The sequence below is a fragment of the Triticum urartu genome, chromosome 6 (genome assembly GCF_003073215.2).
Source record: "Triticum urartu cultivar G1812 chromosome 6, Tu2.1, whole genome shotgun sequence".
NCBI classification, from domain to species: Eukaryota; Viridiplantae; Streptophyta; class Magnoliopsida; order Poales; family Poaceae; genus Triticum; species Triticum urartu.
In genome coordinates, this window is record NC_053027.1 from 292,031,483 (window position 1) to 292,103,571 (window position 72,089).

At 43.1% G+C, this 72,089-nt stretch overlaps 1 protein-coding gene and 1 pseudogene across 1 annotated transcript; both read left to right on the forward strand.

Annotated features, from left to right (window-relative positions):
* The first annotated feature begins 32,493 nt into the window (after window positions 1–32,493).
* Window positions 32,494–36,194, forward strand: LOC125513283 (outer envelope pore protein 37, chloroplastic). The gene is made up of 6 exons (XM_048678357.1): window positions 32,494–33,093; window positions 33,338–33,427; window positions 34,069–34,239; window positions 34,323–34,417; window positions 35,050–35,170; window positions 35,799–36,194. The coding sequence occupies exons 1-6, from the start codon at window positions 32,605–32,607 to the stop codon at window positions 35,928–35,930; spliced, it is 1,098 nt and encodes a 365-aa protein (XP_048534314.1). The 5' UTR covers window positions 32,494–32,604; the 3' UTR covers window positions 35,931–36,194.
* A 3,908-nt stretch (window positions 36,195–40,102) lies between these two features.
* LOC125516747 lies at window positions 40,103–40,697 on the forward strand (annotated as a pseudogene).
* Window positions 40,698–72,089: the final 31,392 nt, after the last annotated feature.

Sequence of the window (72,089 nt, forward strand, 5' to 3'; positions counted from 1 at the left end):
CTTGATCACCATGTCAAGCCATCTATCCAAGGATGATTGTATTGTAAGTTGCATGATTCGTCCAAGCATAATTTTGAGGACTGCCACATGTTTCGACAAATAGTTAAATTGGCCATTGAAAAAGGACGATTGAAATTTGTTGAAACACCAAAGGATGACCAGTCTATTCCGATTGGTCTTGATGGCAAAAAGTTTTTGCATCGGCTACTTCAAGCCAATCCATCTAAAGAGAAGGTAAAAACTGCAGGTGATGGAATCAAGCTTTCAAGTAAAGAAGTTGTTGAAGATCACAATGAACATGAACTTGAGGGTGACAATTCCATCGAAGCTACAATGAAGACAATAAGGACTAGGGGCAACAAGGAAATCCAATGATCGATGAAAGCAAACCAAAAGAAAACAAAGGCCGAAATAACCGCAAATGTAAGAGATCAAAAATCACCTTCACTAAACTATTGGATAAATATCAAAATAAGAGTGAAGAGAAGAATGCTTATCGGCCAAATCTTGTAAAGAAACCAAGATCACCCCCAAGGCGCAAATGTGAGGATCGGTATTGGCAAAGTAGGAATTTTAATGCAACATATTCATATCCTTATTTTGGGCCCCAATGCCAATGCCGTGGATGCCTCCCTATGCTCATGTAGATCCATATCCATCATGGGACAGGTATGATACAAGGTCACATTCTCCATCTTATTTGAGACCATCTCATCAATATTATGCAGCTCCGAGAAGATCAACACTTGAACTATCACATGTTAAAGACTGTTTCACTTGTAAGGAATCGGTCCAGAGCTCAAGGAAGAAGAAAGAGGTGGTCAAGCAAGTTTATCGTGTTAAAAGAGATGGTCGTAAAAGTGCAACTTCAGATTTGATCTCAAATCAAAAAGAGCCAATTAAAGCGTTGACATTGGCTACTAATGGCAATGAGACGAAGAAACCAATATTGAGAGTCAAAGTGCCAAATCTGAAGAAAAGAAGTTGAGGGTGCACAAGGTCAAAGCAGAATCATAGCCGAGATGCCCACTCGGTTTATCGTATTGGCAAAAGAGGTAATTACAAAATCTTAGTGCACAAGAGCTGAGACAGAAGAACATGGCATGGGTTCCCAAGAGGATCAATCATAACAAAAAGGATGTGCATGCTTCTATTGCAAAAAGTACAATAAAAGTGAGGAAAGAGAAGAATGGAAGCAACAAACAATTAATCCGAAGGTGTGCATCACAACATCAAAATCTTCGGTTAGCACATCATTCATTTTCTTCAACCATGCCATTGATGCATTTGCCATGGAATTCATCCATAGGTATGATCAATTACCCTCCATGGATTTATTTTGTTCCATGGATGCAACATAATTTTCTATATCATGACAGGGTATTACCAAATCACTATACATTTGGTTAGTTACGTTTTTTTGTTGCTAATACAAAAGGGCTGAAATATTTTATTGCTATTTCGTTTGTTTATTTCAGCTATACATACTTTGGTGGGTGAATTCTACATGGACCTCATGGTAATGGCCGATACCTATCTATCGCCCTGAGAATATATCTAAGAATGGCCGGTGTGGTATTCTAACATCGTCCTTAGTTTGAGTAGAGATTGAGATAAGTGCTTGCAAAGGAAGTTGTCAAATTGATGCCATTGAAGATATTATGCATAGACCAATTCACCAAAACTGTAAAGTGAACTTATATTTTGATCGGGTGTGCTTTGGCTTATTAGTTTTCAGAATTTACGTAAGGCCAAATCATGGTTGATTTTATTATTGAGCATCATATTGACATCATGCATAATATTGATTTTAGCTTGATCTCTCTAGTAACATGGAGATTATATATTGATGGTTAAATTTGTAGCAATGGCCAAGGTGTTGGTTTTGTTTATATATCTCCTTATGGTGCTATTTTGTGAAGCCTCATGCCGCTTGAAATATTTATGCACAAATGATCAAAGCCGAATATGCATTGTTATTTGGATTGGAGCTTTTCCTTGCTATAGGTGCTATCCATATTGAGGCTTTCGGTGATTCGTTATTAGTAGTGCAACAAATATCCAAGGGTTATCAACGTTTTGACGAATCACTTATAGTTTATCTTTTGGTATGTCTAGATGCAAGTTTTACCTTGGGTTGATTTAAAATTGTTCATATATCTAGACATGAGAATTCGAAAGAGTTGGCACAGCAAGCATCCGTCTACTATGTTAACCATGGTGTATTACATTTCTATCAATAGCCGATGCTAGGTCTTGTCAATATAGGTAAGGCCAAACCGAAGCCCGCCGCTTCGGCCACTAATGAAACTTTTATGCAGGCGAAGTAAGGATTGGAGAAAGTTCATTCTTGATTATCTGCAAAATCCTAGCGCAAGTGAGAACAATATGGTTCGAAGGATGGTTTTGGTCTATGGAACCTTATCACCGGATTGTTATAGAAGCTGAGAAGTTTTCACCCAAGTTTGCCTCAAGAGGTTCAAACAAGCAATGGCTGATATATACTTATCGTCCTAAGAACATGCAAAATGGCCGATGGAGTGTTGACATCGTCCTTAGAAAAATCATCGTGCAAGTTATTTTTCGGCACACAAGTTTGCCGAAAAACAGGGGGGCATGTGTTGACACCAGATTTTGACACGGCCAAGAACTTAATTAAGATGGCCTCAAATGGAGAAGTGCTCAAAGTGAGAAAGTTCCGTATCGTCAAAAGGAGAAACTTTCATATTTGGGGCCATAGCCATCCGGTCTCATCTCTAAGGCCGAAGTTGTGTTTGAAGTACTCAGATTTTATATTCAGAACACTATTCAGCTGATCATGCCCCCAAGATGGACTCATCTAAGAAATGTTTCTACACGGATTGTCTTCGTCTCGTTGATACAATCGATTTTGATATAAAAAATGTCTAAATCGGAGTTCATATGCAAAAGTTAGAGCCAAAACGGTGTGCTACATAAGTTTGCCCCCAAAGTTCCGGGCAAAACTTCCGGGGAGGTTCGAGGCTAAACCGAAAGTTTGCACGCGGTGCGCCCCGAAGACTGGAATTTTAACATTGTCTGCAGATTTGCGGGGCCGATTTCGACATCAAGATGACCTCGGATGAAAAAGTGATCAACTGAAGAGTTTTTCTCCATTGCAAGATCTACAACTTTGCTTTTGGGACCATCGTCATCCGAAGTAGTATGCGGCCTGCAGATTCAGTGCAAGAGGGCTACTTGATATAATTTTAGCCCGGAAGTTCCGGGCCATACCGGAAGTTCCGGCCCTCGTAGTTCGAGTTAGGGTAACTTTTAATGATTTGGATGTGATTTGAGTCCTTTTCTTGTACGGGAAGTCCAGCCGCCTCATATATATGTAAGGGGTGACGGCCGATTGAACAACACACAATCGATCTATCAATATATCATCTTTTACCTTTATCTTTATCTCTCTCCCTTGTTCTTCTTCTTCCTCGTTCTTAGTTCGTTCTTCGTTTGCAGGGCGGCGAACCTCGAGGCCCTAGGGGCGATCAGGTCGACCTAGGGCAGCCCATAGCCGCCGCGCGCCCTGACAGGGTCCCTCCCGGGCGTGTGGGGTTTCGGGTCCTCAAAAGCGCCCGCCGGATTGTCTTGCGTACCGCGCTTCCGGTGGGTCTCCTTCGACGTGAGCTGCGGTGCATCACCCCCGGCGTCGAGGGTACACGGTGACGTGTTCGTGTGCAAACAAATGTATGGCAGGGAAATGAATGCTCCCCATAGAGGCTTGTGTGATATTTCTAGTTTCTTCAACGGTGATGCTAGCAAGGAAATCATTATGTTTAGATTTGTGAGGCTCACTAAGAAGGCCCCATTATGGAATTTTGCATGCATCACAAAAATCTTCTAGGTCCATGGTATAAGATTCATCATAAAGATCAAATAGAACAGTATGAGTATTATGCTTAGATGAAAACTCAAACCTCCGCACAAAGGAATCGGTGAGGTAATAATATTGTAAGAACTTGTCCGACATTTTGTATGTACGCATAGAATTCACCCCTGAAACCTGCACGAACCATAAACTCATCTGATGGCCATTCACACGGCTTCACTTGAGCTTCCCTTGGTGGTTCAGGGTCCAGTTCACGTATCGCATGCCTCGGTGCTTGCTTCCTAGAAGAACCACCTTGGTACATTTTTCTAGACATTTTTCTTCCTCTGAAAAATTTCTGAAATTTTTAGTGACTCAAAATAAAAGTGAACCAAACTCCACAAGATTGATAGCAACTACTCCTACAAGTGCCTAGAAGTTATATCATGCATCAAAACTACTTTGGACCATGTAAAATTGACATGCAAGCTCAAGAATAGGGTCACCAAGGCAGCCAAAATTTGCAATAAACAAAGCACTAGAACAAAAACTAATTAGACCATTGGAGGAGTCACATACCAAAGAACAATCCCCCAAAGCAGTTTTGTCAATGGAGCTTTGAGCAAGGAGATCGAAAATTACAGCAAGATGAGCAAGAACACGAGTTTGAGCTATGGAGTGATTTTTTCTGGAGGAAGAGAAAGATGATGGGTGCTGGAATAAGTGGACGGGGGCACGTGGGGCCCACAAGGACAGGGGGTGCGCCCTCCACCCTTGTGGCCAGTTGGTGAGGCCCCCTGGTGTGTTCTTAGTGCCGGAAATTCTAAAACATTATATAAAAAATCATACTAATTTTTCAGGGCATTTGGGGAACTTCTATTTTCGAGACAATTTTTTATTGCATAGATAATTTAGAAAACTGATATAAAATACTAATTTTTCTTTATTTAAACTAAATAATAGAAAGTAAAAAGTGGGTACAGAGAGTTGTGCCTTCTAAATTCATCCATCTCATGCTCATCAAAAGGAATCCATTAACAAGGTTGATGAAGTCTTATTAACAAACTTCTTCCGAACGACATGAAACCGGAGAATTTTCGAATAACACTAGGTTACCTCAATAGGGATATTCATTTCCCCAACAATAAGAATATCATATTTCTTTTTGATAGTAGGAAGAGGAAATTCAAAACTTCCGATAGTAATAGTTGAAACTTTGCCGATAGAATTGATACTATGAACTTGAGGTTGTTTCTTCGGAAAGTGTACCGTATGCACATTACCATTAACACGAAAAGTGACATTGCCTTTGTTGCAATCAATAACATCCCTTGCGGTATTCAAAAAGGGTCTACCAAGGATGATCGACATACTGCCGTCCTCTGGAATATCAAGAATAACAAAGACCGTTAAGATAGTAACATTTGCAACCACAACAGGCACATCCTCACAAATACCGATGGGTATAGTATTTGATTTATCAGCCATTTGCAAAGAAATTTCAGTATGTGTCAACTTATTCAATTCAAGTCTTCGATATAAAGAGAAAGACATAACACTAATTAACACCAGCTCCATGATCACATAAAGCAGTTTTAACATAGTTTCTTTTAATGGAGCATGGTATAGTTGGTATTCCTGGATCTCCAAGTTTCTTTGGTATTCCACCCTTAAAAGTATAATTAGCAAGCATGGTGGAAATCTCAGCTTTAGGTATCTTTCTTTTAGTGTAACAATATCTTTCATATACTTAGCAATAGGAGGCATTTTAAGCATATCAGTCAAACGCATACGCAAAAAGATATGTCTAATCATTTCAGCAAAGCGCTCAAAATCCTCATCATCATTTTCTCTTGGATGGCTTGGGAGGAAAGGGCATGGGTTTCTGAACCCATGGTTCTCTTTCTTTACCATGTTTCCTAGCAACAAAGTCTCTCTTATCATAACGTTGATTCTTTGATTGTGGGTTATCAAGATCAACAGCAGGTTCAATATCTAGATCATTATCATTACTAGGTTGAGCTGAAGGAAATATGCCCTAGAGGCAATAATAAAGTTGTTATTTATATTTCCTTATATCATGATAAATGTTTATTATTCATGCTAGAATTGTATTAATTGGAAACTTGATACATGTGTGAATACATAGACAAAACAAAGTGTCCCTAGTATGCCTCTACTTGACTAGCTCGTTAATCATAGATGGTTAAGTTTCCTGACCATAGACATGTGTTGTCATTTAATGAATGGGATGACATCATTAGGAGAATGATATGGTCGACAAGACCCACCCGTTAGCTTAGCATAATGATCCTTAAGTTATTGCTATTGCTTTTTTCATGACTTATACATATTCCTTTGACTATGAGATTATGCAACTCCCGAATACTAGAGGAACACCTTGTGTGCTATCAAACGTCACAACGTAACTGGGTGATTATAAAGATGCTCTACAGGTGTCTCCGAAGCTGTTTGTTGGGTTGGCATAGATCGAGATTAGGATTTGTCACTCCGAGTATCGGAGTGGTATCTTTGGGCCCTCTCGGTAATGCACATCACGATAAGCCTTGCAAGCAATGTGACTAATGACTTTTTTGCAGGATGATGCATTACAGAATGAGTAAAGAGACTTGCTGGTAATGAGATTGAACTAGGTATAAAGATACCGACGATCGAATCTCGGGCAAGTAACATACCGGTGACAAAGGGAATGACGTATGTTGTCATTGCGGTTTGACCGATAAATATCTTCATAGAATATGTAGGAACCAATATGAGCATCTAGGTTCCGCTATTGGTTATTGATCAGAGATGTGTCTTGGTCATGTCTACATAGTTCTCGAACCTGTAGGGTCCGCACGCTTAATGTTCGATGACGATTTGTATTATGAGTTATGTGTTTTGGTGACCGAAGATTGTTCGGAGTCCCAGATGAGATCACGGACATGACGAGGAGTCTCGAAATGGTCAAGAGGTAAAGATTGATATATTGGACGATAGTATTCGGACACTAGAATGGTTTCAGAGTGTTTTGGATATTTATCGGAGTACCGAGGGGTTACTGAAACCCCCAGGGGAAAGTAATTGGCCACATGGGCCATAGGGGAGAGAAAGGGCAGCCCACAAGGGGTGCCCCCCCATGGGGAGTCCAAATTGTACAAGGGAGGGGGTGCGACCCCCTTTCCTTCTCCCTCTCCCTCTCATTTCCCCTTTCCTCCTCCGAAAGAAGGAAGGGGGCAACTAGGACTAGGAGTCCTAGTGGGTTTCCCCCACTTGGCGCGCCCCCTAGGGCCGGCCTCCTCCCCTCTCCTCCTTTATATACGGGGGAAGGGGCACCCCAAAGCACATCAATTATTTTTTAGCCGTGTACGGTGCCCCCTCCACCGTTTACTCCTCCGGTCATATTGTCGTAGTGCTTAGGCGAAGCCCTGCGCAGATCACATCACCATCACCGTCACCACACCGTCATGCTGACGAAACTCTCCCTCAACACTTTGCTAGATCAAGAGTTTGAGGGGCATTATCGATCTGAACGTGTGCTGAACTCAGAGGTGTCGTACGTTCGGTACTTGATCGGTTGAATCAAGAAGACGTTCGACTACATCAACCGCGTTAAACTAACGCTTCCGCTTTTGGTCTACGAGGGTACGTGGATACACTCTCCCCCTCTCGTTGCTATGCATCTCCTAGATAGATCTTGCGTGATCATAGGATTTTTTTTGAAATTGCATGCTACTTCCCAACATGAGCATGAACATGAACATCATCATTAACATTAGCACTAGGTTCATGTTCATTACCAGATTGTGTCTTAGTGAGGGAGTCCTGGATTAGGGGGTCTCTGGACAGCCGGACTATATTCTTTGGCCGGACTATTAGACTATGAAGATACAAGATTGAAGACTTCGTCTCGTGTCCGGATGGGACTCTACTTGGCGTGGAAGGCAAGCTAGGCAATACGAATATGCATATCTCCTCCTTTGTAACCGACCTTGTGTAACCCTAGCCCTCTCCGGTGTCTATATAAACCGGAGGGTTTTAGTCCGTAGGACAACAGACAATCATACCATAGGCTAGCTTCTAGGGTTTAGCCTCTCTGATCTCGTGGTAGATCTACTCTTGTATTACCCATATCATCAATATTAATCAAGCAGGACGTAGGGTTTTACCTCCATCAAGAGGGCCCGAACATGGGTAAAACTTCGTGTCCCCTGCCTCCTGTTACCATCCGCCTAGACGCACAGTTCGGGACCCCCTACCCGAGATCCGCCGGTTTTGACACCGACATTGGTGCTTTCATTGAGAGTTCCTCTGTGTCGTCGCCGTTAGGCTTGATGGCTCCTATGATCATCGATAGCGATGTAGTCCAGGGTGAGAATTTTTTCCCCGGACATATTTTTGTATTCGGTGGCTTTGCACTGCGGGCCAATTCGCTTGGCCACCTGGAGCAGATTGAAAGCTACGCCCCTGGCCATCAGGTCAGGTTTGGAAGCTTAAACTACACGGCCGATATCCGCGGAGACTTGATCTTCGATGGATTCGAGCCTCTGCCTTGTGCATCACGTGGTCATGATGAGTATGATTTAGCTCTACCATCAGACGATGTTCAGGAGATTGCACCGGAAGCCGCTCCGACCCTCAATTTGGAGCCAGTTGCGCCGCCCATGGACGGGTGGATGGACCCTGCCACGGAGGCCTTACCCTCATCGGCGATCGGGCCGAACATCGACCTTGCTATGCATGAGAGCCGTGTTGACAAACTTCCGGATCTCTCTCCGGCCACAGACTCCGAACCGCCTACGCCCGTTCCTAGCAAATCCGATTGGGCTTCGATCATGGAGTTTACCTCTGTGGATATTTTTCAGCACTCGCCCTTTGGCGACATACTGAACTCGTTAAGGTCTCTCTCCTTGTCAGGAGGATCCTGGCCGAACTATGTCCGGCAGGATTGGGATGCGGACGACGAAGAAATTCGCGGCCCGCCCAACACCCACTTAGTAGCCACTGTCGATGACTTAACTGACATGCTCGACTTTGACTCCGAAGACATCGACGGTATGGACGACGACGCGGGAGACAAAGATGAACCACTGCCCACAGGGCACTGGACAGCCACCTCATCATACGATATATACATGGTGGACACACCCAAAGAAGGCAATGGCGACGAGACAACGGAGGATGACCCCTCCAAGAAGCAACCCAAGCGCCAACGTCAGCAGCGCCGCTCTAAGTCCAGCCAAAGCAAAAGTGGTGATACCGGCACAGGAGATAATAACACTCCAGATAGTGCCGAAGACAACAACAATCCCCTCCAGCAAGATTTAGAGCAGGAGGATGGAGGAGCCAGCCCTCCTGAGAGATGGGCAGATGGAGAAGCGGAGGATGATAATTACATGCCCCCCTCCGAAGACGAGGCAAAGCCTCGGCGATGATGAATTCACCGTGCCAGAGGATCCCGTCGAACAAGAGCGCTTCAAGCGCCGGCTTATAGCCACGACAAATAGCCTTAAGAAAAAGCAGCAACAGCTTCAAGCTGATCAAGATCTGCTAGCTGACAGATGGACTGAAATCCTCGCGGCCGAGGAATATAAACCCGAGCGCCCCTCCAAGAGTTACCCAAAATGCAGGTTGCTACCCCAACTGGAGGAAGAAGCGTATGACGCGGCTGATCGGCCACCTCGCGGCCGCGATAGAGAGGCATTCCAGCCAAAAACTCAGCCTGCACCCCGACGCCATTCAAACAAAAAGGCATGGGGAAATACGCCTGACCTACGAGACGTATTGGAGGACAAAACAAAACATGCAAGATCGATCTACGGATCACGAGGGCGCGCCACTATGCGAGACGATAAACGTCACGCTGGATACAGTAAAAGTCAATCCGGCCGGGCCGAACACAGCGGGCAAAGACCCGTTCGAGATGCGTCGTGATATAGCCCAATACATAGGCGCCGCACACCCCCTATGCTTCACAAATGAAGTAATGGATCATCAAATCCTAGAGGGTTTCAAACCCGTAAATATTGAATCATACGACGGCACAACAGATCCTGCGGTATGGATCGAGGATTTCCTCCTCCACATCCACATGGCCCGCGGCGATGACTTACACGCTATCAAATACCTCCCACTAAAGCTCAAAGGTCCAATGCGGCATTGGCTTAACAGCTTGCCAGCAGAGTCCATTAGCTATTGGGAAGATCTGGAAGCCGCATTCCTCGACAACTTTCAGGGCACTTATGTGCGACCACCAGACGCCGATGACTTGAGCCACATAATTCAGCAGCCAGAAGAATCGGCCAGGCAATTCTGGACACGGTTCCTAACAAAGAAAAATCAAATCGTCGACTGTCCGGATGCAGAGGCCCTAGCAGCTTTCAAGCATAACATCCGCGACGAGTGGCTTGCCCGGCACCTTGGACAGGAAAAGCCGAAATCTATGGCAGCCCTCAAGACACTCATGACCCGCTTTTGTGCGGGAGAAGACAGCTGGCTGGCTCACAGTAATAACATATCAAAAAACCATGGTACTTCGGATACCAAGGACGGCAATAGCAGGTCACATCGCAAAAAACATAAACGCCGCATTAACAGCGATAATACTGAGGATACGGCAGTCAATGCCGGATTCAAAGGCTCTAAACCCGGTCAGCGGAAAAAACCATTTAAAAGAAGTACTCCGGGCCCGTCCAGTTTGGACCGCATACTCAATCGCTCGTGTCAAATACACGGTACCCCTGACAAGCCAGCCAACCACACCAACAGGGAATGCTGGGTGTTCAAGCAGGCCGGCAAGTTAATTGCCGAAGACAAAGATAAGGGGTCACACAGCGATGACGAAGAGGAGCCCCGGCAGCCGAACACCGGAGGACAGAAGAGGTTCCCCCCACAAGTGCGGACGGTGAACATGATATACGCAACCCACATCCCCAAGAGGGAGCGGAAGCGTGCGCTCAGGGACGTATATGCGTTGGAGCCAGCTGCCCCAAAGTTCAACCCATGGTCCTCCTGCCCGATCACCTTCGATCGCAGGGACCACCCCACTAGTATCCGTCACGGCGGATTCGCCGCACTGGTCTTAGACCCAATCATTGACGGATTTCACCTCACTCGAGTCCTTATGGACGGCGGCAGCAGCCTGAACCTGCTTTACCAGGACACAGTGCGCAAAATGGGTATAGACCCCTCAAGGATCAAACCCACAAAAACGACCTTTAAAGGCGTCATTCCAGGTGTAGAGGCCCATTGCGCAGGATCAATTACACTGGAAGTGGTCTTCAGATCCCCGGATAACTTCCGAAGCGAAGAATTAATCTTCGATATAGTCCCGTTCCGCAGTGGCTATCATGCACTGCTCGGGCGAACCGCATTTGCGAGATTCAATGCGGTACCGCATTATGCATACCTCAAGCTCAAGATGCCAGGACCCCGGCGGGTCATCACAGTTAACGGAAACACAGAGCGCTCTCTCCGCACGGAGGAGCACACTGCGGCCCTCGCAGCAAAAGCGCAAAGCAGCCTCTCAAGGCAATCCACCAGTTCGGCGTTTCAAGACCCGGACACCTTCAAACGCGCTCGGAGTAATCGGAAACTAGACCGCCTAGCACGGTCTGAGATCACGTAGCAATTCGGCCCCCACCCCGGCCCAAGCCAAACGGCGAAATTCATGCCACGCGTACATAATTACGCATTAAAAATACCATGGGCACAGGTGGGGAGGGGGGCACGACTACGGCATGCTCCAAGACGCGGCCTAAACCGCACTAGGGGCTTCCCGCTTTGTTATTTTTATCTTTCAGGACTTTAATCTCTGGAAACCTTGTCCGGCAGCATGATTGCCGAACACATGATGCAGCAACCAAGAGAGGCAGAAAGCTACGTCACACCACGGAACTCCCAGGTGGATTACGATAACGAGTGAAATATTTGCTTTAATACTATTCCTCAGCTTGCCCTTGGAAGGGACATAGTCCTACTTTTTGCTTATCGCACTATGTGTATCACTCTGCTTTAACGCACCTCTTTGGAAGGGACATAGTCCTACTTATAGCATTATATGCATCAGCTCCGAATCATGTCTTTGGTCAAATGTTGGGTTTGCCCGGCTCCTATGTTTTGGTACCTTACGTTCCGCTCTATCGGCTAAGGTAGCGCTAGGAGAACTACTGCGATTGTGCCCCGGTTCTGCTGGGCTAAGCACCTCAGTAGAGAAAGCTAAAACTGACTGTCATGATATGGCAAGAGACTGGTCGCTGTTTGGCGAGGTTTCGAGTCCCTAAACACTTATGTTGCTTAGAGCGAGGAGCCGGTCCTGTCCGGCTTAAAGGCATGTATCGCGCCCCGAATTAGGCCTTCCGAATACCAGGGGCTTCGCCGAAATTTAAAATTATAGAATTCTATGGCTAAGTGAGAGTGATAAAGCATTATTAGTCCGGTTGCCTTGTTCGTTGTGCTGAGCACCTCCCTCGAAGGACCCAAAAATGGGAACAAGAGTGCTCAGGTTTATCCCGAACACCCCAGCACTCGTGGCATGGGGGCAGAAGCCGAGGACTAGCCATATCTCAGATTGGATAAACAGCCAAACAGAAGGTAATATTTTAAATTCAAACAAGCGTTGCATAGCGCATATGAAACAAATTTTCATCATACAGGATCACACGAGCAAGTTTACTCAAATATTACATCCTTTGAACATTCGTCCGCTACAAGACGGGCACCCTTCAGGACACCCTCATAATAAATTTCGAGGGTGCAATGCTCCTTGCCCTGCGGCGGTCCCTCCTTGATCAGTTTCACGGCGTCTAGCTTGGCCCATTGCACCTTCACGCGGGCGAAAGCCCGGCGTGCACCTTCGATGCAGACAGACCGCTTGACGACCTCCATCCGTGGGCAGGCGTCCACAAGCCGCCTCACCAGGCCGAAGTAGCTGTTCGGAAGGGTGTCGCCAGGCCACAGCCGGACTATAAAGCCCTTCATGGCCTGTTCGGCCGCTTTGTGTAGCTCGACCAGCTGCTTCAGCTGGTCGCTCATAGGCACCGGGTGTTCGGTCCCAGTATACTGAGACCAGAACAGCTTCTTCGTTGAGCTTCCCTCCTCGGCCTGGTAAAACTATGCGGCATTCGACACGCTGCGGGGCAAATCTGCGAATGCTCCTGGAGAGCTCCGGATTCGGGTAAGTAATAGGTAATTTACTTTCACATGCTTGCTTTGCATATAGAATGCCTTACCCGCCGCTATTTTCTATCGTGTCAATCTCCTGGAGGGCCTTTTGGGCTTCGGCCTTGGCACTTTTCGCGCTCTCGAGGGCCGCGGCAAGCTCAGACTCTCGCGTCTTCGAGTCAAGCTCCAACGCCTCATGCTTCGTCACGAGTGCCTGGAGCTCTTGCTGCACCTCGCCCACCCGAGCCTCTTGCCTTTCCCGCTCGGTGCGCTCATTGGCTGCTTTATCTTTGGCCTCGGACAGCGCTTGCTTTAGGGTCGCCACTTCAGTCGTGGCCCCTGGCAAATTCATGATGATCCTGTCATTTTGCAATCGCATTCTTTTTATACATATCCATAAACTAGGTATTACTTACCTTTGTTCTCCTCAAGCTGCCTCTTGGCAAGGCCGAGCTCATCCTTGGACACTTTAAGGTCCTACTTCAGTGCGGCGACCTCCGCAGTCAGTGCGGCAGATGCCAGCAGCAAAGCCTGCACATGCGTATTAACATACTTATATTAGACTCCTGCGATGTTGTTTGATCCTCTGTTCGGCTTTTCTTTGTGAACACCGAACAGAACATCAGGGGCTACTGTCTATGCGGTAATATTTTTCCTATATTTTAAACACTTACCTCAAAGCTTGTTAGAAGGCTGGCACAGGCTTCAGTCAATCCGCTCTTGGCGGACTGAACCTTCTGGACCACCGCACTCATAATAGTACGGTGCTCCTCGTCGATGGAAGCGCTGCGAAGCGCTCCCAGCAGATTGTCCGGCGCCTCTGGATGGACAGAGGTCACCGGCACAGGCATCTCGCCCCTCTTGGAAGGAGGCCGTCTGCCCGAGTCCGGAACCACTGGAGGTTCCGGCGCGGTGTTCGGCTGAGGGCCGAACTCGGAGCCCTCAGGGGCCTTGTCCTCTCTGCTCCCGGAGTCCGGAAGGTCGCCTTGAGGCGCCTCCGGGACTGTCTCCCCTCGACCCGGTGCCTCTTGAGATAGTACCTCGGTGTCCTCTGCAGGGCAAGGGGAGGTGGCGGTCGGAAGTGGATCGCTATCCATATCCGACAAGCCCAGGGAGCCGTCCGACAATACATTGATACGGGCTCTTGGCGGCCTGCATAATCATATTCGGCATTAGGGAAAGCAGTGCGACAAAGGAATGCTATGAGTTACTCTGGTATCCGAATACTTACGACCTCCCCAGGGGCTTGGCCCTGGGCAACCACTCGTCTTCGCCTTCGGCGGCGGCGGTGGAACTGTCCGGAAGGAGAGTCCTTCCCTTCTTGGACCCTTCGCCCCCCCCAGTTGGGGCGGCCTTCCTTTTCTTGTCTCCCCCGCCTGGAGGGGGAGCATCTTCTTCTTCCTCCTCGTCTTCGGGGGAGGAGTGTGCCGTAGAGTCATCGGATGGTGAGTCCGATGACGCCTGGCGTCGGGAACTCTTCCAGGTTCCCTTGGCCTTCTTGGTCTTCTCCGGCACCGTGTAAGGAGCCGGAGTCAGCATCTTTGCCAGGAGAGCGTCTGCTGGGCCTTCGGGAAAAGGAGCCGGACAGTCGATCTGTCCAGCCGTCTCCTGCTAGTCATGTCAAAGGTATGGGAGCTTAGATCCCGCATAGAGTCAAACTATGAAAAACAAGTATCCTGTGAGAGGTAAAACAGCTTACCACGCTGGCTTGGTGCTTCGCGAAGAATCCGCGGTCCTCGATAGTGGGAGGGGGAACCTCGGCACTCTTGAATAGCACCTTCCAGGCTTCTTCGTGAGTTGTGTCGAAGAGCCTGTTCAGAGTTCGGTGCTGGGCTGGGTCGAACTCCCACAAGTTGAAAGCCCGTTGTTGGCACGGGAGGATCCGGCGGATGAGCATGACCTGGACTATGTTGACGAGTTTGAGCTTCTTGTTCACCATGTTTTGAATACATGTTTGGAGTCCAGTCAGCTCTCCCGAACTACCCCAGGACAGGCCCTTCTCTTGCGAGGAGGTGAGCCGCGTGGGGAAGCCAGATCGGAACTCGGGGGCCACTGCCCATTTAGGGTCACGCGGCTCGGTGATGTAGAACCACCCCGATTGCCACCCCTTTATGGTCTCCACGAAGGAGCCCTCGAGCCATGTGACTTTGGGCATCTTGCCCACCATGGCGCCTCCACACTCCGCCTGGCGGCCGCTCACTACCTTCGGCTTGACGTTGAATGTCTTCAGCCATAAGCCGAAGTGGGGCTTGATGCGGAGGAAGGCCTCGCAAACGACGATAAACGCCGAGATGTTGAGGATGAAGTTCGGGGCCAGATCGTGGAAATCCAGGCCGTAGTAGAACATGAGCCCCCGGACGAATGGGTGGAGAGGGAATCCCAGTCCACGGAGGAAGTGGGTAAGGAACACTAACCTCTCATGGGGCCTGGGGGTGGGGATGAGCTGCCCCTCATCTGGGAGCCGGTGCGCGATGTCGTTGGGCAGGTATCCAGCTCTCCTCAACTTCTTGATGTGTCCCTCCGTGACGGAGGAGACCATCCACCTGCCTCCCGCTCTGGACATGGTTGGAGAAGGTCGAGGTGGGAAATGCGGACTTGGGCGCTGGAGCTCGAGTGTGCGAAAATGGATGAGCAAAGGAGGAAGAAGGCATGGATGAAAAGGGGAATCTTTATCCCTTTATATGGGCGGCCAAAACTATGCACCCCCACTAGCCTGGTAAAACTCGCTTATCCCCCAAGCGCCGGAATCGATGGCGCGGTTGGGTTACCCACGCCCGTATTGATGAGAATCCCGTGATAAGGGGACACGATCTCTGCTTTGACAACACGTGTCAAAAAACTGCCTCGCTTTATGTGTGGGGCTAGTTAAAGGAAACGGTTCGAATAATCACCGGGCCATGGCATAAGGTCGTGTTGCTAAAACAAGTCAGCAAATTAGATTTGTGTAAATATTATTCTCTCTACGGTGGTATGTGGAAGTAATTTTGCAGGGTTGGACACTATCCTTGTATTCAAATTCTTCCGTGATGTATACGGAGGAGGAACCCGCCTTGCAATGCCGAAGACAATACTGCGCGCCGGACTCATCGTCATTGAAGCCTGGTTCAGGGGCTACTGAGGGAGTCTTGGATTAGGGGGTCTCCGGACAGCCGGACTATATTCTTTGGCCGGACTGTTAGACTATGAAGATACAAGATTGAAGACTTTGTCTCGTGTCAAGATGGGACTCTACTTGGCGTGGAAGGCAAGCCAGGCAATACGGATATGCATATATCCTTCTTTGTAACCAACCTTGTGTAACCCTAGCCCTCTCCGGTGTCTATATAAACCGGAGGGTTTTAGTCCGTAGGACAACAGACAATCATACCATAGGCTAGCTTCTAGGGTTTAGCCTCTCTGATCTCATGGTAGATCTACTCTTGTATTACCCATATCATCAATATTAATCAAGCAGGACGTAGGGTTTTACCTCCATCAAGAGGGCCCAAACCTGGGTAAAACTTCGTGTCCCCTGCCTCCTGTTACCATCCGCCTAGACGCACAGTCCGGGACCCCCTACCCGAGATCCGCCGGCTTTGACACCGACACTTAGCATCAAAATTAGAAATATTATTGGGATTCTCAGGTGTGTCTATAGTAGGTTCACTAGCATGCAAGGTCCTATTAGTTTTCTTTTTCTTTTTCTTACTAGGACTAGATGCATCAGTATTAATTCTCTAAGAATCTTGCTCAATTCTCTTAGGATGGCCTTCAAGATACAAAGGTTCCCGGGTCATCTTACCACCTCTAGTCATAACCCTAATGGCATTATCATTATTCTTACTATTCAACTCATTAAGCAAATCATCTCGTGCCTTAAGTACTTGTTCTACTTGAGTTGTAACCATGGAAGCATGTTTACTAATTAATAAGCTTAAGATCATTAATAGTTCTACTCATATAATCACCCAAGTGGTCAAGCATGTAAGCATTACGTTTCAATTGTCTACTAACATAAGCATTGAAATTTTCTTGTTTAACAATAAAATTATCAAACTCATCCAAGCATTGACTAACAGACTTATTATGAGGAATATCACCTTCATCAAATCTACGGAGAGAGTTTACCTCTACTACCTGTGTCGGGTTATCAAGACCGTGTATTTCTTCAATGGGCGGTAGATTCTTAACATCTTCAACTTTAATACCTTTTTCTTTCATAGATTTCTTTGCCTCTTGCATATCTTCAGGACTGAGAAATAGAATACCCCTCTTCTTCAGATTTGGCTTCGGATTTGGTTCAGGAAGCGTCCAACCATTATCATTACTCAATATATTATTCAATAGCAATTCAGCTTGCTCAACAGTTCTCTCCCTGAAAACACAACGAGCACAAATATCCAGGTGGTTTCTAGAAGCATCGGTTAGTCCATTATAAAAGATATCAAGTATTTCATTTTTCTTGAGAGGATGATCAGGCAAAGCACGAGTAATCGGAGAAGCCTCCCCAAGCTTGTGGGAGACTCTCTTCTTCAATTTGCACAAAATTAAATATTTCCCTTAAAGCAGCTTGTTTCTTATGAGCAGGGAAATATTTTCAGAGAAGTAGTAAATCATATTGATGACCCACAAGTATAGGGGATCTATCGTAGTCCTTTCAATAAGTAAAAGTGTCGAACCCAACGAGGAGCAGAAGGAAATGATAAGCGGTTTTCGGCAAAGTATTCTCTGCAAGTACTAAAATAAGCAGTAACAGATAGTTTTGTGATAAGATAAGTTGTAACGAGCAACAAGTAACAAAAGTAAATAAAGTGCAGCAAGGTGGCCCAATCCTTTTTTTAGCAAAGGACAAGCCTGGACAAACTCTTATATAAGGAAAAGCGCTCCCGAGGACACATGGGAATATCGTCAAGCTAGTTTTCATCACGTTCATATGATTCGCGTTCGGTACTTTGATAATTTGACATGTGGGTGGACCGGTGCTTGGGTGTTGTTCTTACTTGAACAAGCATCCCACTTATGATTAACCTCTATTGCAAGCATCCGCAACTACAACAAAAGTATTAAGGTAAACCTAACCATAGCATGAAACATATGGATCCAAATCAGCCCCTTACGAAGCAACGCATAAACTAGGGTTTAAGCTTCTGTCACTCTAGCAACCCATCATCTACTTATTACTTCCCAATGCCTTCCTCTAGGCCCAAATAATGGTGAAGTGTTATGTAGTCGACGTTCACATAACACCACTAGAGGCTAGACAACATACATCTCATCAAAATATCGAACGAATACCAAATTCACATGACTACTAATAGCAAGACTTCTCCCTTGTCCTCAGGAACAAACGTAACTACTCACAAAGCATATTCATGTTCAAAATTAGAGGGGTAATAATATGCATAAAGGATCTGAACATATGATCTTCCACCAATTAAACCAACTAGCATCAACTACAAGGAGTAATTAACACTACTAGCAACCTACTAGCACCAATCCCGGACTTGGAGACAAGAATTGGATACAAGAGATAAACTAGGGTTTTGAGATGAGATGGTGCTGATGAAGATGTTGATGGAGATTGCCCTCTCCCGATGAGAGGAGCGTTGGTGATGACGATGGAGATGATTTCCCCCTCCGAGAGGGAAGTTTCCCTGGCAGAACAACTCTGCCGGAGCCCTAGATTGGTTCCGCCAAGGTTCCGCCTCGTGGCGGCGGAGTTTCGTCCCGAAAGGTTGCTTCTGATTTTTTTCTCGACGAAAGACTTCATATAGAAGAAGATGGTCACCGGAGAGCCACCAGGGGGCCCACAAGGTAGGGGCGCGCCCTAGGGGGGGCGCCCCCCACCCTCGTGGATAGGGTGTGGCCCCCTGGTCTTCATCTTTGGCGAGGATTTTTCATTATTTATTATAAGGTATTCCGTGGAGTTTCAGGACTTTTGGAGTTGTGCAGAATAGGTCTCTAATATTTGCTCCTTTTCCAGCCCAGAATTCCAACTGCCGGCATTCTCCCTCCTTATGTAAACCTTGTAAAATAAGAGAGAATAGCCATAAGTATTGTTACATAATGTGAAATAACAGCCCATAATGCAATAAATATCGATATAAAAGCATGATGCAAAATGGCGTATCAACTCCCCCAAGCTTAGACCTCGCTTGTCCTCAAGCGAAAGCCGATAGCAATAAATATGTCCCCATGTTTAGAGGTAGAGGCGTCGATAAAAATAAAATACGGACATGAAGGTATCATGATTATTCTCATAATAGCAACACATATAGATATTGTCATATGATTACTTATGTTCAAGTGATGATCTATTCACAATGCAAAAGTATGAATCAGAAACCTTATTAAGAACCAACAAACTATGACCTCAGTCATTGAAGCAATTGCAATTTATCATAACATCAGAAAGAGTCTATGTCAGAGCTAAAAAGCAAGTCCACATACTCAACTATCATCTAGTCCTTCATAATTGCTAACACTCACGCAATACTTGTGGTTACGGAGTTTTAATCGGACACAGAGAAAGATAGGGACTTATAGTTTCGCCCCACAACCTTTTACCTCAAGGGTAATGTCAACAATAGTAACTCATGCCCCCCTACATCCAATTAGATATATCTATCAGGATCTTTCCAACACACTGTGCTTGCCAAAGGATAAAATGTAAAAGGAAATGTGAAGATCACCATGACTCTTGCATAAGGTAGAAGATAATAATAAAAGATAGGCGCTTCACAGAGGGAAGCAAAGGTTGCCATGCGCTTTTATGGTTGGATGCACAAAATCTTAATGCGAAAGAGCGTCACTTTATATTGCCCCTTGTGATATGAACCTTCATTATGCAGTCCGTCGCTTTTATTACTTCCACATCACAAGATTGTATAAAGCTTATTTCTCCCACACTAATCATACATATTTAGAGCATTTTTTATTGCTTTGCACCGATGACAACTTACTTGAAGGATCTTATTCAATCCATAGGTAGATATGGTGGACTCTCATGGCAAAACTGGTTTAAGGGTATTTGGAAGCACAAGTAGTATCTCTACTTGGTGCTGAGAATTTGGCTAGCATGAGGGGGAAAGGCAAGCTCAACATGTTGGATGATCCATGACAACATACTTTATCTTAGATATAAGGAAACATAACCCATTACGTTGTCTTCCTTGTCCAACATCAACTCTTTAACATGTCATATTTTGATGAGTGCTCCCAATCATAAAAGATGTCAATAATAGTATATTTATATGTGAAACCTCTCTTTCCTTATTACTTCCTATTAATTGCAACGATGACCAAAGCTATGTCTACCAACTCCCAACAACTTTTAATCGTCACAATCTTTCTATGTGAAGTCGTTACTATCAATAAGATCAATATGAACTTTTGTTTCTTCTTATTCTTTTTCTCTTTTCTTTTATTCACCCAAGATCATAGCAATAAAATCAAGCCCTTGACTCAACACTAATCTTTATTATATAGCTCACGGACTCGATTACATAGAGAGATCATAAGGCAAAACTCAAAACTAGATCATGCCATAAACTTTATTCTACTAGATCAAAATACTACTAACATGATCGAACTAAGGAAAACGGTAAAGATAGGAGTTGTGATTGTGATACGATACCGGGGCACCTCCCCGAAGCTTGGCGGTTGCCAAGGGGAGTGCCCATACCCATGTTATTATATCTCCTTGGTTGGTGAAGAAGGTGGAGGTGTTGGATAGTCGCACATCGAGCGTAAGAGGTCCTCTAGATTGCGAATAATGCCCTTGAGTACAAAGATATGCTCCTTCAACAAAATATTTTCACTTGTGAGATACTTGTTTTGAATATGAGTTAACTCAATCATCTGGAAAGCTTCGATCTCAGTTGGGGTAAGAAGGTTGTGATCAAGTTGAAGGATGTATTCTGTTGCCGGAGCTTGGTTCTCCGTGGCCTTCTTGATCCCTTCATCCTTGTTGATCTCCATGGGTTCTTCCCTCTTCAGCTCTATCTTCATTAGCCAAGCATCTTTGTCACTGTTGTTGGAGGACGGGGACGCCATGATGCCTGGCCTTGACAACCCTGACAGAGAACATCCCAAAACAAGAACAGAGGATATTTCCGTGATACGGGAGTCAAAACCTTCGGGAGAATATATAGTGATTTTTTACCGACCAAAATACGTATCGTGCAAGAAAACGGAGTCCGGAAGGCACACGAAGTGCTCACGAGGTAGGGGGGCGCGCCCTCCACCCTCGTGGGGCCCTCGTGTCCTTCCCGGACTGCTACTTAATTTTCTATTTTTCTAAATATTCCAAAACGGAGAAATATTGCCTTAAAAACTGTTTTGGAATCGGTTTACTTACCGTACCACATACCTATTCCTTTTCGGAGTCCTAAACGTTCTGGAAAGTGTCCCTTATGTATTCCTCCGGGGTTACGGTTTCAATAATATTGGTTTCAACATTTATGGGATTACCTGAGATATAATGTTTAATTCTCTGACCGTTTACCACCTTCGGATTTGTGCCTTCGAAGTTGTTGATTTTTATGGCACCGGAACGATAGACCTCCTCAATAACATAGGGGCCTTCCCATTTAGAGAGAAGTTTTCCTGCAAAAAATCTTAAACGAGAGTTGTATAGCAATACATAATCACCTACATTAAACTCACGCTTTTGCATCCTTTTGGCATGCCATCTTTTAACCTTTTCTTTAAACAACTTGGCATTTTCATAAGCCTGGGTTCTCCATTCATCAAGTGAGCTAATATCAAATAACCTCTTCTCACCGGCAAGTTTGAAATCATAGTTGAGCTCTTTAATAGCCCAATATGCCTTATGTTCTAGTTCGAGAGGTAAGTGACATGATTTTCCATATACCATTTTATACGGAGACATACCCATAGGATTTTTATATGCAGTTCTATAGGCCCATAATGCATCATCAAGTTTCTTGGACCAATTCTTTCTAGACCTATTGACAGTCTTTTGCAAAATTAATTTGAGTTCTCTATTACTCAATTCTACTTGACCACTAGACTGTGGGTGATATAGAGATGCAATTCTATGATTGACGTCATATTTAGTAAGCATTTTACGGAAAGCACCATGAATAAAATGTGAACCACCATCAATCATTAAATATCTAGGGACTCCAAACCTTGGAAAAATAACTTCTTTAAGCATTTTAATAGAAGTGTTATGATCAGCACTACTAGTTGGAATAGCTTCTACCCACTTAGTAACGTAATCAACAGCAACTAAAATATGTGTATATCCATTAGAGGCAGAAAAAGGTCCCATATAATCAAAGCCCCAAACATCAAACGGTTCAATAACAAGTGAATAATTCATAGGCATTTCTTGATGTCTACTAATATTACCAATTTTTTGACATTCATCACAAGATAGGACAAACTTACGAGCATCCTTGAAGAGAGTAGGCCAATAAAAACCGGATTGCAATACCTTATGTGCAGTTCTATCTCCCGCGTGGTGTCCTCCATAAATTTCGGAGTGGCACTTGCGTAGGATCTGTTCCTATTCATGCTCAGGTACACAACGTCTAATAACACCATCTACTCCTTCTTTATAAAGATGTGGGTCATCCCAAAAGTAATGTCTCAAATCATAAAAGAACTTTTTCTTTTATTGGTATGTGAAGCTAGGTGGTATAAATTTAGCAACTATGAAATTAGCATAATCAGCATACCAAGGGGTACTACAAGAAGTACTTATGACATTTAATTGTTCATCAAGAAAGCTATCATCAATAGGTAGTGGGTCATCAAGAACATTCTCTAACCTAGATAAGTTGTCTGCAACGGGGTTCTCAGCTCCTCTTCTATCAACAATATGTAAATCAAATTCTTGTAGCAAGAGAACCCATCTAATAAGTCTAGGTTTAGCATCTTTCTTCTCCATAAGATATTTAATAGAAGCATGATCGGTGTGGATAGTTACTTTAGAATCAACAATATAAGGTCTGAACTTATCACAAGCAAATACAACCGCTAAAAGTTCTTTTTCAGTAGTAGCATAATTTCTTTGAGCATTGTCTAGGGTCTTACTAGCATAATGGATAACATTTAATTTCTTATCAACTCTTTGCCCTAAAACAGCACCTACAACATAATTGCTAGCATCACACATAATTTCAAAGGGTAAATTCCAATCAGGTGGCTGAACAATAGGTGCAGAGACTAATGCTTTCTTAAGTATTTTAAATGCTTCTACACAATCATCATCAAAGACAAATGGTATATCTTTTTGTAATAAATTAGTCAGAGGCCAAGAAATTTTTGAGAAGTCCTTAATGAACCTCCTATAAAATCCGGCGTGACCAAGGAAACTTCTTATACCTTTGATGTCCTTGGGACATGGCATCTTTTCAATACCATCAACCTTGGCTTTATCAACTTCAATACCTCTTTTAGAAACTTTAAGCCCCAAGACAATACCCTCATTAACCATAAAGTGGCACTTTTCCCAATTCAAGACAAGATTAGTTTCTTCAAATCTCTGCAAAACTCGATCAAGATTGCTCAAGCAATCATCAAAAGAAGATCCATAGACGGAAAAGTCGTCCATGAAAACCTCACAAATCTTTTCACAAAAGTCAGAGAATATAGCCATCATGCATCTTTGAAAGGTAGCAGGTGCATTACATAAACCAAAAGGCATACGTCTATAAGCAAAAGTACCAAAAGGGCATGTAAAAGTAGTCTTTGATTGATCTTTAGCCGACACAGGTATTTGAGAGAAACCAGAATAACCATCTAGAAAGCAGTAATGTGTATGTTTGCATAATCTTTCTAGCATTTTATCGATAAAAGGTAAGGGGTAATGATCTTTCTTAGTAGCTTATTTAATTTGCAGAAATCAATTACCATCCTATAACCTGTAATAATTCTTTGTGGAATCAATTCATCTTTATCATTAGGAACAACAGTAATACCTCCCTTCTTAGGGACACAATGAACAAGACTTACCCACTGACTATCAGCAACGGGGTAAATTATACCTGCCTCCAGAAGCTTTAGTATTTTTTTCTTACCACTTCTTTCATTTTAGGATTCAGACGTCGTTGAGGATCACGAACTGGTTTGGCATCTGCTTCCAAATTTATTTTATGTTGACATAGAGTGGGACTAATGCCCTTAAGATCATCAAGAGTATATCCAATAGCAGCACGGTGCTTCTTCAGAGTTTTCAATAATCTTTCTTCTTCATGCTCTGAAAGGTTAGCACTAATAATAACAGGACATATCTTCTTTTTATCAAGATAAGCATATTTAAGATTATCAGGCAACGGTTTAAGCTCAAACACGGGATCGCCCTTAGGTGGAGGGGGATCCCCTAGGACTTCAACATGCAAATTGTGTTTCAGAATAGGTTCCTGTTTAAAGAATACTTCATCTATTTCCCTTCTTTCATTCATAAACATATCATTCTCATGGTCTAGCAAATATTGTTCTAAAGGATCACTAGGAGGTACGGCAATAGAAGCAAGACCAATAATTTCATCCTTACTAGGTAATTCTTCTTCACGGTGTTGTTTACTAAATTTAGAGAAATTAAACTCACGAGTCATATCATCTAAGCCGACAGTAACAACATCCCTTGTGCAATCTATGGTAGCATTAACAGTATTTAAGAAGGGTCTACCAAATATAATGGGACAAAAACTATCTTGTGGGGAACCAAGAACAAGAAAATCAGCAGGATATTTAGTTTTCCCACACAAGACTTCAACATCTCTAACAATTCCCATTGGTGAAATAGTATCTCTATTAGAAAGTTTAATAGTAACATCAATTTCTTCTAACTCAACAGGTGCAATGTCATGCATAATTTCTTTGTATAAGTCAATAGGTATTGCACTAGCACTAGCACCCATATCACATAAGCCATGATAACAATGTTCTCCTATTTTAACAGAAATGACAGGCACGCCTACCACAGGTCTATTTTTATCTTTAGCACAAGGTTTAGCAATTCTAGCAGTTTCACCGCAGAACTGAATAACATGCCCATCAATATTATCAGACAAGAGATCTTTAACAATAGAAACATTAGGTTCTACTTTAACTTGCTCAGGAGGTGTATATGTTTTAATATTGATTTTACGAACCACAGTTGAAGCTTTAGCATGATCCTTTATCCTAATAGGGAAAGGTGGTTTCTCAACATAACAAGTAGGAACAATAGGATCATTATAAGTGACAGTCTTTTATTCAAATTTAATTGGTGCATCTACTTTTACTTCTATGTGAGGATGATATTTAAACCACTTCTCCTTAGGGAGATCAACATAAGTAGCAAAAGATTCACAGAAAGAAGCTACTATCTCAGAATCAAGTCCATATTTAGTGCTAAACTTACGGAAAATATCGGTATCCATAAAAGATTTAACACAATCAAACTTAGGTGTCATACCTGACTCCTTACCTTTGTCGAGATCCCAATCTTTAGAGTTGCGTTTAATTCTATCCAATAAATCCCATCTAAATCCAGTAGTCTTCATCATAAAAGAGCCAGCACAAGAAGTATCGAGCATGGTGCGATTATTTTTAGAAAGCTGAGCATAAATTTTTTGAAGGATTGTTTCTCTTGGGAGATCATGATTGGGGCATGAATATAACATTGATTTAAGCCTCCCCCAAGCTTGAGCGATGCTTTCTCCTTCGCGAGGCCAAAAATTATATATATAATTGCGGTCACGATGAATAAGATGCATAGGGTAATACTTTTGATGAAATTCCAATTTCAATCTTCTATAGTTCCATGATCTCGTATCATCACATAGCCTATACCATGTCAATGTGTCTCCCTTCAAAGATAAAGGGAAGACCTTCTTCTTAGCAACATCATCGGGTATACCTGCAAGCTTAAATAATCCACAAACTTCATCCACATATATTAGGTGTTCATCAGGATGCTTTGTTCCATCTCCTGTAAAAGGATTAGCTAGCAGTTTTTCTATCATACTCGAAGGATACTCATAAGGAATTTCATTTTCAATAGGTTCAGTAGGTTGAGGAGCAACTCTTTGCTCTACTGGTCGGGGTGAAGATACCCCGAACAAGCCCCTCAGAGGATTACTTTCCATAGTAACAAGTGACAGTAAATTTCAGCACACTATATAAATTTTTCCTTACCAAATTCCACCTACCAAAGGCGCTTCACTCCCCGGCAACGGCGCCAGAAAAGAGTCTTGATGACCCACAAGTATAGGGGATCTATCGTAGTCCTTTCGATAAGTAAAAGTGTCGAACCCAATGAGGAGCAGAAGGAAATGATAAGCGGTTTTCAGCAAGGTATTCTCTGCAAGTACTGAAATAAGCAGTAACAGATAATTTTGTGATAAGATAATTTGTAATGAGCAACAAGTAACAAAAGTAAATAAAGTGCAGCAAGGAGGCCCAATCCTTTTTGTAGCAAAGGACAAGCCTGGACAAACTCTTATATAAGGAAAAGCGCTCCCGAGGACACATGGGAATATCGTCAAGCTAGTTTTCATCACGTTCATATGATTCGTGTTCGGTACTTTGATAATTTGACATGTGGGTGGACCAGTGCTTGGGTGCTGTTCTTACTTGAACAAGCATCCCACTTATGATTAACCTCTATTGCAAGCATCCGCAACTACAACAAAAGTATTAAGGTAAACCTAATCATAGCATGAAACATATGGATCCAAATCAGCCCCTTACGAAGCAACGCATAAACTAGGGTTTAATCTTCTGTCACTCTAGCAACCCACCATCTACTTATTACTTCCCAATGCCTTCCTCTAGGCCCAAATAATGGTGAAGTGTTATGTAGTCGACGTTCACATAACACCACTAGAGGCTAGACAACATACATCTCATCAAAATATTGAACGAATACCACATTCACATGACTACTAATAGCAAGACTTCTCCCTTGTCCTCAAGAACAAACGTAACTACTCACAAAGCATATTCATGTTCAAAATCAGAGGGGTAATAATATGCATAAAGGATCTGAACATATGATCTTCGACCAATTAAACCAACTAGTATCAACTACAAGGAGTAATTAACACTACTAGCAACCTACTAGCACCAATCCCGGACTTGGAGACAAGAATTGGATACAAGAGATGAACTAGGGTTTTGAGATGAGATGGTGCTGATGAAGATGTTGATGGAGATTGCCCTCTCCCAATGAGAGGAGCGTTGGTGATGACGATGGCGATGATTTCCCCCTCCGGGAGGGAAGTTTCCCCGGCAGAACAACTCTCCCGGAGCCCTAGATTGGTTCCGCCTCATGGCGGCGGAGTTTCGTCCCGAAATGTTGCTTCTGATTTTTTTCTCGACGAAAGACTTCATATAGCAGAAGATGGTCATCGGAGAGCCACCAGGGGGCCCACGAGGTAGGGGGCGCGCCCTAGGGGGGGCACCCTCATGGACAGGGTGTGGGCCCCCTGGTCTTCATCTTTGGCGAGGATTTTTCATTATTTATTATAAGGTATTCCGTGGAGTTTCAGGACTTTTGGAGTTGTGCAGAATAGGTCTCTAATATTTGCTCCTTTTCCAGCCCAAAATTCCAGCTGCCGGCATTCTCCCTCCTTATGTAAACCTTGTAAAATAAGAGAGAATAGACATAAGTATTGTGACATAATGTGAAATAACAGCCCGTAATGCAATAAATATCGATATAAAAGCATGATGCAAAATGGACGTATCACATATCATGGGGACTACGCACACAACCAAGAGCAAGAGAATTAAACCATAGCTCAGCATCACCCTTTAATGAGAAAGGGAACAATTTAAGAATATAGTAATAGCGATTTTTTTTCTCATGGGCAAATAGGGTGGCTATATCATTCAATTTCGTAAGATGTGCCACAATAATTTCCGATTCATAACCATAGAAAGGATCAGATTCAACCAAAGTAATTAACTCAGGATCGACAGAGAATTCATAATCCTTGTCAGTAACAAAGATAGGTGAAGTAGCAAAATTGGATCATATTTCATTCTAGCATTCAAAGATTTTTCTTTCAGCTTAGCTAACAGTTTCTTGAGATCTTCTCTATCATTGCAAGCAAAGAAGTCTCTAGCAGTTTCTTCATCCATAACATAACCCTAAGGTACAACAGGCAATTCATATCTAGGGGAGAATCATAATCATCAGTTTCAGTAATTTCATTCTCTCCAACCCTATCAAGTTGTTCATCAAGAAATTCATCTAGTGGCACAGTATTATCTAGCAGAGAAGTAGTTTCATCGTAAGCATCATGCATAGCAAAAGTGGCATCATCAATAACATGCGACATATCAGAATCAATAGCAGATGTAGGTGTCGCAAGTTTACTCAAAACAGAAGGAGAATCAAGTGCAGAGCTAGATGGCAGTTCCTTACCTCCCCTCGTAGTTGAGGGAAAAATCTTAGTTCTTCGATCTTTCAAGTTCCTCATAGTGTTCAACAGATATAAATCCCAAGTGACGCAGAGAATAGAGCTATGCTCCCCGGCAACGGCGCCAGAAAAAGGTCTTCATAACCCACAAGTATAGGGGATCGCAACAGTTTTCGAGGGTAGAGTATTCAACCCAAATTTATTGATTCGACACAAGGGGGGCCAAAGAATATTATTGAGTATTAGCAGTTGAGTTGTCAATTCAACCACACCTGAAAGACTTAATATCTGCAGCAAAATATTTAGTAGCAAAGTAGTATGGAAGTAACGACAACAGTGGCAGAAGTAACGGTAGCAGTGTTGTAGCAATTGTAACAGTGGCAACGGCAAAGTAATAAAGTAAAGATCAATATGTGAAAAGCTCGTATGCAATGGATCAATGATGGATAATTTTGTCGAATGGCATTCATCATGCAACAGTTATAACATAGGGTGACACAGAACTAGCTCCAGTTCATCAATATAATGTAGGGATGTATTCCGAATATAGTCATACGTGCTTATGGAAAAGAACTTGCATGACATCTTTTGTCATACCCTCCCGTGACAGCAGGGTCTTATTGGAAACTAAGGGATATTAAGCATTAGCACTTAGTGAATATATTAGCTCCTCAAACTACGGTCATCACCGGGAGTGGTCCCGACTATTGTCACTCCGGGGTTGCCAGATCATAACACATAGTAAGTGACTATAACTTGCAATATTGGACCAAGAACACAAATATATTCATGAAAACATAATAGGTTCAGATCTGAAACCATAGCACTCGGGCCCTAGTGACAAGCATTAGGCATAGCAAACTCATAGCAACATCAATCTTAGAACATAGTGGATACTAGGGATCAAACCCTAACAAAACTGACTCGATTACATGGTAAATCTCATCCAACCCATCACGGTCCAGCAAGCCTATGATGGAATTACTCACGTATGGCGGTGAGCATCATGAAATTGGTGATGGGGGATGGTTGATGATGACGATTTCCCCTCTTCGGAGCCCCGAACGGACTCCAGATTGCCCTCCCAAGGAAGAACAGGGCTTGGCGGCGTCTCCGCATCGTAAAACGCGGTAAATCCTTCTCTCTGATTTTTTTCTCCCCGAACGTGAATATATGGAGTTGAAGTTAAGGTCGGTGGAGGTCCAGGGGGCCCACAAGGATGGGTGGCGCGCCCCCACCCTTGTGGCCAGGGTGTGGGCCCCCTTCACTTGATTCTTTCGCCAATATTTTTTATTAATACCAAAACTTATCTCCGTGAAGTTTCAAGTCATTCCGAGAACTTTTTATTCTGCACAAAAATAACACCATGGCAATTTTGCTGAAAATAGCATCAGTCTGGGTTAGTTCCATTCAAATCATGCAAGTTAGAGTCAAAAATAAGGGCAAAAGAGTTTGAGAAAGTAGATACGACGGAGACGTATCAGGCAGCGCCTCGAGTCCTGTGAGCCGGTCCGTGTCCCATATCTCACTCTACCTCGCAGCTTCACTCTGAGGGGCTCAGCCGCCCGCCAGACTTGAGCTACATGTAATTGTACACATGCATGACACCGGCAAAGATTTTTATTAGGTTTGACGCTGCATGTAATTGTATAGATTTGAGAATTCATAATTTAAAGTATCTGATCATGAAAGAGGATAATTGAGGTATCCGGTTGTGGAAGAGGAAATTTTAGATGTGACTGGTCACTCTCCATGCGACGCGGAGCTAGATTTGGTATGGGCGTGTTTGGCAGCCGTAGTGACCGGGCCTGGCTAGCTCAAGTCTGGCTCACATGAGGCTGGCTGAGCAAATGCGGCCTCTAAACCAACATCTGCAACCTGTTTGGTTGCCGGCATTTAGTTCTCACGCATTAGGGGCTAGCTTAGCACACGGTTTTTGGTAGCCCGCATTATCTGAACTCACACATAAGCCCGAAGTTTGGTTGCATGCAACGCCTGTTGTCTGATAACCTCTTCGGTGTGGTGGTGAGGTTACCTGCACACATCGGCATCAGGAAGAACAGACACAACAAAACATAGTAGTACTAGTAGTTATAAATATTGTGGCACACATAAATGGACAAGTTCAAACGCAAATCAGTTCGATATTTAACTAACGCAACTGGAGCATACGAGGGGCTGTCCTAGGCGTTCACGGCGAAGGCGGCGTCGTGCCTCCCCCACCTTGTCACCACTTCAATGTCATCGTCATTGAAGACGATGACCTTCAACATGTCGGGTGTCAGCAGCTTGAAGGTCACCATGAAGCCTATCTTGATCTGATGGATGGCGGCGAAGGTGGCCCAACCCTGATCTTGGGTGACCCTGCCATTCAACAGCCGGACAGTGACCTTCTAGAAGCAGCCGCTATTTGTCTTCAGCTTGAACTCATGCGGCACGAACGGGAAGTGCCTCGTGAAGTCCAACGGCATAGGTATGGCCTCAAGCTAGGGGGCCAGGATCACCTTGTAGAAGGTGGTTGGCCCTCCCACCTCATGGTAGTGGCCGTAGTTCCGACGCTTGCCGGTGGGGCACCTCCGGCATGTCGTCATCCGTGCCCGGGCTTTGGACGTGCGTCACCTTTGAGGGCGGCACCTCATCCTTGCCCTTGTCCTGCTCCTTGGATGGCACCACCTCCTTTCCCTTGTTCTCTGTGTCGATCTGCATTATGAAGAGGTTCAAATGTTGGGTTAGCATCTGCATTATGAATGTTGCAACATTGCTATTAAAACCTATACTCGTGTGCCCCTTTATTAACCCAACTTGTTGGTCACCACTTACCCAGTCTCCCACTCTTCCTCCAACCTAACGCCATGAACCCCAAACCCAACCCCAATGCCAACCCCTTCCCTTGGGGCATTGGATGGAGGCTTTCTTCCTAGGGTGCTCACTGGGTGACCGCACCAAGTTTGAGAACACCATGGAAGTGTGCTCAAACTTTTTTTTTGCGGATAAGTGTACTCAAACTTCAGCAGCATGGACGAGTTGCACAAAGAGTCAGACGTTGTGGTGAAGAAGGTGACCTCGGAGGAGTTGAAGACACTGATTCCTGACCCAGCGAAGGGCGCTATGTCAGTCGACATACTTCGCTAGGCCATGAATCAGGCTGAATCTGACGACGCTGGACAAAGAGCAAAGTGGCCAAGTACAGACAATACCGGCATCCTCATGACCATCGTGTTGGCGTGTACTTCACCACAAAAATTGTGCCTATGGAAGGGGAAGAAGAGGATGCGGTGGCGATGATTGTGAGGGCGCCGGAGCCAGGAAACGGAAGCATGCCAATCGAGGTGGACTCCGACGAGGAAGAAGAGACGGTGGTGCAGGAGAAGACCAAGACCAAGGCCACCCGCTGCTCCAATCGCCTCAAGGGTGCCCAAGGCTAAGATCCGTGCGTACTATGTAAGATGAACCCTACTCCCCATTACTATTGTACTCAATCCGGATCTGAAACCTCACATATGTATCGGAAGTCATGACGATGTTATGGTCGCTTCTATGGTGTTTACCCCGATTCCCGGTTCCCCTATCGCGGATCGAATCAATGCGATGTAGTAGCGCGAGGAGGGGGGAAATAGCTTACCGCCATTGCCGAAGTGCTGCTGCTGCGGATGTCAGTGAAGGTGGTCGGAGGTCGACTTGCCGTTCTTCGATCTGCTTCACCGCCGCCGTCGGTAAGAGTGGGGAGAGGGAAGAGCGAGCGATGAGGGAAGGTGAGGGTAATACTGTCGGCGCTTCGGGAAGCAACGCAGCTTCTGGGGTGGCTCCTCGCATGCAGCCCCCGTCGCCCACATGCCTCGCTCGGGTCTGACTCGCGAGAAACTACCGATTCGAGCGTAGCTCGCGAGCCTGACTCGAGAGTGCTTTAAAGTTCGTGTGATATAGGTTGAACGGTGTATTCAGGCCAACCAAACAGTCCAAACTCTTCTCACCCAGATCTGGTTGGGCCTTATGCGGGCAATCAAACGTGCAGTGTATCGTGCTGCTGTCATGTACACCCATTGCAATGTCGTCATGAGGAAGTGAGGAAGCATATTTGTTTCAGAATAGGCCAGAAGAAATAAGGTTCTAATTATAAATGGCCAAGAATTCCCAACTTCCAAGCCCTCCGCAGTCCGCACCCGAGGTCCCACAAGATTTCCACTTCCCTCTTCCTCCATTCGATTCTTCACACCGCTCACCCCGCCGCTTCCCTCGCTTCCTCCGCCCATGGCCGCCGCCACCGCCACCACTTCCTCATCCTCGTCCACCCCCAAGAACCCTAACCCTTTCAATCTGCCTCCATGGCTCCGCTGCCCCCTCACCTTCCTCTGCCCGCCCCCTCCCCCTCCCCCGCCGCCCCCTCCCCCGTCGCCCCCACCACCCCCGCCCCCGGAGCCGACGGTGGTGGCTCCAGCGCAGCGGTACAGGAGGCCGGGGCTGCGGGTGACCACGGAGTACGACAGCGAGGAGGCCTTGTTTGCGCACAAGGTGTCGTGCAAGCTCGCGGGGGGTCTCGCCAAGCTGCGGCTGTCGTTCCAGAGCGACCAGCAGGGCCACGGAGAGGACCCGCGGCAGCTCTTCGGGGCGCCGGTGCTGTCGTTCGTCACCAAGCACTTCTCCGCGATGTATGACGTTGAGGGCCGCAACGCGCTGCTCCGTGGTAACGCTTCGCTCCCCGGTGGCGCCGTCCAGCTTCGCGCCTCGCACGATGTCAAGGTATTATAGCGCTTCTATATTGAAATTGCACCTCCATTTCAACGTTGGTTAGTTACACAATTCTCGTTGACGGACCTATGATGTCTGTGTCTGCGTTTATGTTACTTTTGACGATGGAAAGTGTATCTGTATTATTCTGTTCACTCACTGATAAAGTTTCACACCTTTAGTCTTCTGAGTTTAAACTGCTACTGGTACCTACATAGTTCTTTTTTCGTTATAATAGCACTTGTTATATTCCCAGGAGCAAGAAGGAGAAGTTTCAGTAATAACTAGGTTGGGTGATCCGTCTTATAGACTTGAGATATCATCTTTGGTGCCTTACAGTGGTTTGGTGAGTACACACATACTCCTACATGTTTTCTTTTTCTATGTTCTGTGATTGGAATAAATGTATTGTGCTGTTGAGCAATTCCAACAAGGTTCATTTTCTACCTTAAAATACAAATTTGATCATTGTTAGCACAAAATGTATTATAGTCGTCACTCCTTTATTCCTCAGAAATTATTTATGCCACTTGAGATAAAGTAGTATAATTTGCTAGCATATTGAAAAGATTGAATAGTCGTAAAATGTTTGCGAAAGTTGGTCTGAAAGTCCATGTTATTTAGTAAGTTACAGCTTACAACTGTACTCTATTGTTCTACTCATGTATGCAGTATAGCGTGCATGATCTTTGAGGCCGCCTATATCCAGATTGTCGCTCCTTTAGGTGCTATTTCAGATTTTAAACATTAGCTATTGTATTGAAAACATTGAGCGGTCGTATAATGTTTTTAAAGGTTTTATATGAAATCATGTGCTATTTGTTTCATTGCTATATTTGTTTATACTCAGTAGACTATGTGTCCTAAGCTGAAAGATGTTTTTGAATGCTGTAGACATATGTTCTTAGCAACAAGAATCTGTGCATATTTCCTAGAATTTGGAATAAAACTCTGTCAACTGTTTAGTTAACCCTGATACCTGTGCAGCCAAGAGCAACACTCCACTTTCCAATTGGTCAAGTTTCAGTGGAAGAGAGGACAAATGAAGAAGACCAAAAAATGTTGTCAGTGTATGGGATTGCGAAAACTGATTTTTTAGACGGCGTTCTTACTGCTCAATACAATGAAAATGATTTGAATCTAAGATATTGTTATAAGGTGAATTATGTCTAATGTTGTACTTTGTTCAGTTTTCGGACCTTCTGTTTTATCTGATTCGATTTGTCCATTCTCTATGGCAGGACAATGAATTAACTTTAGTTCCCAGCGTCTCCTTGCCTTCCAATGCAGTATCCCTAGACTTCAAAAGGCGTTTTGGTTCTTCTGATAAGTTAAGGTCAGCATACTGTCTTTGTTGCTTTGCTCATTAGCATATGTATCCACCGACCATTTCTTCTCCCGAAATCTCTACAGTATTAATGTGTCTGGTCTTGAATCCTCCAAGTTTCTATGAATACATGTGCGAATTGAGTTCTCCACGTTTTTATGTAATTCTGTGCACAACATCCATCAAGATTCTGCAATTGTCGAGCATGTTCATAATCCTACCTTCAGGGGCTCCTATGTTAACAAGATGACCTGGACAGCAGGGTACTCATGAATCTTAATACTGCAAAATGCAACATGTTCTGTGTGCCTTTTTTGGGATAGAGCAGTGAAGGCTATTGTGTTAACTGCTCTTAACTTTGGCATACTTAATTAATTGTGTATAGTAGTTTTCTTCTCTCTAGAAATGTCAGATATTGAGATTCACTTCGGTTAGTCTATTTCCTACAATTATTTGACATATAGTTCCAGTTTATAAGGAGGACTTGAACAACATGTTGCCAAAGTAAAACTTTAACCAAAGTATGAAATATAGTCTGCAAGTAGGCAAGAATCTGTATTGGACATACATCTTATGTGTCTTTTTAAAGTTAGTTTATTTTCCAGTGAATCTTTCTGTGCTGATTTCTCTCTTCCTTTCAGCTATCATTTTAACTTCGACACTGATGAATGGAATGCTGTTTATAAGCATACAATTGGTAAAAATTATAAACTGAAAGCTGGTTATGATTCAGAGGTGCGAGTTGGATGGGCTTCCATCTGGGTATGTACATTTTGGCAACTCAGTTTTGCTCATCATCCTGTCTTACTTACTATTGGAGTATGTGAATTAGAAATAGGCAGAATTAGCAACTCACTTTTTGCTATCCCTTAATGGTTGCATGTTAAAAATCCTGATTCGTCTGAATATTTCAGCTGGGTTTGTCAATTTACTATGTCATATTGAGCAGAGCTCTAATACTTCTTTTCTTAACATTGACATAAGGATCGTGTCTGCCTGTCTGGATATGTAGCTTTTACCTAATTCTGAACCCTGGAATACGCGAGCTTGCTAAGTTTGATTGTTGTTTTTGTTACCTGAACCATCCTTGTATAGCATAAGCACATGTTATTGAGAGAACGATCATTAGATACAGCAATATTTCATGTACTGCATGTTTAAAATTCGACAATTATGATTGGTATTCCATTGAGGCATGTGGTAACAGAGCTGTTTGAGAGTATTTTAAGACTGTAACAGAGCTTTGTTTTAACACTTATCTCTGCAACAGTCAAAGCCTGACTTCACATCATATATCCATTTGAACTGTCAAATCATTCGTCTTCGGTTTAAAAAATGCACGACCTTTTTGATCTATCCATGAACCTGAACACATAGTTTTGGATGTTAGGCTGGGCAAGAAGAGGGTAAAGCAAAGACTGCACCTATGAAGATGAAGGTTCAGCTTATGCTTCAGGTTCCCCAGGATAATATTCGCAATCCTTCTTTACTATTTCGAGTGAAGAAAAGGTGGGATCTGTAGAGTGGAGGCATTCCTCTGATACATTGCCGGGTACCGAGGCTTGGCCTGACCTATTCTTGTAAGGTGCATATGTCATCAATGGATACACATTCTGCAAGTCGTGCTATTTTATCATGTATTTTGGTTTATTGTACATAATGGCCACCAGTCCACTCTGGCTTCATGTAGGAAGTTAGTGTCTCATAATTTATTTATTTCTGGACCAAGCTTCCCTAGTATGGATGTTGTCACTGTAGTTGGTAATTCACAGATTCAATTGTGTCATTTTTTAACTTCGTAATTGATAGAGATTGAGCCGAGGCTAAGGGTGCATGCCCATGGTACCGTGAACTGGAACTTGACCTTTGGCTTAGTGCAATGTGAACGACAACAAAGCCTTTCAATTTCAAATAAGTTGGGGTAGGTTAGAGTTGAAACCCATACGATATCGGAATTTAGTCATGGTTTTGGCACTTGGATAACTAACTTTCTACGGACTGGTAGTGTCAAGTTTGGTCTACCCTGACCTCAGGGGCTGTTTGGTTTGTGACTAACTTTATCAAAGATTGCTACACCTAAGGTTAGTCAAGTTTGACTAACTTAGGTGAGTGTTTGGTTCAAGCCACATTTTAGGCAAGCCACACTTGGACCCCACATGGCATACACACAAAAAGTGTGGCAAGATTCCTTTAGGCTTGTCAACTTGTGGCTCTTATTTTGATGAACTAATCTTAGTTAAGTTTGGCAAAAATATATGGTAAAGTATGACAATGCTAGTCCTAAAATCAAACAGCCTCTACATTATCTATGCGCAGGCGTTTCAGGAGTTCTACATTGTATATGTTTATGAACAGTCCCAGACAATAATGTTGGACAAGCTTCCAACTCTATCATGTATATCATTAGGGTTTTGTTTCGGTCAACCCTTAAAAGTTTGCATGAATTTAAAGTTATACTTCAAAAGGTTATCACCATATTAGCTTGCAGATCAAACCTGGATACACGGGCTATGAAGTACCTTTTGATTGTAGGGGCACCTTCTAACATCTATAACTTTAATCTGCACCGAAATCCGTAAACTGTTCTAGGGGGTGTAACGGAAGCAAAGTTCACATCATCATTCCTCATCAGTCCTTTCTTATGTGGCCACATCTCAACGTGCGCATATTTACTACACTTAATTGTTGGACATATCGCCTTTTAGTTTGCTAACCTCGTGCACCATACAACATCGCAATTAAATCGTCATCATATAGAATTTGCTTTTTAGCTTTTGTGGTGCTCTTGTCACCAAAAGCTTAGCATCATTTTATCAATCCAACTTTGATTCAACGATTCACATTTTCATTGATATCATCATCTTCGACAACATCGATCACAAATACTGAAAGGTGTCCTTCTAGATACCACTTGCCCATGAAGGTTAATCTTCTCCTCGTGCCTAGCAGTATTGAAACCTCACTTCATACTTCGTGTGATGTTACTTTGTCAGAAATGTTCTTCTCGTTGTTTCTTTAGTCATGTTCTCCCTCCTTTCCGGTTTAAAAGGCGCAAGTGTATCCTTAGATTGATGGTTTAACTAATGTAATATAATTTGTATGCCACAGAAAATATACCACCAGAAAATAAATATAACACGTGAAGTTTCCATTGATATTTTTTGTGTGTGATATATAACTCTTGCTACATTGGTCAAACTATCGTCACATAAGAGGCTGTCTCCATTAATGGAAGCTCTCCTATCTTAGTTATGAAATGATACAAAGAGCAAAGCATAGGCCACAGGGAGTGGTCGTCTCCCTCCATCTCTTTTAGGGACGCGGCTCCCCTGGCGTGCCATGGCGCCCACTGACATGTGGTCTCGGGCCCACACATCAATGTCTCAACGTCAGAGACCGTACGTCAAATGATCCGGCTCCCTCTTTTAGTACAACCCACAATGAAATATGTGAAGTTGACATGTCTTCTTTGCCTACTTATACAATAGTAAGTCATATTTGTATGATGTGTTAGGCCATCTTTTTCCCTCGCAAAGAGTGTTGGGACACGTGCTACAACCGGTTGTAAGTTTATAGTTCACTTCTCTTCTCTCTCCTTAAACTAGGCAAAAATCTGATGTGATATTTCATATAGCCCGCCTACGTCATTCTATTGTGCTTCTAATATATGCATCAATATTTTGTGACGATACTTGGACAATCGATTTGAGCAGTAACATATGAGTCATCATATGTCATAAAAATTATATGGATTAAAATTATTTTAACTATAGACACAAGTTATAATTTTGCAACACATAACTCATATTTTGCTGGTTAAACTGATGGTCAAAGCTAATCTCAAAATACATAAACACCATGTTGGCAGGGACCGAGGGGTAGTACCCTGGAAAAAGATTCCCATGCACAATATTTCATGGTTGTGGTATAATCGTATAGTTGACTATATCATATAAACACAATATTTAGGAAAACGTAATGTGATGGTCTCGGGACTGGGGTTGACATCCCAACCAAGAGATTCTCAGAACACAGTATCATACAATTTCACACGAAATGAAATCTATATATGTGGATCGTCGCACTCCTTACCCTACAATGAATGCCCTCGACTTAATTTAAGCCTCTACAATTTTTCCCGAAGTACATGTAGCTCCGCAGCAGTGGCCTCCCAGCAGCCGAGGTGCGGGAGATCTATGGAAGTCTCCTCCTTGGTCTAAGGGTGATGGTCTTCGGGTCAGTGGCATTCGGCTTCATGGTGCTTCGTGATCATCCATGTAGGGATGGAAATGGAGTGGAAAGTTTTCACTTTTCCGGAGAAAAATGGAAACGGAGAGGAAATATGAAAACGGAAACGGAAATTTGCAAAATGAAAATGGTATGCGGAAACGGAAACAAAAACGAAACGATGTTTTCCGGTGGAACAGACATGGAAAACGGAACTTTCCGTTCTCGTAAATATGGAATTTCCATTTCTGCTATAGGTCTATGGCTCCTTTGTGGCCCAACTATCAAACAATACACAATAACACAATGAGTAGAATGAGCAGAATGGATCATTTAAGGACCAACTTTTACTACCACACACGTACTCAACTATACCCTATACGGAATTGTCATGTACTATTACAATACTACCCTATGTTGCCAACACAATCATATTATTTTGTAGCCATGTTAACAATTCCGTAAATTTGTTTGCTTTTGTCTGTATTTCTCTATAATTCAAGGGGGTTTTAAGTTCTGGTCAATATACAATTTTGTTTCAGTGTCCGCTCTGTATTCGCTCCGTGTCTGTTTCCAGTAGTATTTGTTTCCGTATTCGTTTCCCGGGTTTCTGTATCCGTTTCCGCTTCTGCAAAAAAATATGAAAACAAATATGGTAGCATCCAATTCCATCCATTTCCGCGCCGTTTTCATCCCTATATCCATGTATTACCTGAGTAGAGTTGTGAGCGGGATGATACAATTCCATGTCTAATAACTCAGGTTCATTCTATAGTGTGTGCTTTGTCCGGTTTGCCATGTCTCTACACGGTTGAATAAGGTGAGAAAGTATGCACAGAAACATATATAACAGACTTATTTCCTGTGTACATGGATGAAAAGCTTCAATCTCCTGTACATATATTTTTCTCTCCTTTTTTTGGATTTTTTCTGGGCCTCTGGTGGATTCACCTCGAAGTAATGTGTGTAATTCTGGGGATACGGTTGTGTACCTTGGAAAAAGATTCCCATGCAGTATTTATGGTTGTGGCATAATCATATAGTAGTAGTTTTTACACTCTACCCATATGAGCACCTTCGAGAGACCAAGTCGACATATCATCTTAAGATTTATGAAGTCGTCGACGGGGTCTCCTCCCACTGAAAACGCATCGCCGGAAATTCTGAAATAAATTCAAAAATAATGCGAGCACTAGGAGTTGAACCACGATGGATTGGGAATACCACTGTCCCTCTAACCATCTAACCATAGGTTGGTTCACATCATATAGTAGTAGTTGACAATATCATATAAACACAATATTTATAAAAATGTAATATGATGGTCTGGGATTGACATCCCAAGCAACAGATTCTCAGAACACAGTACCCTACAATTTCACATTAAATGAAATCTATATATGTGCACTGGCGCACTCCTTGACAAGCTACACAGAGGTCACGGAAATCAAGATTACTCTAGAAGCAATGAAAGGGAGCCTCTACCATGAGGGAAGACCGGCCTCCCGGCAGCTGAGGTGTGGGAGGTCTATGGAAGCCTCCTTCTTGGCCAGTTGATCCCTCAATTGCTTCTTGGCGTACTCTCGAAGGTCGAACTTGTGGTTGGAGATGGTGGTGTCATACCTGGTTAGAATCTGAGCCCATATACATCAACCAACAAGGTCTTTTTCCTCTCAGAATATGCATTCAACAACCCTTAGCTTCAGGCCGGTAATTAATTTCATTTAGGTGATTAATAATCCATGCTAGGAATCCCTGGATTGGAAATCAGAAAGAAAAGTTCATCAAGGTTGACAATGAAAACTTTGTCAAGGAGGCACTGGTAGTAGAAGGAGGTTTCCTCGAACTAGGATTTCTAAAGTAGTATTTGGTACGATTTGAGGTTGTGAGCGATGCAAATTAGACATCTACAATAAGATCAACCATCGACTATGAAGTTGACGACGAGCACACGGGCATCGCATCCTTTGTCAGCACCAGTACTTTAGCTTGCCTTGCTGAGGCCATCACAAAGCATATCAAGGCACAGACGGAAGGTGGGCAAGGCCACGAGCAAACTTGATAAGAACAAAGCATCGCACCAGGTCGTTGCATCCTTTGTAGTCTGTACCCACTGTTTTACTCCTTACATTTCTCGTATGTTTAGTTCCGCTTCCAGTGACCAGTCCCTTTGCAGTAGAAGCACTCAGACTCAAGCTTAGGTCCAGATTTGGGCTTCTTCACTTGAGCAGCAATTTGCTTGCTATTCTTCTTGAAGTTCCCCTTCTTCCCTTTGCTCTTTTTCTTGAAACTAGTGGTCTTGTTAACCATCAACACTTGATGCTCCTTCTTGATTTCTACCTCCGTAGCCTTTAGCATTGCGAAGAGCTCGGGAATTGTCTTATCCATCCCTTGCATATTATAGTACATCACAAAGTTTTTGTAGGTTGGTGGCAGTGATTGAAGGACTCTATCAATGACACTATCATCAGAAACATTAACTCCCAGTTGAGTCAAGTGGTTGTGGTACCCAAACATTCTGAGTATATGTTCACTGACAGAACTATCCTCCTCCATCTTGCAGCTATAGAACTTATTGGAGACTTCATATCTCTCAATTTGGGCATTTCCTTGAAATATTAACTTCAACTCCTGGAACATTTCATATGCTCCATGACGTTCAAAACGTCTTTGAAGTCCTGATTCTAAGTCGTAAAGCATGGCACACTAAACTATCGAGTAGTCATCAACTTTGCTCTGCCAGACGTTCATAACGTCCGGAGTTGCTCCTGCAGCGGGTCTTGCACCTAGCGGTGCTTCCAGGACATAATTCTTCTATGCAACAATGAGGATAATCCTCTAGTTACGGACCCAGTCTGTGTAGTTTCTACCATCTTTCAACTTAGCTTTCTCTAGGAACGCATTAAAATTCAAGGGAACGGTAGCACGGGTCATTGATCTACAACAACATAGACATGCAAATACTATCAGGTACTAAGTTCATGATAAATTAAAGTTCAATTAATCATATTACTTAAGAACTCCCACTTAGATAGACATCCCTCTAGTCATCTAAATGATCACATGATCCATATCAACTAAACCATGTCCGATCATCACGTGAGATGGAGTAGTTTTCAATGGTGAACATCACTATGTTGATCATATCTACTATATGATTCACGTTCAACCTTTCGGTCTTAGTGTTTCGAGGCCATATCTGCATATGCTAGGCTCGTCAAGTTTAACCCGAGTATTCTGCACATGCAAAACTGGCTTGCACCAGTTGTATGTGAATGTAGAGCTTATCACACCCGATCATCATGTGGTGTCTCGGCACGACGAACTGTAGCAACGGTGCATACTCAGGGAAAACACTTGTACCTTGAAATTTAGTGAGGGATCATCTTATAATGCTACCGCCGTACTAAGAAAAATAAGATGCATAAAGGATAAACATCACATGCAATCAAAATATGTGACATGATATGGCCATCATTATCTTGTGCCTTTGATCTCCATCTCCAAAGCACCGTCATGATCTCCATCGTCACCAGTGTGACACCTTGATCTCCATCGTAGCATCGTTGTCGTCTCGACAACTATTGCTTCTACGACTATCGCTACCGCTTAGTGATAAAGTAAAGCAATTACATGGCGATTGCATTTCATACAATAAAGCGACGACCATAAGGTTCCTGCCAGTTGCCGATAACTTTTACAAAACATGATCATCTCATACAACAATTTATATCTCATCATGTCTTGACCATATCACATCACAACATGCCCTACAAAAACAAGTTAGACGTCCTCTACTTTGTAGTTGCAAGTTTTACGTGGCTGCTACGGGCTTCTAGCAAGAACTGTTCTTACCTACGCATCAAAACCACAACGATTTTTCGTCAAGTGTGCTATTTTAACCTTCAACAAGGACCGACCATAGTCAAACTCGATTCAACTAAAGTTGGAGAAACAGACACCCGCTAGCCACCTGTGTGCGAAGCACATCAGTAGAACCAGTCTCACGAACACGGTCATGTAATGTCGGTCCGGGACGCTTCATCCAACAATACCGCCGAATCAAAGTAAGACGTTGGTGGTAAGCAGTATGACTATTATCGCCCACAACTCATTGTGTTCTACTCGTGCATATATCATCTACGCATAGACCTGGCTCGGATGCCACTGTTAGGGAACACACTATTTCAAAAAAAAATCCTACGATCACGCAAGATCTATCTAGGAGATGCATAGCAAAGAGAGGGGAGAGTGTGTCCACCTACCCTCGTAGACCGAAAGAGGAAGCGTTTAGTAATGCGGTTGATGTAGTCGAACGCCTTCATGATCCAACCGATCCAAGTACCGAACGTACGACACCTCCGTGTTCAGCACACGTTCAGAACGATGACGTCCCTCGAGCTCTTGATCCAGTTGAGGACGAGGGAGAGTTCCATTAGCACAATGGTGTGGCGACGGTGATGATGAAGTTACCGGCGCAGGGCTTTGCCTAAGCACTACAACGATATGACCGAGGTGGTAAAATGTGGAGGGGGGCACCACACACAACTAAGAGATGTCTGTTGTGCCTTTTGGGTGCCCCCCGCCTCCGTATATAAAGAGGGGGAGGAGGTGGCCGGCCTAGGGGGCGAGCCATAAGGGGGGAGTCCTACTTGGACTCCTAGTCCAACAAGAATTCGCCCCCTCCCCTCCTTCCTTCCACCGGAGAGGGAAAAGGGGAAGGGAGAGAGAGGGAGAAGGAAAGAGGGGGGCCGTCCCCTCCCCTAGTCCAATTCGGTTTGGGCAAGGGGGGTGCCCCTCTCATGTTCTTGTCATCCAATAAGGCCCAATAGGCCCAATACTTCTCCTGGGGGGGGGGGTTCCGGTAACCTCCCAGTACTCCGGAAAAATGCCTGAACCACTCGAAACCATTCTAATGTCCGAATGCAACCTTACAATATATGAATCTTTACCTCTTGACCATTTCGAGACTCCTCGTCATGTCCGTGATCTCATCCGGGACTCCGAACAAACTTAGGTCATCAAATCACATAACTCATAGTACAAATCATCATCGAACGTTACGCGTGCGGACCCTACGGGTTTGAGAACTATGTAGACATGACCGAGACACATCTCTGGTCAATAACTAATAGCAGAACCTGGATGATCATATTGGCTCCTACATATTCTATGAATATCTTTATCGGCCAAACCGCATAACAACATGCGTCATTCCCTTTGTCATTGGTATGTTACTTGCCCGAAATTCGATCGTCGGTATCATCATACCTAGTTCAATCTCGTTACCGACAAGTCTCTTTACTCGTTCCGTAATGCAACATCCTGCAACTAACTCATTAGTCACATTGCTTGCAAGGCTCATGGTGATGTGCATTACCGAGAGGGCCCAGAGATACCTCTCCGATACACGGAGTGACAAATCCTAATCTCGATCTATGCCAACTCAACAAACAACATTGGAGACACCTGTAGAGCATCTTTATAATCACCCAGTTACGTTGTGACGTTTGATAACACAGGAGGTGTTCCTCCGGTATTCGGGAGTTGCATAATCTCATAATCAGAGGAACATGTATAAGTCATGAAGAAAGCAATAGCAATAAAACTAAATGATCATTATGCTAAGCTAACGGATGGGTCTTGTCCATCACATCATTCTCTATGGTCAGGAAACTTAACCATCTTTGATTAACGAGCTAGTCTAGTAGAGGCACACTAGGGACATATTGTTTGTCTATGTATTCACACACGTACTAAGTTTCCGGTTAATACAATTCTAGCATGAATAATAAACATTATCATGATATAAGGAAATATAAATATCAACTTTATTATTGCCTCTAAGGCATATTTCCTTCAGTGGTAGGTGTTGAAGACTCTGTAGGTCTGCGAGTCCTTTCCGTAACCAAGCATAAAACCCTCATGTGCTTTCAGTTCAAATTCGGAATTGTGATGTGGACCTCTAACCAAAATTTATCATCAAAGACTTTGAAATAACTTATATCGGGCTTTATGTCAGTGAGGAGCTCATATGAGGTTGCTACATCTTGAGCACTGCGTTGGTTTTCCCTTGAAGAGGAAAGGGTGGTGCAGTAAAGAAGCGTAAGTATTTCTCTCAGTTTTTGAGAACCAAGCTATCAATCCAGTAGGAGACCAGGCGCGAGTCACCTCGTACCTACACATACAAATAAGAACCTCGCAACCAAAGCGATAAAGGGGTTGTCAATCCCTTCACGGCCACTTGCAAGAGTGAGATCTGATAGAGATGATAATAATAAGATAAATATTTTTGGTATTTTTATGATATAGATTGAAAGTAAAGATTGCAAAATAAAATAGATTGGAAACTTGTATGATGGAGAATAGACCCGGGGGCCATAGGTTTCACTAGTGGCTTCTCTCAAGATAGCATAAGTACTACGGTGGGTGAACAAATTACTGTCGAGCAATTGATAGAAAAGCGAATAATTATGAGAATATCTAGGCATGATCATGTATACAGGCATCACGTCCGTGACAAGTAGACCGAAACGATTCTGCATCTACTACTATTACTCCACACATCGACCGCTATCCAGCATGCATCTAGAGTATTAACTTCATAAGAACAGAGTAACACCTTAAGCAAGATGACATGATGTAGAGGGATAAACTCATGCAATATGATATAAACCCCATCTTTTTATCCCCGATGGAAACAATACAATATGTGTCGTTTCCCTTTGTGTCACTAGGATCGAGCACCGCAAGATTGAACCCAAAGCTAAGCACTTCTTCCATTGCAAGAAAGATCAATCTAGTAGGTCAAACCAAACTGATAATTCAAAGAGACTTGCAAAGATAAACCAATCATACATAAAATAATTCAGAGAAGATTCAAATATTGTTCATAGATAATCTGGATCATAAACCCACAATTCACCGGATCTTGACAAACACACCGCAAAAGAAGATTACATCGAATAGATCTCCAAGAGAATCGAGGAGAACTTTGTATTGAGATCCAAAGAGAGAGAAGAAGCCATCTAGCTACTAGCTATGGACTCGAAGGTCTGAAATAAACCACTCACACATCATCGGAGGGGCCATGGAGTTGATGTAGAGGCCCTCCGTGATCAATGCCCCTCCGGCGGAGCTCCGGAAAAGGCCCCAAGATGGGATCTCTTGGGTACAAAAGGTTGCGGCAGTGGAAATAGGGTTTCATGGTGCTCCTGGATGTTTGCGGGGTATGTGAACATATATAGGAGGAAGAAGTAGGTCGGTGGAGCTACGAGGGGCCAACGAGGGGGGGGGGGCGCCCCCTGCCTCGTGGCCGCCTCGTTGATTGCTTGACGTCCACTCCAAGTTTGGATCACGTTTGTTCCAAAAATCACGTTCCCGAAGGTTTCATTCCGTTTGGACTCCGTTTGATATTCCTTTTCTACGAAACACTGAAATAGGTAAAAAAACAACAATTTGGGTCGGGCCTCCGGTTAATAGGTTAGTCCCAAAAATAATATAAAAGTGTAAAATAAAGCCCATTAACATCCAAAACAAATAATATAATAGCATGGAACAATCAAAAATTATAGATACGTTGGAGACGTATCAGCATCCCCAAGCTTAATTCATACTCGTCCTCGAGTAGGTAAATGATAAAAACATAATTTTTGATGTGGAATGCTTTCTAGAATATTCTTCAATGTATTTTCCTCTATTGTGGCATGAATGTTCAGATCCGAAAGATTCAAGATAAAAGTTTATTGTTGACATAAAAATAGTCAAAGAAAACTTATCCCTACAAAGTCATATAGTTTGGCCATGCTTCATTTTTGTCACACAAAATTCTCCCATCATGCACAACCCTGATGACAAGCCAAGCAATTGTTTCATACTTAGCCTTTTCAAACTCTTTCAACTTTTAGCAATATATGAGCGCGAGCCATGGACATAGCACTATGGGTGGAATAGAATATGATGATTGAGGTTGTGCGAGAAGACAAAAAGGGAGAAAGTCTCACATTGACGCGGCTAATCAATGGGCTATGGAGATGCCCACTGATTGATGTCAATGCAAGGAGTAGGGATTGCCATGCAACGGATGCACTAGAGCTATAAATATATGAAAGCTCGTCAAAGAAACTAAGTGGGTGTGCATCCAACTTTCTTGCTCACGAAGACCTAGGGCATTTGAGGAAGCCCATCATTGGAATATACAAGCCAAGTTCTATAATAAAAAATTCCCACTAGTATATGGAAGTGACAAAATAAGAGACTCTCTATCATGAAGATCATGGTGCTACTTTTAAGCACAAGTGTGGAAAAAGGATAGTAACATTGTCCCTTCTCTCTTTTTATCTCTTTTTTATATATTTTTATTTGGGACTTTTTTTTTCTCTTTTTTATGGCCTCTTTTTTTCGTCCGGAGTCTCATCCCGACTTGTGGGGGAATCATAGTCTCCATCATCCTTTCCTCAGATGGGACAATTCTCTAATGACGACCATCACACTTTTATTTTCTTACAACTCAAGAATTACTCGATACTTAGAACAAAATATGACTCTATGTGAATGCCTCCGGCGGTGTACCGGGATTGCGATGAATCAAGAGTGACATGTATGAAAAATTAAGCATGGTGGCTTTGCTACAAATATGATGTCAACTACATGATCATGCAAAGCAATATGACAATGATGATGCGTGTCATAATAAATGGAACGGTGGAAAATTGCATGGCAATATATCTCAGAATGGCTATGGAAATGACATAATAGGTAGGTATGGTGGTTGTTTTGAGGAAGATATAAGGAGACTTATGTGTGATAGAGCGTATCATATCACGGGGTTTGGATGCACCGGCGAAGTTTGCACCAACTCTCAAGGTGAGAAAGGGCAATGCACGGTACCGAAGAGGCTAGCAATGGTGGAAGGGTGAGAGTGGGTATAATCCATGGACTCAACATTAGTCATAAAGAACTCACATACTTATTGCAAAAATCTACAAGTCATCAAAAGCAAGCACTACGCGCATGCTCCTAGGGGGATAGATTGGTAGGAAAAGACCATCGCTCATCCCCGACCGCCACTCATAAGGAAAGCAATCAAAGAACACCCCATGCTTCAAATTTGTCACATAACGTTCACCATACGTGCATGCTATGGGACTTTCCGACTTCAACACAAGTATTCACCAATTTCACAATTACTCAACTAGCACACTTCTAATATTACCACCTTTATATCTCAAAACCATCTATCAAGCATCCAACTTCTCTTAGCATTTAAAATTTATAACCAAAGTGAATTACCATGCTGTTCTCAAGGACTCTCAAAATGATATAAGTGAAGCATGAGAGATCAATTATTTCTATAAAATAGAACCACCGCCGTGCTCTAAAAGATATAAGTGAAACACTAGAGCAAAAAACTATATAGCTCAAAAGGTATAAGTGAAGCACATAGAGTATTCTAATAAATTCCAATTCATGTGTGTCTCTCCCAATAGGTGTGTACAGCAAGGATGATTGTGGTAAACTAAAAAGAAAAGACTCAAATCATACAAGATGCTCCAAGCAAAACACATATCATGTGGCGAATACAAATATAGCTCCAAGTAAAATTACCAATAGACGAAGACGAAAGAGGGGATGCCCTGGGCTTAGGCTTTTTGGTGTCCTTGGATTTTACCTTGTGGTGCCTTGGGCATCCCCAAGCTTAGGCTATTGCCACTCCTTGTTCCATAATCCATCAAATCCTTACCCAAAACTTGAAAACTTCACAACACAAAACTTAAAAGAAAATCTTCATGAGCTCCGTTAGTAAAAGAAGACAAACCACCACTTCAAGGTACTGTAATGAACTCATTCTTGATTTATATTTGGTATTAAACCTACTGTATTCCAACTTTTGTATGGTTCATAAACTCTATTACTAGCCATAGATTCATCAAAATAAGCAAACAACACATGAAAAACAGAATCTGTCAAAAACAGAATAGTCTGTAGTAATCTGTAGGTTTCGACCACTTCTGGAACCCAAAATATTCTAAAATAAATTTATGGACGTGAGGAATTTATCTATTAATCATCTTCAAAAATAAATAACTAAATATCACTCCAATAAAAAATGGCAGCAATTCTCGTGAGCGCTAAAGTTTTTGTTTTTTACAGCAAGATCAAAAAGATTTTCCCCAAGTCTTCCCAACGGTTCTACTTGGAACAAATACTAATTAAACACAAAAAACACAACCAAAACAAAGGCTAGATAAATTATTTATTACTAAAAAGGAGAAAAAAATCAAGGAATAAAAATAAAATTGGGTTGCCTCCCAACAAGCGCTATCGTTTAATGCCCTTAGCTAGGCATAAAAGCAAGGATAGATCTAGGTATTGTCATATTTGGTATGCAATCCATAAGTGGCTCTCATAATAGATTAATAAGGTAATTTAATTTTCTTTCTAGGAAAGTGTTCCATGCCCTTCCTTAACAGAAATTGGAATCTAATATTCCCTTCCTTCATATTAATAATAGCACCAATCGTTCTAAGGAAAGGTCTACCAAGAATAATAGGACATGAAGGATTGCAATCTATATCAAGAACAATGAAATCTACGGGCACATAGTCCCTATTTGCAACAATAAGAACATCATTAATTCTTCCCATAGGTTTCTTAATGGTGGAATCCGCAAGGTGCAAGTTTAGAGAACAATCATCAAATTCACGGAAACCTAGGAAATTACACAAAGTTTTTGGAATCGTGGAAACACTAGCACCCAAATCACACAAAGCATAGCATTCATGATCTTTAGTTTTAATTGTAGGTTCCCATTCATCATAAAGTTTTCTAGGGATAGAAACTTCCAACTCAAGTTTTTCTTCGTAAGATTGCATCAAAGCATCAACGATATGTTTAGTAAAAGCTTTATTTTGACTATAAGCATGAGGAGAATTTAGCACAGATTGCAACAAGGAAATACAATCTACCAAAGAGCAATTATCATAATTAAATTCCTTGAAATCCAAGATAGTGGGTTCATTGCTATCTACAGTTTTGACCTCTTCAATCCCACTTTTACCAATTTTTGCATCAAGATCTAAAAACTCCGAATTTTTTGGACGCCTTCTAACTAAAGTTGACTCATCTCCAGTACCATCATTATCAAGATTCATATTGCAAAACAAGGATTTAATAGGGGACACATCAATAACTTTTAGATCTTCATCTTTATTATCTAACTCTTCTGGTTTAGCGGCCATCTTATTAACTAAAGTGGCCTGCTTATCAGAAATTTGGGCAATTAATTTTTCAAGATGAGCAAAATGAGATTTCAAACCATAAAATTCCTTAGACATATCATCGAGCTCTTTATTCATGAAACCGATAAAACCTTTTTGTTCTTTAAGCTCGTTTCTAAAGAAATTATTATGCTCAAACTGCAAGGACATAAAACTTCTGACGTTGTTTTCGATTTCTTCCAACCTTCTAAGGTGAGGATCAACACCTTTTGGTAAAGTCATAAGGGCAACAAGCAACAAGAGGCAAGCGAAAAAGAGGCAAACAGAAAAGAGGGGGTGAATAAAACGGTAATGGTGAAGTGGGGGAGAGGAAAACGAGAGGCAAATGGCAAATAATGCAATGCGAAGGATAAGAGTTGTGATGGGTACTTGGTATGTCTTGACTTGGCGTAGATCTCCTCGGCAACGGCGCCAAAAATCCTTCTTGCTACCTCTTGAGCACTGCATTGGTTTTCCCTTGAAGAGGAAAGGGTGGTGCAGTAAAGCAGCGTAAGTATTTCCCTCAGTTTTTGAGAACCAAGGTATCAATCCAGTAGGAGACCACGCGCGAGTCACCTCGTACCTACACACACAAATAAGAACCTCGCAACCAACGCGATAAAGGGGCTGTCAATCCCTTCATGACCACTTGCAAGAGTGAGATATGATAGAGATGATAATAATAAGATAAATATTTTTGGTATTTTTATGATATATATTGAAAGTAAAGATTGCAAAATAAAATAGATTGGAAACTTGTATGATGGAGAATAGACCCGGGGGCCATAGGTTTCACTAGTGGCTTCTCTCAAGATAGCATAAGTACTACGGTGGGTGAACAAATTACTGTCGAGCAATTGATAGAAAAGCGAATAATTATGAGAATATCTAGGCATGATCATGTATACAGGCATCACGTCCGTGACAAGTAGACCGAAACGATTCTGCATCTACTACTATTACTCCACACATCGACCGCTATCCAGCATGCATCTAGAGTATTAAGTTCATAAGAACAGAGTAACGCCTTAAGCAAGCTGACATGATGTAGAGGGATAAACTCATGCAATATGATATAAACCCCATCTTTTTATCCTCGATGGCAACAATACAATATGTGTCGTTTCCCTTTCTGTCACTAGGATCGAGCACCGCAAGATTGAACCCAAAGCTAAGCACTTCTTCCATTGCAAGAAAGATCAATCTAGTAGGCCAAACCAAACTGATAATTCGAAGAGGCTTGCAAAGATAAACCAATCACACATAAAAGAATTCAGAGAAGATTCAAATATTGTTCATAGATAATCTGAATCATAAACCCACAATTCATCGAATCTCGACAAACACACCGCAAAAGAAGATTACATCGAATAGATCTCCAAGAGAATCGAAGAGAACTTTGTATTGAGATCCAAAGAGAGAGAAGAAGCCATCTAGCTACTAGCTATGGACCCGAAGGTCTGAAATAAACTACTCACACATCATCGGAGGGGCCATGGAGTTGATGTAGAGGCCCTCCGTGATCAATGCCCCCTCCGGCGGAGCTCCGGAAAAGGCCCCAAGATGGGATCTCTTGGGTACAGAAGGTTGCGGCTGTGGAAATAGGGTTTCGTGGTGCTCCTAGATGTTTGCGGGGTATGTGAACATATATAGCAGGAAGAAGTAGGTCGGTGGAGCTACGAGGGGCCCACGAGGGGGGAGGGCGCGCCGAGGGGGGTAGGCGCGCCCCCTGCCTCGTGGCCGCCTCTTTGATTGCTTGACTTCCACTCCAAGTCCTCTGGATCACGTTTGTTCCAAAAGTCACATTCCCAAAGGTTTCATTTTGTTTGGACTCCGTTTGATATTCCTTTTCTATGAAACACTGAAATAGGCAAAAAGATCAACAATTTGGGCTGGGCCTCCGGTTAATAGGTTAGTCCCAAAAATAATATAGAAGTGTAAAATAAAGCCCATTAACATCCAAAACAGATAATATAATAGCATGGAACAATAAAAAATTATAGATACGTTGGAGACGTATCAGAGGTCTTCTTGAGGAATTTGTGAAGATATACCCAATTGATGATGTGACAAGCGGTATCAATTGCTTCAGACCACCATCGACAAGAAGTCTTGTATTCATCAAGCATAGTGTGAGCCACCTCAATGAGAGTCATGTTCTTGCGTTCAGCAATTCCATTCTGCCGAGGGGTGTGTTCTTGAACTCAGTGATACCAAGTTTGTGATAGCTCATGAGTGATAGCAAGTTTGTCAAGATAGTCATCAATGCATGTGTTCTTGAACTCGGTGCCATTGTCGCTTCTGATATGCTTGATCTTGATGTCATAATTCGTCATGGCACGATTTGCAAATCGTCTGAAGACACCCTGCACTTCTGTCTTGAAGGTAATGATATGCACCCAGAGGTAACGAAAATAATCATCAACTATGACGAATCCATAGAGTGATGCTGCATTGGTTAGGTGGCATAATGGGTAGGACCAAAGAGATCCATATGAAGTAATTCAAAGGGATGAGTAGCGGGCATGATTATCTTTGGGGAGTGCTTGGATATAGTCATATTTCCATCCTCACAAGCACCACAAAGGTGATCTTTGACGAATTTGACGCCCTCGACGCCAATGATATGCTTCTTCTTGATGAGTGTGCTCAAATTTCTCATGCCAGCATGTCCAAGTCATCGATGCCATAGCCAACACTCTGAAGCTTTTGCCAGTATACACGTGGCCGGTTGAGGACCTAGAGAGAAATCTACAATGTACAAATTACCTCTCCTAAAGCCTTCGAAGACTTTGGACTTGTCAGATTCCATTAGCACAATGCATCTATATTTGCCAAAGATGACAATCATATCAAGATCACGAAGCACTGATACAGGCATGAGGTTCTATCTTAGGGACTCGAAAAGCATCACCTTTTCCATGTGTTGATCCTCTGAGATAGCAACCTTACCTAGACCCAATAGCTTGCTTTTTTTCGTTTGTCAGCATAGGTGATATGCTTCAGATGAGACGGAGCAAGGGGAGCATGGGTGAGGAGATTCTTGTCACCAGTCATGTGATTGTTGTAGCCACTGTCCAGAACCCATCACTACAAAAAAAGACACATCCGTGACATTTTGGGCCGATCGAAATTTTTTCCTGTCATGCTTATGACACTTCTATGACGATAATTGTGACAAAACCCGGTATCATCATAGATGTGGTGGGCTCCTATTTCTATGACAAAAAATCATGACAAAAATGGGCTTTTCATCCTGGGCGGGCCGGAGACGCAGCTGCATGACATTCTTTAGGCCGTCCATGACAGAAAAAACCGTGGCAGAAGCGAGGGCGAGGAAAATTTTGGGGAGTTCCCGGTTATGGTGGGTGGTCGGGGGCCGAGCGATGCGTGTTTCTCTCGTACACGTATGCGCGTGTGTGCGAGGCGTTGGGCTCTAACTGAACCCGAGTGAGGCGTTAGGCTCTAACTGAACCCGAGCGATTGCACTAGCTATGTTACTGAACCCGAGTGATTCCTTCGCTACTGCTGCTAACTGAAGCCGATCGATGCTGCCTCTGGATGAACAGTGAGCGTTGCTGGGGGGTTTGGATGAACAGTTCCCGGTGGGGGTGGATGAACAGGACCCCATGGTTTTGCCTCTGGATGAACATGACCTCGATCGATCGAGCCGGTTGGGGCCGGATGAATAGGACCCCATGGAGGGCTGGATGAATAGGACGACCCCGTGGAGGGCTAGATGAACAATAGACGGTGGAGGGCTGGATGAACAGTAGCTCGTGGAGGGGTGGTTGAACAGGAGCCCGTGGATAGGGCTGGTTGAACAGTAGCCGGTGGAGTAGCGCGCGGTGGAGGCTGGATGAACAAGAGCCCGTGGATGAACAGTCGCAGGTGGAGGCTAGAGGAGGTCGACGGTGGATGAACAGTAGCCCGTGGAGGCTGGAGGGGGTTGAAGGTGGAGATGAACATTATCTCGTGGAGTCCCGTTTTGCGGTATGCCACACCCCTCCCGATGAACAGGACCCCCGTTACGACCGTAGCGCCCCAACACAAGTCTGTTTCCTCCATTTTGCGGTACGCCACACCCCTCCCGATGAACAGGACCCCCGTTTCGACCATAGGAGGTCCGTTTCCTCCGTTTTGCGGTACACCAGACCCCTCCCGATGAACAGGATCCCGTTTCGATCATGGCCGGTCGAACACACGGCCGTTTCCTCCGTTCTGGGGTACGCCAGGCCTCGTTTCCATCAGCTGTTTGATAACCCACAAGTATAGGGGATCGCAACAGTTTTCGAGGGTAGAGTATTCAACCCAAATTTATCGATTCGACACAAGGGGAGCCAAAGAATATTCTCAAGTATTAGCAGCTGAGTTGTCAATTCAACCACACCTGGAAACTTAATATCTGTAGCAAAGTATTTAGTAGCAAAGTAATATGATAGTAGTGGTAGCGATAGAAAAAGGTAACGGTAACAAAAGTAGTGTTTTTGGTATTTTGTAGTGATGATAGCAATAGCAACGGAAAAGTAAATAAGCGGAGAACAATATATGGAAAGCTCATAGGCAATGAATCAGTGATGGAGAATTATCCCGGATGCGATTCATCATGTAATAGTCATAACCTAGGGTGACACAGAACTAGCTCCAGTTCATCAATGTAATGTAGGCATGTATTCCGAATATAGTCATACATGCTTATGGAAAAGAACTTGCATGACATCTTTTGTCCTACCCTCCCGTGGCAGCGGGGTCCTAATGGGAACTAAGGTATATTAAGGCCTCCTTTTAATAGAGTACCGGAACAAAGCATTAGCACATAGTGAATACATGAACCCCTCAAACTATGGTCATCACTGGTAAGTATCCCGATTATTGTCACTTTAGGGTTAACGGATCATAACACATAATAGGTGACTATAGACTTGCAAGATAGGATCAAGAACTCTCATATATTGATGAAAACATAATAGGTTCATATCTGAAATCATGGCACTCGGGCCCTAGTGAGAAGCATTAAGCATAGAAAAGTCATAGCAACATCAATCTCAGAACATAGTGGATACTAGGGATCAAACCCTAACAAAACTAACTCGATTACATGATAGATCCCATCCAAACCATCACCGTCCGGCAAGCCTACGATGGAATTACTCACGTACGACGGTGAGCATCATGAAATTGGTGATGGAGGATGATTGATGATGATGATGGCGACGGATTCCCCTCTCTGGAGCCCCGAACGGACTCCAGATCAGCCCTCCCGAGAGGTTTTAGGGCTTGGCGGCGGCTCCGTATCGTAAAACGCGATGCATCCTTCTCCCTGGTTTTTTTCTTCCCGAAAGCAAATATATAGAGTTGGACTTGAGGTCGGAGGAGCTCCAGGGGGCCCATGAGGTAGGGGGGTGCGCCCTAGGGGGCAGGGGCGCCCCCACCCTCATGGACAGGTGGTGGGCCCCCTGGTCTTCATCTTTTGCAAGGATTTTTTATATTTTCCTAATAGATGTTCCGTGAAGTTTCAGGTCATTCCGAGAACTTTTGTTTCTGCACATAAATAACACCATAGCAATTCTGCTGAAAACAACGTCAGTCCGGGTTAGTTCCATTCAAATCATGCAAGTTAGAGTCCAAAACAAGGGCAAAAGTGTTTGGAAAAGTAGATACGACAGAGACGTATGAACTCCCCCAAGCTTAAACATTTGCTTGTCCTCAAGCAATTCAGTTGATAAACTGAAAGTGATAAAGAAATTTTTTTACAAACTCTGTTTGCTCTTGTTGTTGTAAATATGTAAAGCCAGCATTCAAGTTTTCAGCAAAGATTATGACTAACCACATTCACAATAACGCTTAGGTCTCAAGTTCACTCATATCAATGGCATAATCAACTAGCGAGCAATAATAATAAATCTCAGATGACAACACTTTCTCAAAACAATCATAATATGATATAACAAGATGGTATCTCGCTAGCCCTTTCTGAGACCACAAAACATAAATGCAGAGCACCTTTAAAGATCAAGGACTGACTAGACATTGTAATTCATGGTAAAAGAGATCCAGTCAAGTCATACTCAATGTAAACTAACAGTAATGAATGCAAATGACAGCAGTGCTCTTCAACTGGTGCTTTTTAATAAGAGGATGATGACTCAGCATAAAAGTAAATAGATAGGCCCTTCGCAGAGGGAAGCATGGATTTGTAGAGGTGCCAGAGCTCGGTTTTGAAATAGAGGTGAATAATATTTTGAGCGGTATACTTTCATTGTCAACATAACAACCAAGAGATGGCGATATCTTCCATGCTACACACATTATAGGAGGTTCCCAAACCGAATGGTAAAGTTTATACTCCCCCTCCACCAACAAGCATCAATCCATGGCTTGCTCGAAACAACGAGTGCCTCCAACTAACAAGAGTCCCAGGGGGAGTTTTGTTTGCAATTATTTTGATTTGATTTGCATAAAGCATGGGACTGGGCATCCCGGTGACCAGCCACTTTCTCGTGAGTGAGGAGCGGAGTCCACTCCTCTTGAGAATAACCCGCCTAACATGGAAGATATGGACAGCCCTAGTTGATACATGAGCTATTCGAGCATACAAAACAGGATATTTATTTGAAGGTTTAGAGTTTGGCACATACAAATTTACTTGGAACGGCAGGTAGATACTGTATATAGGTAGGTATGGTGGACTCATATGGAATAACTTTGGGGTTTAAGGGATTGGATGCACAAGCAGTATTCCCGCTTAGTACAAGTGAAGTTTAGCAAAAGACTGGGAAGTGACCAGCCAGAGAGCGACAATAGTCATGAACATGCATTAAAATTAATCAACACCGAATGCAAGCCTGAGTAGGATATAATCCACCATGAACATAAATATCGTGAAGGCTATGTTGATTTTGTTTCAACTACATGCATGAACATGTGCCAAGTCAAGTCACTTAAATCATTCAGAGGAGGATACCACCCTATCATACCACATCACAACCATTTTAATAGCATGTTGGCACGCAAGGTAAACCATTATAAGCTCCCAGCTAATCAAGCATGGCACAAGAAACTATGATCTCTAGTTGTCATTGCAGACATGTTTATTTATAATAGGCTGAATCAGGAACGATAAACTAATCATATTTACAAAAACAAAAGAGGTCGAGTTCATACCAGCTTTTCTCATCTCAGTCAGTCCATCATATATCGTCATAATTGCCTTTCACTTGCACGACCGAATGATGTGAATAATAATAATACTGCGCGTCCATTGGACTAAGCTGGAATCTGCAAGCATTCAATAAACACGAGAAGACAAGGCAATATGGGCTCTTTTGTCAGATCAACAATAATGCATATAAGAGCCACTTCGACAATTTAATCATGGTCTTCTCCTATCGATCCCCAAAGAAAAGAAATAAAACTATTTACACGGGAAAGCTCCCAACAAGCAAAAGAAGAACATGAAATATTTTTGGGTTTTCCTTTTTTAATTACTACTACAAGCATGGAAAGTAAACTAATTAGAAACTACAACTATTTTTTTGGTTTTTCTTAAGGTTTATTAAACACACAAGAAGAAAGCATAAAAAGGAAGTAAACTAGCATGGATGATACAATAAAAAAGTATGAGCATCGACATCTAGCAATGAGTGTGTGGACATAAATGTAATGTCGGTGAGAAATACGTACTCCCCCAAGCTTAGGCTTTTGGCCTAAGTTGGTCTATGGCCACGGCTGGCCTGGCGGATATCCATAATAGTAGTTGGGGTCGTACTGCGATGAAGAAGACTCTGATTGCCACTGGTTGGCAATCATCTCCAGATCCCACTGGTAATTAGACTGTCGTGGAGGATCAACTGGTGGTTCCGACTCTGGCTCTGTGGCTGGTGCAGGGTTCCGGTAGGCGTGAATGTCCTTTGGCGAGACGAGGTACTGGCCTGCAGATAAATCAAACAAGGAAGGAACATGCAAGGTAATAGTCTTCGGATGATGTTTATCAAAGAACAATTTGTATTTAAGCTCCCCTTCTCTATTCTTTATAATGAAATCATGTGCTACCATACTCTTATAATCTAAATAAACACGAGGCAGCAATTTTTCTTCCTTCTCATAATGCCTAATAGGTATGCTAAAAATGCGCGGCTAGGCGTGAAGCATAGATACCATCAAAGATGGGGCCCTTTGTACGGTTCAGACTCAACCGCTTAGCAATAACACCGCCCATACTCATAGAGTTATCACAGAATAACCCGTGGAACAAAATAATAATATTAGGAACACTAAGGTTTCCATAGTTTCCGCGACCAATTAAGCAACGACTAGCAAATATTGCAAAGTAGTGTAAAACAGGAAAATGTATGCTAGTGATTCGTGCATCGGAAACCTTCCTCATTTCCCCTACGGTGATGGTATCAATAAACTCATCCACATCGTCACGATGTGGTTCCTCTATTTTGCCCTCGAAAGGGATCAAACAAACCCGACAAAAATCATAAAGTGACATCTTCTTAACCACATCATATAAATGAAACTCTACTGAAGGAGGTGATTCCCTAGGATAATAGTAGAAGTTTTGCACAAAAGTGTTGGTGAGTAAGAGATACTGTTCATGTTGGTCGTGGAGGAAGTCGGTGAGGCCTGCATTCTTAGCCAATTCATAAAAATCCTCATAAATCCCGGTTGCTCTCAAGAATTCATCGGAGGGCCATTCACACGGCCTAACCTCCGTGGTGCGAGGCAAATTATATTTGGGCTTCTGTGCCTCTTCATTTTGCTTTTCCCTTGAGCTTCGGCTCGATGAGCCCCTCAAAAATCTCTTTATCATTTTCTGAAAAATTCTGAATTTTTTAGTAACTTCAAAAATAAAAGTAAGCCAAACTTAATAATATTGATAGCAACTACTCATACAAGTGCCTAGAGCCTATATCATGCATCAAAACTACTTGGAACCATATAAATTTGACATGCAAGCTCAATAACATGGTCACTTGGGCAGCACAAATTTGCAATGAATAAAGCACTAGAACAAAAACTAATTGGACCAGTGGAGGATTCACATACTAAGGAACAATCTCCCCAAGCAGTTTTGTGAGAGGTGCTTTGAGCAAGGAGATCGAAAATGGCAGCAAAACGAGCTTGGACTCGGGTTTGAGCTGGATATTCGTGTTTGTGGGAGGAAGGAGTGTGTGGGTGAAAGGATAAGTGGAGGAGGGCCACCGTGGGCCCATGAGGCAGGGGGCGTGCCCCTGACCCTCGTGGCCAGGTGCCAGCTCCTCCTGCTGTGTTCTCAGTGCCAAATATTCTCAAATATTTCAGAAAAAATCATATTTAAATTTCAGGGCATTTGGTGAACTTTTATTTTCAGGGTATTTTTATATTGCAAGGATAATTCAGATAACAGACGGAAAATACTTATTTTTATTTTATTTAATATAAATAACAGAAAGTAAAAGTGGGGTATAGAAGGTTGTGCCTTCTAGTTTCATCCATCTCATGCTCATTAAAAGGAATCCACTAACAAGGTTGATCAAGTCTTGTTAACGAACTCATTCTGAATAACATGGAATTGGAGAAATTTCGAATAACACTATGTTACCTCAATGGGGATATGCACATCCCCAATAATTAGAATATCATATTTCTTCTTGACAGTAGGAAGAGGAAATTCAAAACCTCCAATTATAATCGATGGAATTTTTCCAATAGAGTTGATACTATGAACTTGAGGTCATTTCCTCGGAAAGTGTACCGTATGCTCATTACCATTAACATGAAACGTGACATTTCCCTTAGTGCAATCAATAACAACCCTTGCAGTATTCAAAAAGGGTCTTCCATGAATAATAGACATACCATCGTCCTCGGGAATATCAAGAATAACAAAGTCCGTTAAAATAGTAACGTTTGCAACTACAATAGGCACATCCTCACAAATATCGACAGGTATAGCAGTTGATTTATTAGCCATTTGCAAAGATATTTCAGTAGGTGTCAACTTATTCAAATCAAGTCTACGATATAAAGAGAGAGGCATAACACTAACACCGGCTCCAAGATCACAAAAAGCAGTTTTAACATAGTTTCTTTTAATAGAGCATGGTATAGTGGGTACTCCTGGATCTCCAAGTTTCTTTGGTATTCCACCCTTAAAAGTATAATTAGCAAGCATGGTGGAAATTTCAGCTTCCGGTATCTTTATTTTATTAGTAAAAATATCTTTCATATATTTAGCATAAGGATTCATTTTAAGCATATCAGTTAATCACATACTCAAAAAGATAGGTCTAATCATTTCAGCAAAGCGCTCAAAATCCTCATCATCCTTTTTCTTGGATGGTTTGGGAGGAAAAGGCATGGGTTTCTGAACCCATGGTTCTCTTTCTTTACCATGTTTCCTAGCAACAAAGACTTTCTTATCATAACGTTGATTCTTTGATTGTGGGTTATCAAGATCAACAACATGTTCAATGTCTATATCATTATCATTACTAGGATGAGCATCATCATGAACATTATCATTAGTTTCAGGTTCATTACCAGATTGTGTTTCAGCATCAGAGATAGAAATATCATTTGGATTCTCAGGTGTTTCAGTGATAGGTTTACTAGAAGCATGCAAAGTCCTATCATTTTTCTTTTTCTTCCTATTAGAAGGACTAGGTGCATCTACATTATTTCTCTGAGAATCTTGCTCAATTCTCTTAGGATGGCCTTCAGGATACAAAGGTTCCTGAGTCATTTTACCACCTCTAGTCATAACTCTGACAGCGTTATCATTATTCTTACTATTCAATTCATTGAGATCATTTTGAGCTTTAAGTACTTGTTCTACTTGAGTGGTAACCATAGAAGCATGTTTACTAATAAGTTTAAGTTCACCTTTAACATTAGCCATATAATCACCCAAGTGTTCAAGCATATTTGAATTGTATTTCAACTGTCTACCAAAATAAGCATTAAAGTCTTCTTGCTTAGCCATAAATTTATCAAACTCATCTAAGCATGGGCTAGCAAACTTAGTAAATGGGATTTCAGCTTTATCATCTCTATAGAGAGAATTTACCTTTACTACCTGTGTCGGGTTATCAAGACCATGAGTTTCTTCAATAGGTGATGGATCAAGATCATATGTTTCTTCAATAGGCGGTAAATTAAGACCATGTATTTCCTCAATAGGAGGTAAATTCTTAACATCTTCGGCTTTAATACCTTTTTCTTTCATAGATTTCTTTGCCTCTTGCATATCTTCAGGACTGAGAAATAGAATACCCCTTTTCTTTGGAGTTGGTTTAGGAATAGGCTCAGGAGTTGGTTCAGGAACTGGTTCAGGAAGTGTCCAATTATTTTCATTTGTCAACATATTATTCAATAGAATTTTAGTTTCATCCGGTGTTCTTTCCGTGAAAACAGAGCCAGCACAACTATCCAGGTAATCTCTGGAGGCATCGGTTAGTCCATTATAAAAGATATCAAGTATTTCATTTTTCTTAAGAGGATGATCAGGCAAAGCATTAAGTAATTTGAGAAGCCTCCCCCAAGCTTGTGGGATACTCTCTTCTTCAATTTGCACAAAATTATATATATCCCTTAAAGCAGTTTGTTTCTTCCGAGCAGGAAATATTTAGCAGAGAAGTAATAAATCATATCCTGGGGACTACGCACACAACCAGGATCAAGAGAATTAAACCATATCTTAGAATCACCTTTTAATGAGAATGGAAATGTTTTAAGGATATAAAAGTAACGAGTTCTCTCATCATTAGTGAACAGGGTAGCTATATCATTTAATTTAGTAAGATGTGCCACAACAGTTTCAGATTCATAGCCATGAAAATGATCAGATTCAACCAACGTAATTATATCAGGATCAACAGAGAATTCATAATCCTTATCGGTAACATAGATAGGTGAAGTAGCAAAAGCAGGGTTAGGTTTCATTCTAGCATTAAGAGATTGCTGCTTCCATTTAGCTAATAACCTCTTGAGTTTGTATCTATCTTTGTAAGCTAAAATAGCTAAGGAAGCTTCTTTATCAAAAACATAACCCTTAGGAATAACAGGCAAGTCTTCATCATCACTTTCATCAGTATTATCAGATTCAATATTTTCACTCTCTCTAACCCTAGCAAGTTGTTCATCAAGAAATTCACCAAGTGGCATAGTGGTATCAAGCATAGAAGTAGTTTCATCATAAGTATCATGCATAGCAGAAGTGGCCTCATCAATAACATGCGACATATCAGAACGAATAACAGAAGCATGTTTAGGTGTCGCAATCTTACTCAAAACAGAAGGTGAATCAAGTGCAGACCTAGATGGCAGTTCCTTACCTCCCCTCGTAGTTGAGGGATAAATCTTGGTTTTTGGATCTCTCAAGTTCTTCATAATGATAAGCAGATATAAATCCCAAGTGACTCAAAGAATAGAGCTATGCTCCCAGGCAACGGCGCCAGAAAATAGTCTTGATAACCCACAAGTATAGGGGATCGCAACAGTTTTCGAGGGTAGAGTATTCAACCCAAATTTATTGATTCGACACAAGGGGAGCCAAAGAATATTCTCAAGTATTAGCAGCTGAGTTGTCAATTCAACCACACCTGGAAACTTAATATCTGTAGCAAAGTATTTAGTAGCAAAGTAATATGATAGTAGTGGTAGCGATAGCAAAAGGTAACGGTAACAAAAGTAGTGTTTTTGGTATTTTGTAGTGATGATAGCAATAGCAACGGAAAAGTAAATAAGCGGAGAACAATATATGGAAAGATCGTAGGCAATGGTTCAGTGATGGAGAATTATGCCGGATGCGATTCATCATGTAACAGTCATAACCTAGGGTGACACAGAACTAGCTCCAGTTCATCAATGTAATGTAGGCATGTATTCCGAATATAGTCATACGTGCTTATGGAAAAGAACTTGCATGACATCTTTTGTCCTACCCTCCCGTGGCAGCGGGGTCCTAATGGAAACTAAGGGATATTAAGGCCTCCTTTTAATAGAGTACTGGAACAAAGCATTAGCACATAGTGAATACATGAACCCCTCAAACTATGGTCATCACTGGTAAGTATCCCGATTATTGTCACTTCGGGGTTAACGGATCATAACACATAATAGGTGACTATAGACTTGCAAGATAGGATCAAGAACTCTCATATATTGATGAAAACATAATAGGTTCAGATCTGAAATCATGGCACTCGGGCCCTAGTGACAAGCATTAAGCATAGCAAAGTCATAGAAACATCAATCTCAGAACATAGTGGATACTAGGGATCAAACCCTAACAAAACTAACTCGATTACATGATAGATCCCATCCAACCCATCACCGTCCAGCAAGCCTACAATGAAATTACTCACGCACGGCGGTGAGGATCATGAAATTGGTGATGGACGATGGTTGATGATGACGATGGCGATGGATTCCCCTCTCCGAAGCCCCGAACAGACTGCAGATCAGCCCTCCCGAGAGGTTTTAGGGCTTGGCGGCGGCTCCGTATCGTAAAACGTGATGAATCCTTCTCTCTGAATTTTTCTCCCCGAAAGCAAATATATAGAGTTGGACTTGAGGTCGGAGGAGCTCCAGGGGGCCCACAAGGTAGGGGGGCGCGCCCCCCACCCTCGTGGACAGGTGGTGGGCTGTGGCGCCCAGATATGTAAGCTACTTTAACCCTCCACTAATGTTGCCACGTCACCACGATTACTGTTGCTAAACTCGCGTTAATTCAAACAGCGTTCGAATTCAAATTTAAATTCCATGTCAAAATATTTTTTCTTCAAACTGTAAAACAAAAATGTTCGCGGTGTTGCATTTATTCAGTATTAAAATGTGATGAGTTAACCAACCTCATTTGAATTATTAAAAATGCCCTCACCAAATTATATAGTGGTCCAATAGCATATTAAATGACTTATTAAATTTCTAAAAATGCCCGAACAATTCCTTTGGCTCAAAAACTTTTTATGCAACCCCACAATGTTGTTCTTGAATTATGAGCCAGATTTCAAGTTTAACTAAGTTCTTTTACTATAGCATTTAAATAAAAAATGGAGAATTAAATAAAAGAAAAGAATCAAAGAATAAAAAGATAAAACAAAGCCTCCCCTCCATTGGGACACCCGGCCCATCTACCTAGCGGGCCGGCCCACCTGCTTCCGCTGCCCCCTCCGCTCTGTTCATGGGGGATCGTGGACAGAGCCGATGCATGCCACGGCCGCGGCCATTGCCGTGGAGGCCATCCGCCGACTCCCCCCGCCTATAAGGCCGGCGCCCCCTTCCCCGGCGAACCCTAATCGCCCACTAGCCCCCTCTCTCCCTCGTCGCCCTCACTCTCTCCCAGAGCCGCCCCGCACCCGATTGCTACCGTCGTCACCCCGTCATCACGGCCGGCGTGGCCGTCGGCCACCCCTCGCCGCCTCTCTGTGTCGAGAGGCTCCTGCCGCCTCGCCCTCGCTCTCCTTCGGCGCGGAGCGGAGCCGGGAGGCTCCTCCAACAACGCCCGCACCGGAAGCTCGCCATCCTCATCTTCTTCTACATTCGGCCGTTGTAACGCCGTCATCGATCCGCTCACCTCCGGTCCTCTCCGACTACAACGAGCACGCCAAGCACCCCGCTGTGAGGCCCTCCCCCGATTCCCCCGTTTTTCACTTCGATCCATTCGTTGGCGGCCATCCCCATGCTCGTTCGTGGCTGCCATGGCCGGAGCCTGTGCTCCCATGACCCTTGCCGCGCGCTGCCTGCATCCGGGCCACACCCTGCTCGCCCTCCCTGCGTGCGCTGCGCGCGCCTCCGCGTGTGCGCCCGCGCGCCCTGGCCTCACGCCGCTCGCTGCCACTGCTCGCTGACTGCTATTGATGCTGCTAGCTGCTGCCCTTGCCTCTGCTACTTGCTACTACGGTTGTTTGCTGCTATACTGAACCTACTATTACTACTAACTACTATAGCTGCTACTATGGTTAGCTTTACAAAATTACATCAAGTAACCCCCTCGGCAGCCCCTAAACTCCGGTTAAACAACTACTAACAGGCCAAAAATAAATATAAGTAGAATGTACACTTGACAAACTTCATAATACTCCATTGGACCAAATTCATTTGATGCATGGTTTAAATCCTACAAAAATCACAAAATGCTATCTTTTCTTAACCCTGGCATTGTGTGTGCGTGTGTGTTCTGTGTGTGGTGGCCGGCCGGCTCTCTCCGTTAGCTAACTAGTATTCCTACTAGTTAGTCTAATCAGTGGTTAGGTATAGTGCAAATGACAGGTGGACCCCCCACTAAATATCCTCCTAAAAAGAAAATGCAAGATATGTGTGAATGACACCTGGGCCCCATCTACAGTTTTGACCAGTCAACAGTCAACAGTTGACTGTTGACTACATTGTTGACCCCACTGTCAGCCTCTGGTGGCCCTGCTGTGTGCACTCTGCTGGGTGCACATAGCAATTTCCCCTTTTATTTTGAATTAATAATAATTTTGGAATATTGTTAAAATCTTGAAAAATCATAGAAAATAATCCGTAACTCTGATGGGAAAACTTTGTACCTGAAAGTTGCTCAGAACGACCAGACGAACTCGAATACGCAGCCCGTTCGTCCGCCACGCATCCCTAGCATAGCAAACACGCAACTTTCCCCCTCCGGTTCATCTGTCCGAAAACGCGAAACGCCGGGAATACTTTCCCGGATGTTTTCCCCTTTCACCGGTACCACCTCATACCGCGTTAGGGCACGCCTAGCATCACACTTTGTCTTGTCATGCATCGTCATGCATCTGTTTGCTTAATATTTATTGTTTCTTCCCCCCTCCTCTCTCGCTAGACATGAGACCGACGCTGCTGCTACCCAGTACGACTACGGAGTTGACGACCCCTCTCTCTTGCCAGAGCAATCAGGCAAGCCCCCCCTTTGATCACCAGATATCGCCTACTCTTCTCTATAATGCTTGCATTAGAGTAGTGTAGCATGTTACTACTTTCCGTTATTCCTATCCTGATGCATAGCCTGTCCTTGCTACTACTGTTGTTACCATTACCTCCTATCCTACTGCTTAGTATAGGATGCTAGTGTTCCATCAGTGGCCCTACACTCTTGTCCGTCTGCCATGCTATACTACTGGGCCATGATCACTTCGGGAGGTGATCACGGGCATATACTATATACTTTACACAGTTACATTACCTGTGGTACTGTTCGGCGTTGGGGGCTGAAGGGGCAGGTGGCTCCATCCCGGTAGAGGTGGGCCTGGGTTCCCGATGGCCCCCGACTGTTACTTTGAGGCGGAGCGACAGGGCAGGTTGAGACCACCTAGGAGAGAGGTGGGCCTGGCCCTGGTCGGCATTCGCAGATACTTAACACGTTTAACGAGATCTTGGTATTTGATCTGAGTCTGGCTACTGGCCTATACGCACTAACCATCTACGCGGGGACAGTTATGGGCACTCGACGTCGTGGTATCAGCCGAAGCCTTCGTGACGTCAGCAACGGAGCGGCGCGCGCTGGATTGGACTGGAACGCCTACTAGGCTAGGTCTGCTTCCGGCCGCCCACGCAACGTGCAGGTGTGCTAAGGGCGATGGGCCCAGACCCCTGGGCGCTTAGGTTTAGACCGGCATGCTGACCTCTCTGTTGGTCTAGGTGGGGCTGCGACGTGTTGATCTTCCGAGGCCGGGCATGACCCAGAAAAGTGTGCCCGGCCAAATGGGGTCGAGCGTGTTGGGTTATGTGGTGCACCCCTGCAGGGAAGTTAATCTATTCGAATAGCCGTGATCTTCGGTAACAGGACGACTTGGAGTTGTACCTTGACCTTATGACAACTAGAACCGGATACTTAATAAAACACACCCTTCCAAGTGCCAGATACAACCGGTGATCGCTCTCTCACAGGGCGACGAGGGGAGGATCATCGGTTAGGACTATGCTACGTGATGATACTTGGAGGACTTCAGTCTATTCTCTGTACATGCTGCAAGACGGAGGCTGCCAGAAGCTAGTCTTCGAAAGGACTAGCTATCCCCCTCTTATTCTGGCATTCTGCAGTTCAGTCCACATATGATAGCCTTATTCCAGTTGATACCAATGCATGCATATGTGGTGTAGCTCCTTGCTTGCGAGTACTTTGGATGAGTACTCACGGTTGCTTTCTCCCTCTTTTCCCCCTATCCCTTCTAGCTGGTTGTCGCAACCAGATGTTGGAGCCCAGGAGCCAGACGCCACCTTCGACGACGACTCCTACTACACCGGAGGTGCCTACTACTACGTGCTGCCCGCTGACGATGACCAGGAATAGTTTAGAAGGATCCCAGGCAGGAGGCCTGCATCTCTTTCGATCTGTATCCCAGTTTGTGCTAGCCTTCTTAAGGCAAACTTGTTTAACTTATGTCTGTACTCAGATATTGTTGCTTCCGCTGACTCGTCTATGATTGAGCTCTTGTATTCGAGCCCTCGAGGCCCCTGGCTTGTAATATAAAGCTTGTATTATTTTAATTTGTGTCTAGAGTTGTGTTGTGATATCTTCCCATGATTTCCTGATCTTGGTCGTACACATTTGCGTGCATGATTAGTGTACGGTTAAATCGGGGGCGTCACAAGTTGGTATCAGAGCCGACTGCCTGTAGGAATCCCCCTTCCACCCTCCTTGGCCGAAGTCGAGTCTAGATATTACAAAACTTTTACTAACATGGCTGTGCGCCTTACGGGCTCACGTCACCATTGGGTGGTATTAGGATCTTTTATTCCTCGACCTATACTCTGGGACTCTGCCCTCTCTTCTATTCGGGTTAAAATGAACTTACTAACTCCAACTCTAGGTTCTCGTAACCACTTCGTCCCGGAGAGCCCTTAGCACAGATGATCGCGTGCTGCACCGAAGGAATCCGAGATACTCTCCGATGTTCACTCGAGACTTGGTGTCCGTTGCCTTTTCAATTCCCTACCACCGAAATATCCCTATGGATAAATACATACATATGTTGTTCTTACTGTTGTTCCCAGTTGATCTTGTCACTACAAGATATCTTGAAATTCTCTCTATTGATCCAAGAATACTTTGTGCCTACTGCCTTACAGTTCCTTTCCACCTAAATACCCCTACGGATAATTTCTCGCCCTTATCGACTATCCACTCATCCCCAGTTGTTCGTGTGTTTCACAATGGTCTTCGAAATACTATTTGATCCTCCAAAATTCCTCGGTAGCTTATTGCTCTGTAATACTTGTCTGCTTGCATTATGAATGATTTCCATATGTCTGGCAATATTCGTTAGTATCCTTAGACACCGTCATTTTGATCCTATTGATTCAACATGAGTGCGAATGCACGCAATCATCAGTTGATCCTTTTCAATTATCTTTGTGGCTCAGACATCATTTGTGAACATGAGCTTGTTCTCGACCAATCTGTTTGCCGTCAATTGTACCCTTAGGTCTATTGAACTTATCCACCCTTGATCAGAGCATCTGCTTCTGATCATTCTTTTTGGAAATCATAATTCCTTTGATATCTAAGCATCGAATCATTCAGATGTTCTAAAATCTGATGCCCTTGCATCCTTTCTTCAACTGGTTGTGTGCCGATGCTCACATCAGCTCCGTTATGGACCGTCAGATCCTTTATTGGATTATTATTCGACAGTGTCCTCCTTATTCAATAACCTTGTGAGCCTTTCCTCGGATACATAATGCTTTTGGTAAATTGTATCCTCTATTTTCTCAACCATGCTCTGTTTCTGAGCTAGTGTTATTTACGATTGAAGCTTGTGGTATATGTTTCCACGATACCCTGATGGGTTGAACCTATGCCTTTCGCAAACCGTATGAACCCGAAAGTTTTCGCGAGTCATACTCTTCTGTTGTTTCGCCAGATAAAATTTCTACACTACAGCTTCATCAAAAGCGAGAAGTAAAATGAAAGGTTATGCATTGAAGAAGTGGGAGTTGACCTTGAGCCTTTGCGTTCATGCCCATGGACCCGATGTGGAACTTATCATCGAAGCTTCTTGTAAATGATAATAATCCCCTTGTTATAAGTTCGTCATGTATCTATGTTTGGTCCTTTGCAATCATGGTTTCGACCATATTTTCTCCTTAATACCATTTCTCGGACAAGTTGAAGCACTTGTCTTCTGCAGATCATTGCACCTGTCCAACCTTTACTTTGATCTACCGTCGAGTATTACACTACGATATCTCAAGATTATCATGGAACTTCATAACCTCTTATGAGTTCTTCATCAGGTGCTACCTTCTCACTGATTCCAATTTTTCATGGGCTCTGAGTTACTGAACACTCAAAGACACCGATAACTGACTCAAGTCCGCACCACGATTAAACAACTCTTGATAACCTTCATTACTTACGAGTTTGAACTCGATAACATCATTCCTAGCCTGGTTGGCTATATCCTTGTCGTGCCGATTTTAACTGTGCTACCTAGTCCTTCTTCCCGGAGCACAATTTTTGATGATGAGCTAAGCTTACGTCGATTTTCCTCATCATATCATTTTGCCTTGGACAACAATCTTGATTTTGAGTTTGTGTCATATATGTGGTTCCAATAATCTTTCGCTTCATCGGTCATGTTGCTTGATGTAGTCGTTGTTTGATTGCTTCTTCGAGGAGCCTCTCGACAAAAATTTTCATGATCATTATCAATATCTTGACTCCTTCCAGGATATCGATCGAATTCATGATGAGAAATACCATCCTTGCCCTCGATGATTTGTCTTATCATCAGCCACTTTATTGCCTTACCTCCAACACAAACATGATCGTGTTTTGTGTTATACCTTGAGTTCCTTGCTATCCAACGTTTGTTCTTATTTACCTTGGAACATTACCATCTTTTATGTCAAGTATGTTGTGAGAATTTCACCACCTCTTATGAATTATTGATGCAAGTGATGCTTCTCACCATCACCATTCTTTTCATGGCCCCCGTGTTCCAACGGAATACCGACAAATGGATTGTGATGTGAAAAAATTCCAAACTTCTAGCAACCCTATTGCTTGTAAGTTAATGAACGATAGATACATTCTTTGTGTATTGGATATAGAATCACCCTTCTATCATTGATCTTGCTACCTAAGCCCATAATTCGGGTGCACCGTTCAACCAATGTTTAAATTGTGTATGTTTTCCTCAAGCATACATCATTATATCATTTGATCGGACAAATGTTATCTCCTTGTTCACATAATTGAGGGCACCCATCTTTTTGGAAATATCAATGAATTGTCACCAAGTCCATCAACCACCTCCTCATCCTCTTCTCGGTTTTAATGATGGGCTCTTGTTTTGGAACTTGCTTCCATAGTCCATTTCCCGAGAATCTTACAATGTCATCTCGTCAATTTGTGTTGCACCTTTTCTTTTCAGGAATCCCGTGTCTGATGTTATTTTGATACCAATCAGATCTGAATCTCGGTCAGATATGATGGTTGGAACATATTTTCAAGAGTTATAACATTGATCCTCATATGACCGGTAAGGCAATGTCATGCACACCTGACCGGAGGACCAAGTGTTATAGTTTTATTTTTAACAAGGTTAACCATTTTTCCATGAGGAAATTGAATGCCTTGTTTAATAAGTTTATCCCGATGGATCCTTTGTGTATCCAAAGTCTGACCTTTGCTTGAAGACCATGTCAATGCTATCTCGAAGCATGTCTGTGGTACTCCGATTTTCAACAAGAACACTTGAAGCCCAATGCTAAATGTTTCTTGCTCAATTACCCCAAACACTGTTGTATGGGTAATGTCATGATATTTCTCTCCCCTTTCCTAAAGGGTTTTCTACGTTATATCCTATCATGGATATCATGCTCTGCTTGTCCTTGGGAAGGATATACCCCTGAAATATGTGTTTAAACACATTTTTCCTTTCCATTGTTCTGTTTAACCTGATGATCACATTTTCCTTTCCATTGGTTTGTTTGACCTTTCTGGTGTTCTATATGATCTAAGCAGTAATATTCTCCTGCTTATGTAAACTTCTCGATGTACAATTCTGTCAGAAAGACCCTGTTACTTTTGTTGATGACATTCCGGTAACCACCGATGTACAAGAACCTTGCCTATTGGCCCGCCTCGTTCAACGAGCAGGAAAATGGTTCTCTTCGTCCCTCGCCCTTGGTACCAATGGTTGTTGCCGACATAATCGATAGTCTATCCTCTGACATGCCTTGCTTACATGATCATGCAAGACGTCATCCCCCTTCCTACTTTTAACCCACATGGTGGGCCCATAACCCACAGGTCCCAGGATCGGAACCTGACTCTCCTGTACCCCTTGTTGTCAAAGATATTCCTTGAGCTTGACTTCGTATGTAAATCACGGGCCACCTGCCTAGTAATCTATTCTGGTATCAGACGCAATACTTATTCCCATTGCTCTGAACCCCTTTCACATTTCGTATCAGGCATCGAACGATTGCCTATGTGCTTGAAACTTCTATGATGTACCTTCTTACTTGGCTCTCGGTATTTTCTTAAGTTTCAGTTCAAGAGTTCCGCCACCTTCCTCGATGTTATCGACCAGATAGTCGACCTTGCAGAGGTCCGTTCTCCCGGACTACCCCCTTTATTCTTTCGTAAGTACAATGGAGTTTCTGAAGAAAGGATGCCGACTTCATCATGATGACCTGAAGCAGAGAAATGAAGACATCAATGTATTGGACCGGCCTCTTCGAGAAGAGCAAGCCGGGATGAGAAGACCCGCTAGATTCGTAACCAAACCTCCCCCCTTTCACTACCTCTTAAATCTCGGGACAAGATTTCTTGTAGTGGAGGAGAATTGTGACGCCCAGATATTTAAGCTACTTTAACCCTCCACTAATGTTGCCACGTCACCACGATTACTGTTGCTAAACTCGCGTTGATTCAAATAGCGTTCGAATTCAAATTTAAATTCCATGTCAAAATATTATTTCTTCAAACTGTAAAACAAAAATGTTCGCGGTGTTGCATTTATTCAGTATTAAAATGTGATGAGTTAACCAACCTCATTTGAATTATTAAAAATGCCCTCACCAAATTATATAGTGGTCCAATAGCATATTAAATGACTTATTAAATTTCTAAAAATGCCCGAACAATTCCTTTGGCTCAAAAACTTTTTATGCAACACCACAATGTTGTTCTTGAATTATGAGCCAGATTTCAAGTTTAACTAAGTTCTTTTACTATAGCATTTAAATAA

What these genes read in the sequence shown, in the direction of transcription:
- LOC125513283 (XM_048678357.1), top strand. Translation starts at nt 32,605, where the DNA reads ATGGCCGCCGCCACCGCCACCACTTCCTCATCCTCGTCCACCCCCAAG. An exon ending in GCGCCTCGCACGATGTCAAG is followed by an intron (nt 33,094 to 33,337) that starts GTATTATAGCGC and finishes TTATATTCCCAG; the next exon opens with GAGCAAGAAGGAGAAGTTTC. An exon ending in ATCTAAGATATTGTTATAAG is followed by an intron (nt 34,240 to 34,322) that starts GTGAATTATGTC and finishes TCTCTATGGCAG; the next exon opens with GACAATGAATTAACTTTAGT.